This window comes from Dendrobium catenatum, unplaced genomic scaffold (genome assembly GCF_001605985.2).
Source record: "Dendrobium catenatum unplaced genomic scaffold, ASM160598v2 fragScaff_scaffold_500, whole genome shotgun sequence".
NCBI classification, from domain to species: domain Eukaryota; kingdom Viridiplantae; phylum Streptophyta; class Magnoliopsida; order Asparagales; family Orchidaceae; genus Dendrobium; species Dendrobium catenatum.
In genome coordinates this window covers 215,232-286,350 of record NW_021318962.1, presented here as the reverse complement: position 1 = coordinate 286,350, position 71,119 = coordinate 215,232, and the positions used below count along the sequence as shown (strand labels likewise).

The 71,119-nt window shown below is 35.9% G+C and overlaps 5 protein-coding genes across 15 annotated transcripts; 4 read left to right on the top strand and 1 right to left on the bottom strand.

The window, feature by feature from the left end:
* Positions 1 to 15,962: 15,962 nt before the first annotated feature.
* Positions 15,963 to 24,287, top strand: LOC110109097 (B3 domain-containing protein Os04g0386900). 11 transcript variants are annotated; one of them, XR_003700597.1, is made up of 5 exons: positions 15,963 to 16,246; positions 23,142 to 23,238; positions 23,308 to 23,390; positions 23,478 to 23,687; positions 23,790 to 24,287. XR_003700597.1 is itself a non-coding variant. In XM_020840008.2 (5 exons), the coding sequence occupies exons 2-5, from the start codon at positions 23,233 to 23,235 to the stop codon at positions 24,078 to 24,080; spliced, it is 471 nt and encodes a 156-aa protein (XP_020695667.1). In that variant the 5' UTR covers positions 15,966 to 16,246; positions 23,142 to 23,232; the 3' UTR covers positions 24,081 to 24,287. The 11 variants fall into 11 exon arrangements, 3 of the variants coding, with proteins under 3 accessions (XP_020695667.1, XP_028550344.1, XP_028550343.1); XR_003700593.1 differs by having other exon boundaries at positions 15,964 to 16,246; positions 23,329 to 23,390; positions 23,525 to 23,687; XR_003700594.1 differs by having other exon boundaries at positions 15,964 to 16,246; positions 23,329 to 23,390.
* A 2,646-nt stretch (positions 24,288 to 26,933) lies between these two features.
* Positions 26,934 to 27,454, top strand: LOC110109108 (late embryogenesis abundant protein 18-like). Its single transcript, XM_020840022.2, has one exon. The coding sequence runs from the start codon at positions 26,989 to 26,991 to the stop codon at positions 27,328 to 27,330; it is 342 nt and encodes a 113-aa protein (XP_020695681.1). The 5' UTR covers positions 26,934 to 26,988; the 3' UTR covers positions 27,331 to 27,454.
* Positions 27,455 to 33,603: 6,149 nt separating this feature from the next.
* LOC110109107 (late embryogenesis abundant protein 18-like) lies at positions 33,604 to 34,169 on the top strand. Its single transcript, XM_020840021.2, has one exon. It carries the CDS (start codon positions 33,661 to 33,663, stop codon positions 33,994 to 33,996), a length of 336 nt encoding a protein of 111 aa, XP_020695680.1. The 5' UTR covers positions 33,604 to 33,660; the 3' UTR covers positions 33,997 to 34,169.
* Positions 34,170 to 36,414: 2,245 nt separating this feature from the next.
* LOC110109106 (late embryogenesis abundant protein 18) lies at positions 36,415 to 37,056 on the top strand. Its single transcript, XM_020840020.2, has one exon. It carries the CDS (start codon positions 36,457 to 36,459, stop codon positions 36,805 to 36,807), a length of 351 nt encoding a protein of 116 aa, XP_020695679.1. The 5' UTR covers positions 36,415 to 36,456; the 3' UTR covers positions 36,808 to 37,056.
* Positions 37,057 to 67,489: 30,433 nt separating this feature from the next.
* LOC110109102 lies at positions 67,490 to 70,531 on the bottom strand. The gene is made up of 5 exons (XM_028694509.1): positions 70,525 to 70,531; positions 69,886 to 70,035; positions 69,717 to 69,784; positions 69,098 to 69,227; positions 67,490 to 68,727 (listed from the first exon to the last, which is right to left on the bottom strand). Exons 1-5 carry the CDS (start codon positions 70,529 to 70,531, stop codon positions 67,490 to 67,492), a joined length of 1,593 nt encoding a protein of 530 aa, XP_028550342.1.
* Positions 70,532 to 71,119: the final 588 nt, after the last annotated feature.

Genomic DNA, 71,119 nt, shown 5'->3' with positions numbered 1-71,119 from the left:
TCTTTTAATGAGGTGAACTGATCATCAGATCGCATATCCATGATGTAAGTATCCAACTGATTTTCAAGAACCGCCTGATCAAGAAGACTAAAATCAGCTGGATAAAACTGTGTCATTCGAATCAACATGTCTTTATTGAATGCATGAAATCCGTTATTAGGATTCAAACATGCCATGCACAAAAGCAGGTCGGTATTTACTTCTGTAAACCGATTGTTCAACTCCTGAAGCTGCATATCAAGCACTGTGTAAAAAATTTCATCCTGACAGTTTAATGCCTAATACGTTAGATGCGAAAGCAAGAAGCTTTAGATTTAGACTTCACTTGGGACGATTTTTTTGTTGCTTCTTAAAGTAATTTTTTAGTACAAAAATTGAAAAATTTTATACCAAAAGACTGCTTTAATAAGCAACAAGCTAGAAAGTTGTCCTAGACTTCGTTTAGGATGACTTTCTTTCTGCTTATTAAATCAGTTTTTTAGCATAAACATTTTAATTTTTTTACTAAAAAGTTGCTTTATGAAGCGGTAAGAAACCATTCCAAACGAAGCCTTAAGCTAAGGCTTCGTTTGGGACAACTTTTTTATTGTTTATTAAGACTTCATTTGGGACGGCTTTTTTGCTGCTTTTTAAATCAATTTTTTAGTAAAAAATTAAAATTTTTATACTAGAAAGTGCTTTAAGGAGCAATAAGAAAGTCGCCCCAAAAAGAAGCCTAAAATAACTTTTTAGTGCAAAAATTATTTTTTTATGTTAAAATGCTGTTTTAAAAAGTAGTAAGAAAACCGTCCAAACAAAATCTTAAGAGAATTAGAAAGAGTTCTGGAAAAGAGCAGATAATCCTACCCCCATAACTACACTCATGTCTCAGCAAATGGTCTTACGTACAAAAATAGGGTCGCAAGGCTTGCAAATGGGTTGAATTTAGATTAAAATAATTAAAATCAATATTAATAATAGTAACCAAATGCAAATTTAGAACAAATCATTTAGAGAGCACAAATCACAAATCGATAAATCATATAGCTAAAGCAGTCATTCAATTGTTAGGATCAATCTCTAAGCATCTAAGTAAAACTTTCACATCAAATAATTTAAAAATATATTTATGTAAAAAAATTAAATAATTGATCATTAATTAAAAGTTTAAATTTTTAGATTGAAAAATATCTTTAATCCTTGTATCTTGCCTAACTCTAGTCTAATGAAGGATCGCATGAGAATCATTTTTTTGTCAGGAAGCTCAGAAAAAATGCCCCTCTACATATGTAGAGCACTAGCTATATGTTTAATAAAATCGATCTAAATTCTCGGAATCCTTTCAAATTTGTGCCAAATTCATAGAACTTGATCAAAAGTCTTGTGGCTGCAGCACAATGTTATGCTCCAGGACAAATTGACTTGTGGTCAGCTAGATGCATCGCATCTTAGTTAAAAAGCTTCTTAGATATATGTGATTTAATTTATTACAAATTTGTTATATGATTATAGAACTTTTCAGATTTCTCATCATTTTCTACTTATTATTATATATAGTAGGATGTAAGAAGAGTTTAGCATTGATGAAATATTACTCTCTTTGAAGCCTTTGAAGCTTAGTGTTTGTGTTTGTTCCATTAATTGGATTTTTTTCTTACAGGCCCGATATTAAAGACCAATATTCTAGAGGTTTCCAAATAAATAAAGTACAGCAATATCTTTGTAATTCTTTATCCACGTGTAATTATACTAGTGGAGAATAGGCTGTTCTGCTTTCTATAAATAGACATCTATACTATGTACTCCGCAACTATTAATAATATTCAAGTATGAGTTAATACTTTAGCACTTGTTTTGTCTTTTTCCCTTTTACCTTTCGGTTTATTCAATTCATCATGGTATCAGAGCCTGCCAACTCGGACATCTGAATTTTTTTTTCTTTTTCTCTCCGAGCTCTGCCTTGATCCTTCGGCTCTTTCTCTTCCTTCAAACTCTTTTCCGTCTTTATGGCAAATCAATCTTCTTCTTCTTCTTTCACAACGACCAACACCTCTCCGCAAATTCCACCGGTCATCACGCCTCAGCTGAAATTCCTGATCAGCAATATCAAGAACCTCATCACCGCCACCCTTACCTCCGACAACTTTTCGATTTGGAAATCCCAGGTTGAAAAGGTCTTTTACGCCAATGGATTCAAAGGGTTCTTGGACGGCACAATCTCTCTTCACACCGTCTCTGACGGCTCCGATCACCAAGAAACCGATCAGATGGCAAATCTTCAACTCACGGATCAACACCTTGCAGCTGCATTGTGCTCGGTAATATCTCCATCAATCTTACCATATGTTCTCTCCCTCACCAACTGTTCAGAGATCTGGTCCACTCTTCTTCATCGTCTCCAATCAACCACACGATCTCGTGTAATCCAATTAAATAACGATTTACACCATCTCACCAACGGTGATAAATCCATGTCCGCTTATCTTCTGGACATCAAGACGAAGGTCGACGCAATCGCTGCCGCTGGCACCCGTCTAGACCCTGAAGACGTCATCCTTTACACTCTCAATGGCCTTCCCGCCACCTACCAATCATTCAAGACAGCTATTCGAACAAACTTACAACCCATAAGTCTTGATGATCTGTACAGCCTACTCTGTACCGAGGAACAGAATCTGCTTCAAGAAACCATCAAAGAACTTAATGCTACTCATCTGACTGACTCTACTAAAGCACTTACTGCTACTCGCGGACGCGGCTCTGGCCGAAACAACAGATACCGTGGTCGTCGCGGTCGTGGTACTAGAACCACATCTGGTCGCGGCTCAAACAACCCTGATCGCAACGTTACCTGTCAGATCTGTTTCAAACTGGGACACTCCGCCTCTCGGTGCTGGCACCGGAGTGATCTCAACTACACAGCCAACCCACCACAATCTGCTCTGATCGGCACAACTGAAAGCACTGCGGCAACGGATTGGTACCTGGACAGTGGCGCTTCTTCACATCTAACAGCTGATCCCTCTCACCTTAGCAATCCGGCGCCCTACTCCGGAAACTCCCAGGTCATCATCGGAAATGGGCACCATCTCCCCATACAGCACACAGGTAATGGAATTCTGCCTACCCCATCAGGTAATCTGGTTCTCAACAACATTCATCAAGTACCAAATCTTTCCTTTAATTTGCTCTCCATTTATCAACTAACCCGTGACAATAACTGCACTGTCTCTTTTAACTGTCATGGCTATCAAATAAAGGATACGATGACCAATCGCATACTGCTTCAAGGACCTTGCCATAGAGGGCTGTACTCGGTTCGGTCCAAACAACCAGCATCGGATCTTGCCTTAATTTCGATCAAAACTGTACCGGATCTATGGCATTTGCGACTCGGTCACCCAGCCAATACTACATTGCAACACCTATCTGTTCTTTCACAAATTTGTACTAAACTTTCAAATAACAGTTGTAATACATGCCATGTAGCTAAAAGTAGACAACTATCTTTTCCTGTTTCTAATTCCATTACTACTCACTCTTTTGCACTAATACACTCAGACGTTTGGGGCCCTTCCCCCACTATTTCTTTACAAGGTTTTCGTTATTTTGTTACGTTTATTGACGATTTTTCAAATTTTTGTTGGGTGTTTCCGCTAGCTCATAAATCAGAAGTTACAAACAAGTTCATACTATTTTCCAAAATGGTCAAGTGCCAATTCAATTCCAACATTAAAATTGTTCGTACCGACGGCGGCGGTGAGTACCTAAACAATACCTTTAAACAATTTTGTCAACAACAGGGAATTCAACATCAGTACACTTGCCCATACACACCAGCTCAAAATGGTGTAGCAGAACGCAAGAATCGTCATATTCTTGAAACGATTCGGAGCTTACTAATCCATGCCAACGCTCCTCCTACCTTATGGGTTGAAGCCTTACACACGGCCATACACATCATAAATCGGCTACCCACCACTACACTAAAGCACAACACACCATTCAAAAAACTCTATAACAAATCTCCCTCCTACAATCATCTTAAAACTTTCGGATGTTTATGTTACCCCTGGCTCCGTCCCTATTCGAAATCCAAACTTTCAACTCTATCTATACCCTGCGTATTCATCGGCTATGCCTCCCAACAAAAAGGGTATAGGTGTCTTGATCCCACCACAAATCGTGTCTTCACTTCTCGTCATGTTATCTTTACATAACATTTGTTTCCATTTCACAGCAACACTAACACAAACAACACATCATCATCTCAACCCAATTACACTGCCTCACCTTTGCTTCTTGTCCTAGTATCCAGTCTATCTACCTCCACTCCTATCCCACACACCAGGACACCTATCCAGCAGCAACATTCTTCTGTCCCAAATCCTCAACCCGCTTCTGCAATTCCTTGCCCAGCAAATCCCGTCACTACCCCACCTGTTCGGCACAGACATACCATGCAGACCCGACTCCAAACTGGCCATCTCAAACCCAAACCAATATTCGACCTTACACATCAAACTTCGGAACCTGATCCCACGTCCTATAATCAAGCCGTTAAACACGCTCACTGGCGAACTGCTATGTCCAACGAATTTCAAGCTTTACAATCACAAGGGACTTGGGAACTTGTTCCCTCGCAGCCTCACTATCATACACTTGGATGTAAATGGACCTTTCGCACTAAATACAACTCCAACGGTACGATATCTCGGTATAAAGCTCGACTCGTTGCGTTAGGCTACAATCAAGAATATGGCCTGGATTATACGGACACATTTAGTCTCGTAGCCAAGATACCAACGTTCAGGATCCTCATTACCCTTGCACTTCATCATCAATGGTCCATACATCAGTTAGACATATCAAATGCTTTTCTCCATGGCAACTTAAAAGAGACCGTCTATATGAAACAACCTCCAGGATTCGTCGACTCCAATCATCCGACCCATGTTTGCAAACTGAACAAAGCCTTGTATGGACTCAAACAAGCTCCACGTCAATGGTTCGAGACTCTGACCGGCTTCCTTCATCAATGTAAGTTCACCACGAGCAACTCTGACTCATCACTATTTATATACAAACAAGAAAAATGTGCTGTTTATATCTTAATTTACGTCGACGATATCATACTAACGGGCAATAATGATTCTTTCATCGCACATATACTGGACAAACTGCACGCCCGATTCAACATGCGGCACCTGGGCAATCTTACTCAATTTCTCGGCCTCACCGCTGAACCTACACCAAGTGGACTGGTTCTGCATCAATCCAGATATGCGGAAGATATACTTCACCGAGCCGGAATGCAGAACAGCAAGGCCGTTGCAACTCCTATGTCCATCAAGACTGCTACCTCCGGTTCATCCACACTCTTCTCAAATCCAAATCTGTACTGCCAGCTAACCGGAGCATTACAATACCTTACTCTTACACGCCCCGACATAGCCTTTGCAGTCAACCGAGCCTGTCAGCACATGCATCGGCCAACCTATCAGCATTTCGACGAACTCAAGCGAATTCTAAGATACATTCGCGGCACTACTCACCATGGCGTCACAATCAATGGTGACTCTTTGATTCTCCGATCCTACTCTGACTCCGATTGGGCCGGTGACAAGGAAGACCGCAAGTCCACTACTGGCTACTGCAACTTTCTCGGTGAAACACTCATCTCCTGGAGTGTTAAGAAACAAACAACCATAGCTTGTTCTTCAACAGAAGCCGAGTACCGTGCCATTGCCGCAGCTACCACAGAAATCATTTGGCTTCGACGACTACTACAGGAGCTTGACATTCCGCAACCAGCACCGACCATCCTCTACTGTGATAACACCTCCGCAATTGCCCTCGCGAATAATCCCGTTTATCACGCTTGAACTAAGCACATAGAGATTGATTGTCACTTTATTCGCGAATGTATCAAGAATAAAAGCATAACGGTGCATCATATCTCCTCCAAGGATCAACTTGCGGATCTATTTACCAAATCCCTACCTACTTCAAGATTCAAGCTTCTTGCTGCCATCAGCTTGCAAGGGGATATTAAAGACCAATATTCTAGAGGTTTCCAAATAAATAAAGTACAGCAATATCTTTGTAATTCTTTATCCACGTGTAATTATACTAGTGGAGAATAGGCTGTTCTGCTTTCTATAAATAGACATCTATACTATGTACTCTGCAACTATTAATAATATTCAAGTATGAGTTAATACTTTAGCACTTGTTTTGTCTTTTTCCCTTTTACCTTTCGGTTTATTCAATTCATCACCCGATTCTTCCGAAGGTCCATTGCATCAGAGCCGTTTTACTTAACCGGCCAAGTTAATGAAACTTGGTCAAGATTTTTGAGTAATGAAATTTGCTTGAGCGACTAAAGTTTTATTTGGGACATCTTTTAGCCACTATTTTCAAGTAATTTTTATACTAAAATACTGCTTTAGAATACAGTAAGAAAGCTGTCTCAAACAAAGCTTAAGTTTAGCCAACTAGACAAATTCAATCATTTTATATAGAATTAATTTCAAATTTTCAAGATCACTTTCTCATCTCATTGTAGTTTCATTGGCTAAAAATTCCACCTCAAATTTCGCACATATTATCTAAAGTTGATGCTGCTTCTTATTGGTAGTTCATACACCTATGAGAGCAGTTCCTCTTTTACTTAACAAACTTGCATGCAGAAATTAGTCTAAATCTTGGTTTTGATGGTTGATTTTTTTGTTGGCTCCTATTCTTTTAAGACTTTGAAATTTTTTTGATAAAATGAAACTCAATTACTTGTAGAAAGTTTAGCACATTTCTTCACACCACATGAAACCAGGTATTTTCTTCACTTATCCATTTTTTGTCACTTCATCCAATTTTGTTGTTTTTTTTTCTTAAATTAAGATAATTTAATCACAGGTGTTAGAAGTTAGGTATTGATGTACTCAAAGCTCCTGCATCAACGATGAGATGAGAGTCAAGATCTTCAACCATTGGTCCACAGTGCCTTGCACTATGTGCAATTCTTTCAATATAACATATTTTATTGTATATTACTCTACGGAAGATAGAATTTTTATTATACATTTTCTTTGATGTTTCATGCATGAGGGTTTGTCTTAATCCAACAAAGAGACTATGGTTTACTTATTTAGTTGAAAGCTGGTTATAAACTTATTTTAATGCTTCATGAATGGAGACCATTAGTTTTAGTGAAATTCTTAAGGAGAAACTTGGGGAGTATTTTATAAGCACATTAAGAAGTCAAACCCTTATAAATTTAAGTGTTTTGTATGTGTTTTTTTATTAATTAGTAGCTTCCTCAATGATGATTTTAATCTTTTAATCTGATCTAGAATTCAATATTCAATTATAATAAATGATTTTAATGTTTAAAATCACAATAATTATTTTTTCATTAACACTAAAATGACTAATAGCATAATTTGAAAAATATAGAATAAGAAGAGAGTCTAAGAGTCTGTAAGGATAAGGATATGAAAATATGTAAATATGAAAAAGAGAATACCAACAATAGTGGAAAAAGGCCATGAGTAGTACTCTCCACTTTTTTTTGTTGCCTTTAGACTATTAGGTCTTAAGATTTGTTCATTTACTAAATAGTAAGAGAGCATCTAAGACATGACACCCGATAGTGAGTAATAGGTCTCATGAGCTTGTAGATGAGTAACAATAGTGTTAAAAGACCATGACTAGTACACTCCACTTCTTTCATTGGCTTTAGACTCCACTTAAGGTTTGCTCATTCATAAGTTACTAAGGAGGCATCAAGAATAATATGATACCCAATGGTGGGTAGTTGGTCTCAAGAGATGACTATAAATCAAGCACTATACTTGTGGCAAAAGGTAGTTTTCTTATATATTTATAGTATGAGAGAGAGAGAGAGAGAGAGAGAGAGAGAGAGAGAGAGAGAGAGAGATTGCTCCCCTAGATATGATCAACAAGAGTTATCAACAATTTCCTATTATAATGTGATAAAAATTCTCAAAATTATACAAATTATGAGCCCCATTTCTATCCCTTCATTTGTGTTGTTCATATCGATTTTCTATGATTTTGCACCCTTATAGGTTATTAAGTATTAGAATTGAGATACAACTTGTCATATTCTATATTTATAAGGGTTTTAGGGCTATAATTTCCCTTGAGGTGAGGTCTTTAGCTTAGGTCGTCTCCTCCTCTAGATCACATAAATTCTTATATTTGATTTCTCATAACATGTCATAAGATAGTTCTTATGTAGTATTTGCCGGGCCAAATAAGAATGGAGGTTGTGTCTCAACCACATAATTGGGTGCACATATAGGGGAATACATGTTATTGTCATAAATTAGCAATAATAGCTAGTTGAAGATTATGGTTGCAATGAATTAATCTTTTTTTAGGTTCTAATGTAACTGTTTCATATGGTGGTCATTTTATAATCTTGAAATTAACATTAATTCTTATTTGGGTAATAATATGATTGTCCATTGTCCACTTTAATATCTTCAATATAGTTTTTCTATAGTCAAGATATTTTATTTGAGCATACATCAAAATAATTTTACTAAATACTTTAAAGGTATAAGAAGATAATTATGATTTTAATTTTTTGTAGTTTTAAAATAGTTCTAAAATAAACACATTACTCCTACACAAATACTATAATTTAAATCATAGACTATCAATCTCATTAGCCTTCTCTCCAATCCATTTAGTTTTCGAAATGCATAGAATATTTATCTTCGTATGAAACATAATATCTATTAATTCCATTAATTTTTCTGTAAGAGAATATATATTCAAATCATTAAAGATATGTACGCATGATCTATTACTTGTGTTCAAATACAAGGTGGATTGACCAAATATTTTCCTATTTCGGTTGGATTACATCAAGGATCAGCTTTAAGCCCATATCATTTTGCTTTAGTCATGGATGTTCTAACTAGACATTTGCAAGAGGATGTACCTTAGTGTATGCTTTTTGCAGATGATATTCTTCTTGTTAATAAGACTAGAGAGGGAGTTGAAGGTAAACTTGAATTATGGAGGTCAACCTTAGAGTCTAAAGGTTTTCACTTGAGTATATCTAAAACTAAATATATGGAGTATAATTTTAATAGTAATACACTTAGTAAGGGGATTTTGACTTTGGGCGATCAAGTCATTAATAAGAGTACCTGTTTTAGATATCTTGGATCTATTGTTCATAGTGATGGTGAAATAGATGGGGATATTATCAACAGAATTCAAGTAGGATGGTTGAAGTGGAGGAATGCATCAGGCTTGTTATGTGATAGAAAAGTCTCCATCAAACTTAAGGGAAAATTTTATAAGATGGTGGTGAGACCATCAATGCTTTATGGTGCCGAATGTTGGTCATTAAAAGAGAAGCATCATACTAAGTTAAGTATTGCATAGATGAGGATGCTCAGGTGGATGAGTGGCTTTATCCTTAGAGATAAGATACAAAATTAGCATATACGTGAAAAGGTTGGAGTAGCTTCAGTGGAAGATAAGATTAGAGAGAGTCGCCTTAGATGATTTGGTCAAATAAAATGGTGGCCTTCGACTGAACCAGTTAGGAAAGTAGATGTTTTAAATTTGACTTATGTTAAGAAGGTAGAGACCGACTTTAAAAAGTTTGGTTATAAAATATTAGAAATGATCTTTCCTTATTAGATTTAAATGTGAATTTGACTTTTAACAAAACACAATGAAGAAAAAGGATTCATGTAGTCGATCCCATGTAGTGGGATAAAGGCTTGATGTTGATGTTGCTGTTGTATTAATGATATTTAGAAGATATTCAAAGATTTTGATTGAAAAACGATGAACAAAACTAAGCTATAGAGATGATTTTTATATGTAGTTATTTCGCTTGTTCTAATAATGTTATTGTTGGAGTTGTCTCGAATTTGGTTTGACCATTGTTTGTTCATGTCTTTGACCGTAGTTTGCTCGGCAAATGTGTCAGGGGTCCAATGGGGCAGCGTCCCCTTGCTGGGTTCGACCTGTAAGGGTAATTTTGGCCTAATAATATGATGTAAAGGGCTTAGCATTTGTGTCGTTTTTTGTACTTTGCATTTTATTTTCTCTATAGTGCAGCCATCCTCCTCTAATTTTGGGTTTTCCACTTAAATCTTCTATATTGGTTTGTGTTTTGCAAATTATTATTTATTACTTCTTTTTATGTTTGGTTCATCATACCCTAACATCTATTTTTTGCTTTAAGCTAATGAACCTTCTAATGAAATTTCATTTCAAGATGAAAAATCAATATTATAATATTGAATTTTAAATTATTATAAGACTGTAAACATAAAATAAAATTAAGAGCACCATAATTAATTTTCTTCTATTATCAGAAAAGTCCATCTTGTCTCACTGATGTCATGTAGCACATTATGGTGGAATTTTTATGGGAAGACCCCCATAAATTTGAAATATATCTGTGAATTGCAAGTTGCCCTCCCCAAATATTATATTGCAATGTGCCCAAATAAAAAAATAATAATAATAAGACATCTTCAATTAAGTTTTTCTTTCTCGCTGTCGTATTCTCTACGCAATATTTACTGCGTTGATTAGGTTGGAATTATAACCTACAGTTTCTTGGAGTTTTTTTTTTTTTTTGGGACATTTAGGTCATTTAAGGCAAACTCACACACACAACACATATACATAGACTCGAATTCTGAACCTCTTAGTTGGAAGCCAAAGCTCTCAACCAATAGGCCAAGAAGAGTTGTGTTCTTGGAGTTTCTTACCTGTACAGGTAAGTGCAGAGCCATACTCGGAGTGTAATAACCGTCGTCGATCACAGAAGCTCAAAGCCAACTGTGAAGAGACAAACTTGAAATTTGATAGCGCAATATTGCATGTGAAGTCTATAAATTTGTGCGCAGTGACCCACCCGAAAGGTTGAGAAGTGACAGAGCTGCTCCTCACAGGCAGAGAATCCCGTGAAGAATTTATTTTCCATGCCATTAGTATTTGATTCCCCAGAGTCACGGCAACTAAGCAATAAGCAAGTGATGGCAAAAATATCAACTCGATTAGTTTTGATGAAATATTTCTAATGAAATTAGTAAAGACTTTGATCCACGATGAAGCTGCTACATTATAGTTGTTGAATTCATATTTGTTTGTGAATTATATTGGGAGTATTGAGTGAAAAAGAAAGTAGTAGAATAGAATGAGGCTTCGTTTGGGATAATTTTTTTGCTGCTTTTTAAAACAACTTTTTAGTACAAAAATTTCGTGAATTTGAAATTTTTGTACTTAAAATCCGCTTTAGAAAGAAGAATCCTGGAGTAAGACACTTGAAGATTTCATCTATAAAATGTGCTCAAATATGAAAATTGTGTAAAATTGCATAAATTAAGCTCATTCTGGACCTCCTATTTATAAATTTAGGTTGAGGCGAGAATCTATATGCATGACTATAAACTGAATGTTTGATTTGATGTAATTGTTTGCCGGGTAGTTGAGTAACTGAGTTGTCAATCAATAGTTTGCCTTAAAAATTTGCCCCTATTTGAGTATTTGTCGGGCCCCATTTTATAAATAGTAAAGGGTAGGAGGCCGATTGATAACTTCTACTCACCGACTTGGAAGAGTTCTCGAAATATTGTTGTCTACTTAACGAGTTCTCATATAAACCGATGAGTTTGAGGCTAAGTAAATTGTGTTAACTTGGCTTAAACCGAATTGACTTAACTTGGATCTGATTAAATTAGATTGAATCGAATTTTCTCAATATTTTAGTGTATATCAATGAATAAACTTAATTCCTCTTCACTGGGTAGGTGAACTAGTTTGCTTGATTTTGAATATTTAAGAGTTTTTCAACCGTTCTAAATCTTATACCTAGGAGGGATAAGAGGTTATCCTTTACCTGGATATCGTTTTCTCTGGCCTATTTTTCTCACCAACAACAACCAACACAATTGCATACTTCACAAACCAGCTAAAGCTTGCCTCATGACAAGCTGTTATAATGGATTAATTATTGTGTGCGGATGTCGAATCCCGTTCGGAGACCAACCAGAATGCCCCACATCACCCCTTCGCTCGGTAGTGCGGCTCGGTACTGCGGCTCGGTACTGTTGATGTGACACATTCTGGTTGATCCCAAAACAACATTCTGCATCCGGTCTCCGCACAGAATAATTTCTCGTTATAATGAGAAATTGCTCGGCGTGACGTGATAAAATGAGGATTTTGAAATCATAAAAATACTTATATTGCCAATCTCAAAATGATTTAAAATTAGCAAATTTATGCACAACTTGACTTTAAAAGAGCAAATCAGAAACCAAATAAATTCATATATAATATAATATTATATCCCAAAAAACGATATGATGCATCAAATTAACTATGTCTATGGATTGTTCAATCAACCAAAATTGGTTCCTAAAATATTCCAAAAAGATATAATCGTTGGATTGAAACAAATCGATCTAACCTAACCAGGCTGAGTTTTCCTTCCCTTGTTACAATTATCTTTAAATGATCCTCTTGAGATGCTAACTCATTAAAAAATGTGAGAATTTGTCTTTGTTTTTGGGAGGTCCATCCAAGGAACAATTATTACGTCCTCCGACCGGATGTAGAGAAACATCCGGTCGCAGGCAAAATCCCGCTATACCGAGGTGTACCGAGTTTTTTTCGAAAAACTCGGTACACCTCGGTACAACGGGATTTTGCCTGTGACCGAATGTTTCACTCATTCGGTCGGCCGTACCAAATAAAACTTCCCATCCAAGAGGCATTAAACCCGTCTAGAAATTATTTATATCGATCAAATGGTTTAAATTTGATCCATTAATATCCAAGCACTCATTATATCCAATTATAAAGCGCAAATACTCATTGTTAGCCACCAATACATTATACAAAAAATGAGAATGTTGAGGTGCATTAAATTAGCTTGTTTGTATGGAGTTTGGCTATGGCCATCCTGTTGGTTTTTGGTATAGAGGAGATTGTTGATGGGATAGATGTGTTATTCATATGTGCACTCAAACATGTGTGTGTGTGCGTGAGAGAGAGAGAGAGGGCCGGAGTTGTTGTACTTGTGTGTGCCTTGCACTATATGTGTTGTGTTATGAGCATGAGTTAGAGAAAGTGGGGTTAGTACATGGAGGAGGTAAAGTGCATGGGAAAGATTGAAAAGAAAAGAGAGAGAAAAAATATTAAAATAATAATCATGTCAAATTATACAAATAATTATATGTTTTAAGTTAATATATAGATTTTAAATAATTATATATGTAAATGATATATGAATTTAGTGTGAACGAGTTTATTTGGACTATTTTGATAATGAAGACATGATAACACATCCTGGTTCATGCTATTTTGTGAAATGTGGTCGTGATAAAAAAAAATTACATGGGTGAATATTTCATACATGGAAGATTCATGCATGCATGATTTCACATAAATATTTTGAATTTTTCCCCTTTTTTTTATCATTGCATGCACCCTGGAATGTGATGAAAACATGATACAACACGATAAATTTAATTCCAAGCTAGGTGAACAATAACATAAGATCACAATAGGTGGTGCAATTTATCATTGCTCGATCAAAGCTAACTTAATTAACCTATTGCTTTTAGAATGCACCCTCAAATGTGATGAAAATAAGATACAACATGATAAATTCTTCAAGGCTATTCCTTACCTATTTCAAGCAAGATGTCCTCTTCCAACCATAACCACCACTAACATCTCCCAAATGTGCTCCACATCATAACAAAAAAGTACATAATTTTGACCACATTAATCCAACTACCAAGTGGCTCCATTATTTTTTGCATTAGAGCCAAAACTTTGCATTAGAAGTAAACAATGAAAAAATTACATGAAGGCTTCTTCAAGGTGTCACCACAATAAGAAAAAAAATTACTTCATAATTGGATAACGTTTGTCCATCTCACCTTTTTCAAATTTCAAGCATATTTTCACCATTATTGAAGAAACAAAAGACTTAGAGGCTATGATAATCGAGCAACTCTTGTGTTCTTTATAAGCCTATGAAGAAAAGAAAAAGAAGAAGCAAGTGATCAGAAAATTAACATGGTATTCACTCCCTTCCAATCAAGTAGAATTGATTCCAAGAGGCTTGATCCGACCTCTTTCACACATTTAATACCATCAAACACTAACTTTTTATTTGCGAATAAAATTCAAATTTAATTGACTTCATGATCAAGGAGCTTCCTCGATGCGTCTGCTAGGGTTCCTTCGTGAAACCTAGCCGCCACCTTTCTCTCATCGGTGGCTTGCGTTTTTCATGGTGAATAAGCAGTTGGATCCGGGTTTTCTTGAGGGTAAGAACTCTAAATCCTTCAAAGATGTTCTTTCTGGTTCAGTTGCCTCAGCTGGCTTTCCGAATTGTCGCGTCTCTACCATTTGAGGTATGTCGGCTTTGTGGTTTTCGGAAGATGAATTTTTGCATCTTGCTAAACCTTTCGAGTATGCTTTGGTGGGGAAGTTTCCCCTGAAACGCCCGGTTTTGGATTCCATTCGTAAATTTTTTTTCAACCTAAAGCTATCCAGTGATTTTTCGGTCACTTAGTTATCAATCAAATGTTTTGATAAAGCTTTCTAATGATTTAGATTATGGGAGGATTTTGCACACCGATCTTATTTTGTCTCTGGCTGTTTCATGAAAATAATCAAATGGTCGCCTCTCCTCGACCTGTCGGAGGAGTCGTCGATCGTCCCTGTGTGGGTTTCATTTCCTGGATTGCGTCCTCACCTGTTTTCTCCCAAAATTTTGTTTGGATTGGGTTTTGGTTTTTGGGCGTCCGATTCAAACAGATAACGCTACGGCTGTGGGATCGCGTCCCTCAGTCGCTCGTATCCTGATAGAAATTGATATCTCTAAATCTCACCCGGATTCGGAGTGGTTGGGTCCGGAGAAATTTGGATATGTTCAAAAAGTGGTTTTTGAAGGTTTTCCAAATTTTTGCCAGCACTGTAAGGTTGTGGGTCACAAAAAAATTGAATGTCCTAATCTGTTTCCTCATCTCCCACCTGTGATTTCTGCTCTCCCTCCGGTGGTTGCCGATTCTGTTCCTTTAGGGAAGCATATTGATTATACTCATGTCCCGAATCCTCTTGGTGTCTCTAATATGGGTTTTGGTGAGGTTAGCCCTGGTTCTTTGAAAGGTGTTAGTGAAGATAATTTACCTGTGATTGGTCCGTCTAATGAAGCTGTGGCTTCTCCTTTTGTGCTGGATGAGCCTATCGGGTTGGTGGATGATATTGTCCCTGTTATTGATGATGGGGCCAGGTCTTCTCCATTGTGCTCTCCGGTTGATAACACTTGTAGTGTAGGGAAGTTGTGCAAAGTACATAATTTTCACCAAATTTATCCAACTACCAAGTGGCTCCATTATTTTTTGCATTAGAGCCAAAACTTTGCATTAGAAGTAAACAATGAAAAAACTACATCAAGGCTTCTTCAAGGTGGCACCACAATTAGTACAAAAATTATTTCATAATTGGATAACGTTTGCCCATCTCATCTATTTCAAAGTTCAAACATATTGTCACCATCATTGAAGAAACAAAAGACTTAGAGGCTATGACAATCGAGCAACTCTTGAGTTCTTTATAAGACTATGAAGAAAAGAAAAAGAAGAAGCAAGTGATCAGAAAATAAATGTGGTATTCACTCCCTTCCAATCAAGTAGAGTTGATTCTAAGAGGATTGATTCGACCTCTTTCACACATTTAATACCATCAAACACACTAATTTTTTATTTGCGAATAAAATTCAAATTTGACTTGGCTTCTTCCACATAAGTTCTGCAATGCATAACAATATATTCAAATCAAATTCAAATTAATTTTGAATGACTTAATTCAATAAATATTTAGAAATGAAAAATTTGTCCCTAATTGATAATAATTTCTTTCTCAAACAAGCTTTCATATAAATATTCACTCGAAGACAAAAAAATGAAATATTTGGCCCATTATGACGCCAGCACCACTTCCGATAGGATTTTCCGGTTGGATCCCGAACCCGACGGGTTTCCACAATGCAAAACGTTTAGTGGAAAATAGGACGAAGCTTGATGTATAGGACTTCTGTGAGTCTGTGACCGGCGAACTCCGCGGACGACGAAGGAAATTGTTACTGAAAGTGACTAGCGGCCGCTCAGACGCTCCCTTGTGCCTAACTGTTGTTTCCTCTTGCTTGTGGTCTCCTCTTATTCTTTCCGGTCACTCAATGGTGAGTGTTTATGAGTATTCCTCTCCTTCCTATTTTTGGTCTTAAAGAATGATTCTTGAATTAAGAGAAGTAAAACAGGCCTTCCGATCTCCTTTAAAACGTTGAGTCTTTTTAGATCTATAAATGTGAAAATACATAAGAATTCAGTGATCTGTATGAATCTCCCTTTTTCTTATTTTTGAAGATTTGGGGATCTTTACTTATTTTTCTTTTGTTTTCTGGGACCGTGGATTTGAGCTTGCAATCGTGAAGTGGTACCTTAAATTTCATGAATCGGTGAAATCCGTTCTGTTATACTGTTTGGTACTTTTGTTTAGCGTGACTCTGTTTAATCTTATTTCCACCAGAGCTACTCCAACCTTTTCAGGTATATACTTTTTTTTTTTTGGGACATTTAGGCCATTTAAGGCAAACTCAAACACACAATGCATACAGAAAGACTAGAACCCAAGACCTCTTAGTTTGAAGCATAAGCTCTCAACCAATAGGCCAAGACGAGCTGTGTTTCATGTATATACTTGTTTTGCATTTTGTCTCTTAAGTGTAATGTCACTCATCCACCTGAGTATCCTCATCTCTGCAACACTTAATTTTATTTTATGCTTCTCTTTTAATGGCCAACATTCTGCTTCATAAAGCATTGTAGGTCTCACCACCAGCTTATAAAGTTTTCCCTTGAGTTTGAGGGGTGCTTTTCGATACATTCCTTCACTTCAACCATCCTGCTTGATTTCTACTTATAAGAACCCCAGCTATTTCGCAATCACTTTGAACAATAGATGCAAGATATCCAAAATGTGCACTCTTTTTTATGGCTTGATCACCCAAAATTTACTAACCTACCAATAGATTTATTACTACTAAAATTATACTCCATGCTTTCAATGTTAGATCCACTCAAACGAAAATCTTTAGACTCTAAGATTGGCCTCCATAATATAAGTTTTTTATCTACTCCTCTAGTCTTATAAAAAAGAAGAATATCACCAGTAAAACCTAGAGTAAGAACATTCATGATTAAAGCAAAAAGATATTGGCCTAAAGCTGATACTTGATGTAATCCAATTGAAATAAGAAAATACTTTGTCAAACCAACTTGTGTTTGAACATAAGTAATAACTCCTACATAAATATTCTTAATGACTTGCATATAAGCATTATTAACTGTCATTTTTTCTAAAACTCTTTAGATTACTTCTCTTAGAAGTTTATCATATGTTTTCTCTAAATCAATAAATATCAAATGCAGATTCTCGTCACTCTCTCAATACTTCTTTTCCATTAAACCTCCCAAAAAATGTATATAGCTTCGATAGTAGACCTATCCACTATAAATCCAAATTGATTTTGAGAAACATTAGTATAAAGTCGTAATCTATACTCAATTACTCTCTCCTATAATTTTAATATATGACACATTAACCTAATTCCTTTATAATTCGCACTATTGTGTATCATCGTTTTTATTAAAAATAGAAACCAACATACTCCATTCATTTGACATCTTTTTTGTCTTCAAAATAATATTAAAAAATTTAATAAGCTAAAAAATTTCTTGATCTTCTAACATTTTTCACACCTCTATTAGAATATCATTAGGTTCTAGTCTTTTTTTACTTCATTTTATTTAACGCCTCAACAACTTTTATTTTATTAATACGACGTTAAAAATTAAAATCAATCGTATTCTTACAAAATTAAAGAGTTTATCTAAATATCTCATCCAGCTATGTTAAATATCTTTTTAAAAAAACACTTTTTTATCTTCATCCGTAATGCACTTCACTTGAACTAGATCTTTTTTTCTTCTATTTATTTTCTTAGCTAACTTATACATATATCTCTTACCTTATTTAGTTTCTAATTTATTATATAAATCACTAAAATCTAAATTCTTTGGATCGCTTATAGCTATAGTCCCTTAGGCCTCTCTATATATTTTTCAATTTTCTGAGCATTGACAGATATACCAATTTTATAACAAAGATTCTTATTTTTGTTCTTTTCTTATACATTTTGATTCCACCACCAATTATGTTTATAATTATGAGTTTTTCTTTTTGATTCTCCAAGCACATATTTTGTGATCTTTTCAATATTATTGGCTATTTTTTCCTACATAACATTAACTTCTTCATAAATAATCCAAATTTTGAGATCTTGAATTTTACTCAAAAAAATATTTTTATTAGCATTCTTTAACTAATCTCATCTAATTCTAAGATAATGTTTTACTTTATTTTCATATCCCCCCCCCTTCATCTTAAAATCTAAAATCAATAAGATATGTTGGGTATATAAATCTTCATTTAGAATAACTTTACAATCTTTGCAATCTAAACAATTTATTTTTCTTCTAAGAAAATAATTAATTTCAGTTTTTCTATGTGATGAAATACTTCTTTTTTTTCTTAAATAAGATATTAGCAATTACAAAATTATAAGCTACTGCAAAATCTAATATGGACTCACCACCTTTATTTGTTGCTCGAAACACATTGCCATTATAAATGCTTTTAAAATCTTCTACCATTTTACCAATATATTCATTTAAATTTCCTCCCCAATAACAACAACATCAAGCCTTTGTCCCACTACGTGGGGTCGGCTACATGAATCTTTTTTCTCGATTGTGTCTTGTTAAAAGTCAAATTCTTATTTAAATCTAATAAAGAAAGATCATTTCTAATATTTTCTAACCAAGTCTTTTTAGGTCTACCTCTACCTTTCTTAACATAATTCAAATCTAATACATCAACTTTCCTAACTGGGTCATCAGAAGGCCTCCATTTAATGTTACCAAATCATCGAAGGCTTTCATCAGAAGGCCTCCATTTAATTTGACCAAACTATCGGAAGACCTCCGTTTAATGTGACTAAACCATCAGAAGGCCTCCGTTTGAAATCTTCTATCATGTTACCAACATATTCATTTAAATTTCCTTCAATAATTTTTTTTCTAAAAGATATCCTTTCTATTAATTATTTTAAATCAGTCTAAAATTTTAATTTTGAGCACATATTCAAACCTATTTGAGGAGCATAAACACTTATAAGGTTAATAATCTTAACATAAACAATGATTTTTAAAATTATAATTAGATTTATAATTTTATTTTTTTCTATAACATTATATTCAGACTCTTATCTATAATCACATCCACATCATTTTTGGTACGACTACTATCTAAATACTAAAGTTTAAATCCCAAGCTATAAATCTCATTAGTCTTTCTCCAACCCATTTAATTTTTTTAATACATAGAATATTGTTCTTCCTATGAATCATAATATTATTAATTCTATTAATTTGTTCTAAGAGAACCTATAGATCTATCTAAATTATAGTTTCATGGACTAGCTTCTTTGTCCATACCCGCCCATGATGTGTGAACTCTTGCTTATTTAACACTACACTTGGGTGCCGATTCAACGACCCTTGCACATTTTTTGCTCTATTCAGGTCATACAACGCTTTGCTTCTAGGGAACACCTAACATTAACATATTATAATAAATAATTCATATTATGATTATTTGACAAGTTTTACACTTGATGTCGACTATCTAACATAAACCTTCATTTTTCTCATCCAAGGCTTGAGACCTGGCTTCGACAATGTTGCTACTTACCTCCCTCTTATAAGTATTTTTGCGTATGATGATATATGGTAGATATATCATTAGATTTTACTTGTTTAGGATTTTTTAGCTAAGCTTGATGTTGTAATAGATGACATGAACGTTAATGGAATTTTTTATCAGTTGGAGATCTTGTGAGAAGGATCTATTTCTAATCTTGACAAAAATAAGTTTCGTGGTAAGTGTAAAGATATGTCTTGCTTCTATTGGAAAAAAAAGGGGCACATATACAGAGATTGCTAACCTTTGAAAAATTAATAGCATACAAGTGAACTCTATAAGAAAAACAAGTTAGTAGATGCTAGTACTATTACATATTGATCAGATACAAATTTAGATGACATTCTTGTGATATTTAAGATAGCTGTAATGATTAATAGATTCTAGATTCAACTTTTTCTTACTATACATGTCCTTGTAAGTTATTAATTTTCACTTATGTGTCATGTGCTAATTACTATATTTATATAGGAAACAATATGTGGTGCAAACAATTGGTTTTGACACAAGGAATTGGAAAGTGTATTATGTATGGCTAGGATATTGATCAAAGAAAGGCATCTATCATACCATAGGAAAAATCTTATTTCTTTAGGTACTCTCAATAAAATAGAACGCAGGATCTCAAGAGATGCTAAAATCTTAAAATTTGGAGGGATTATTGATTTTCTTGGAAGCAAATAAAGTTGATAGACTCTATGTTATAGGATTTAACTTCAAGTAGATCATTAAAGATGAGTTGGTGGATTGATCTCATGCTGTAATTCTATCTTAATGCCAGTTCGTACTGTTAAAATTTGAAGTGAGGAGAGAGTCGTTCAGGGATATGAAGTTTTACTAATTTGTCTGAAATTTTGATAACAATGGATCAGTTTTCTATGAAATATATGTTCTTTAGATGCCTCTTATTGGTATTTATGTTGACATCTGAGATTTACTAGATTGCATAATGCTCAACATTTTGAGGGATTGGGAGTTTTAAAAGCTTGTTAAGAGGAGTCACATGCGTGATCTAAAATATTGCCATATCACATGTTATGATGTAGATTTTTTTTTTCTATTTTTATTTAATTTTTATAATATCTACAAGATATTATGAGATTTTTTTTTCTTTGCTTGAGGAATTATGGGTTTTTCTTTGTGATGAGATTGTGTACACTCATGTTTAGGGAAGAGATTTCTTGTGGCCTTTTTTGTTTGTATACGTGCAAAATTTTGGTAGGGGATCAACTTCTTTATTCTCTCTTATGAAACTAGGTTGTTGTCCTAGCTGAACCATTAAATCTTGCTATCTTCTTGTAGTGTTTGGTCTCTGTTAATCCTTTGTGTCCTTTTTTTTACTCATGGTAGGCGCTTCGGTATAATAAAGCATTTCAAAAATCTCCAATGTAAATGAAAAGTATGCATCAACTTTAGACTACCTCTATATAGAATTTAAAGTCTCATTTACCTGTAAAAAAATTTCCGTGGAAAAAAATCTCTTGGATTACCCATTTTATGAGACAACTTTGAAAAATGTTATAAAGCTTGTTTAGAAGCCTCTGTGGAATTTCAATTATGCATTTCCAATCCAATGATTTTGCCTTAAAAGTTCTTTGGGGGGAACTTGTTTATCTAGTCATATGACGTATAGTTGAATATACTAATGATTGGCTCTCACCAGCTAATGATTAACCCTCACCAATTAGCTTAAACTTTTGAACTGCACAATTCTTTAATTACTAATGTTTTAAGCTCAAGTTGATTCCCTGGATATTATCACTCCGGACCATATAATATCATGACTCTGCTAAAGTAATAGATGCAATTTGAGGCTTCCTTGGCCCTTGTTGATCTCCTTTATATGTTAATAAAGTTCAAGTAGTTCAAATAATGAAATCCCATGATTCAGCGAGCTCTTTGGCGCGTCTTTGTTTGTAGTACTTAATTGGTTATAAAAAACTTTTGATTTGATGAGGATGATGACTGATGTGAATAATTCTCGTATACAAGAAAGATTTTGAGTTATATGACTAATCACACAATGTGCTGAGGGTTGATATACTAGTAGTGGAAGATATCCATATGCTTAACTTTTAACTTTTGGGTTCATTTAACCTTTTTGTTAAGAGAATTCTGGCCCAAATTTATCTTTTGGCGATCCACACTCTCTAATAACTTGTTTGAATTGATAGTATATTTAATGTTTGATGTATTATTTTGATTCAAGACACCGCATTTCCTCTGAATTTTCTTATGCAGGTAAGCAAAATAAGCTTGTGGTTGAACACTTAAAAAAGGCCTCTTTTTCTATATGATGAGCAATGCACAATTAAAATTAAAATTTCATTCTAAACATGTTAAACACTTAAAAAAAAGCTTGATAAAATTTTATGTAAGATTTTTCTTTGTCAAATAGACCTTGCTTGGGAAAGATATGAGATACATCTTGTGATAACTGATGTGTCAAGCTTTATGTTGTGAAATGATCAGATTTATTGATTCTACACTATGAGAGTTCTTACATCCCTATGGTATAAAAAAATCCAGACTTTCATACCGATATTGTCCAACCATATGGGCTTAAAACTGGCATTAGCATTCTTTCATGGGCTCCCTTTGCTTCATGTATTAAGATTTGTGGCAATATAATAAGGTTTGCTTGTATTTGCAAGTTACGAAGAGAACTCCCTCATTAAGGTGCCAATGACTTCTGCTTGTGTTTATCATGGAAGGAGGACTGTTTCTTAATTAAGCATATGTAGAATTAATTTTTCTTTATGGTGTCGAATGTTGGCCATTAAAAGAGAAGCATAATATTAAGTTAAGTGTTGCAGAGATGAGAATGCTCAGGTGGATGAGTGGCTTTACCCTTAGAGATAGGATATGAAATGAGCATATACGTGAAAAGATTGGAGTAGCTCAAGTGAAAGATAAGATTAGAGAGAGTCGCCTTAGATGGTTTAGTCACATAAAACAGCGGCCTTCTGATGACCCGGTTAGGAAAGTAGAGGTATTAGATTTGACTTATGTTAAGAAAGATAGAGATAGACCTAAAAAGTCTTGGTTAAAAAATATTAGAAATGATATTTCTTTATTAGTTTTAAAAGAGAATTTTACTTTTAACAAGACACAATGGAGAAAAAGGATTCATGTAGCCAACCCCATGTAGTGGGACAAAGGCTTGATGTTGTTGTTGTTTTAGTAGAATTAATTTTGCTTTCCTATCTGATTTCATGCTACTATATGTAATGCATGCATAATGTCCTCTACAGTCGAATACTTCAGATAAGGAATCCATCAACCAACCTAGTTTATGTGAAAACCTTCTCCAAGAGCAGAGTCTCTCAACCCTGGAATCGAACAATGCAGGTCAGTACTTCCTGATCTTATCGGTTTGATCTGTTAATTACAATTTTCTCAGGGCCTATTTAGTTGCAGCTGATATAAAACACATTTCAGAATGTGAAAACAAAATCATCAGTTATATTTGAAGGGTTTCTAATTACAACCAAACAAGTAAGGTAATCTAACAAATATCGTTATTTTCCAAAACAAATGTTATTTACACCGGCAATCAAATGTGTTCTTAGCCTAGAAGCATTTGTTAGAGGTTGAGTATTTCAAGAATATAAAGGAGATTCTTCCTTTGAATCAGAAGGTGATAATCTCCATGAAAATGACATGCAGTTCCTAATTCTGCATCCAGAACTCAAGTACCCAACAAATTAACATTCGATAGCAAAATCCAACCTCTTATGGGAAGTCCATACTTCATATCCATCATGGCAAAGTCACATGTTCAATTGCCATATCAACTGGTACATCATCATTTTGGATCTCTCTTGTTAATAAAATTCATCTTAGCTTGTGCATCTCAACTTGGTTAACTTTTTTTTTTCTTTCCATTGTGAATCGACCAGGTTGTCCCAACTCATTTCCACAAAGCTCTTCCACTTTCTACTGTTCAGGGAATCCTTCAATGCCGAGGTAATACATGGCAAATAAGATACTGTGGTGATTCCCCCTTGAGAAGATTTAGTTGTGGATGGCGTAAGTTTGTAGAGGACAACGAATTGCAGGTGGGAGATGGATGTGTTTTTGAGCTTATGGATGATAAGGAGCTGACGTTCCGTGTGCAGATCCTTGATGGGCAAATCCCCTCTAAGTTTTTCAAAAAAGGGAGCTTGGATCGACCAATCAATATTGATTAACTAATGTTTCCTGAGGTTTCGGAGTATCTTAAAAGCTATGGTTGGCGCTGTTATGTATGCTGTTTCTGAACTTGTTTAATTTAAGATTTGCATAAGGGAGACAAATCTGTGTATTTTACATGATTATTAATCTCATTGCTTCTGAATTATTTGTAAAATAATTACAGTGATTGCATTTAGTTCTGTTAAAGTTTTTATGCGCCAAAAGATTTTCCACTTTGGTTTTAAAATTGACTGCACAGATCCTCCCCTTGCTTTTTGATTTTATGAACTGATGGACAAAGCTGAAATTTGGGGTGGCCCATCAATCTTTCTACAAAATGCAGTGCAGCTCGACTATGTCCACTTTGATGTAGTCAATAATGTGGGTTGTAGTAGCAGCATTCCTGTGTACACAGCTTAAGGGAAATGAAATGAAGGAGAAACCACTGTAGCAGCAGCTTTCTCATTCCCTTAATCTTTTTTTTGGCCAATTTAGGTGCTTGATTTCAAGGGAAATGGAATGAAGGAGAAACTGCTGTTTTCGGAGCTATTATTCTGTGCGGACACCGGACGGTTCTTCCGTCCAGTTATGCGCTCGGTATCGAGTGTACATTTTTGGGGCAATGTGGTGCAGTTTTATTGGTTTCCGGACGAATCCGGACGCCGCACGTAATAATTTTTCCTGTTTTCGGTTTGAGGAGATGGTAAGCTATGATTGTGTTCATTGCTCAAAAGTTTCTTTCACATCGAATGAACTGGGACCGTCCTTCATAGAAGCGCCGATTTGCTTAGCGGGTTGGCATCTTGGTCACTTATCTCACAATAAAAAACATGATGTTTTTGTAACAGTTCATAGCAGCAGTTTATAAATCGCTGTTATAGACAGGTATAAACAATAGTTTTACCCGCTATCAAAATCTCCTAAATATTCATAATTTTCGCAACCGATTAGTAGCAGTGGTTTTAAAAGCTGTTGCTATAAGATAAATATATTTCCACCGTTTTATTGTTTGATGCCCTAGCTTCCGATCTTGCCCTAGCCAGCCATCTCAATTCCTCTCTGTTGTGATCCCAATCCCTCCCTCTCTCACTGTTCGTGCGAGAGCTATAGGCGATCGACATTTGGGGATAAGGAGTGCGTCTTTGGGATGTCAGTTGCGGCAATGGTAGGAAATTGGGGCATTTTAAGTTGCTAAAGCCTTTCAAGCAAACACATATACAGCGGATTTGCAGCGGTTCCTAAACCGCTACAAATAAATTAGCAGGTGTTTAAACTGCTGCAGTAAACTTTAAAAAAGTACTGCGAAAATCTGATTTATTAGTAGTGGATCATTCAATATTTATTGGATAAGACTAGCTTTCTAGCGTATGAATTATTTCTCAATTTTCAAACAAATATTTCAATCGACATTTTGTGTAAAATTTGAAATTATGATAGCTGAATCTATGTGCTATCTTTTTTGTATTAACATTAGCCTTGGAAATAACTTTAGACCATCTAGAAATTGAATTCGATTGGCACCTTCATCACCATTTTAGGTTAACCTTGCTTGCATCCAACTCAAACAACTGGCACTTACAACAAACTAGGTGCCTAAACTTTATTTAAAATACAAGGGCATGTTCAAAATTTCTTTAAATTTGACTCTCTTTTTCAAAAGCAAACTGTCTTCTTCTTTCATAAGTTCAGGAAATGCTTTTGAGATAATATTATCAAATTGAAAACAGGTCTTTAATTTGAAGTTATGACTACTTACAAGAGGATGCAATTAACCCTATTTCTCATATTATAAGTCTAATAATTAAGTTCCCGTGAATTTACTCAATTTAAATATAATATAAATATTACAATTTATTTCAGACATTAAAATCTCGTCATATTTATTTTTTTAAAAAAACTGAGTTTATATATGAAGACAAAATTTAGGATCTTATAAAAGGTAAAATTTTAAATTAACATATTAAGTTGCATGACAATATTATAATAAATAATTTTTTTAAAATTAGTGGAGGTTAAATTCAAATATTTTTTAATTTAGCTTCAGTTGCGACGGATTTCTTGTTGTTTTTTAAAATAATTTCTTACTACAAATTTTTTTTAATTTAAAAAATTTTAATTAAAAAGTCATTTTAATGGGTGGTTGTTAAATTCAAATACTTTTCAAAGTCTGGAAAGATTTTCTTGATAATTTTAGTATTATTTTTTTAATACAAATTTTTTTTAAATTAAAAATTTTTATACTAAAAATTTGTTTTAAAAAATTATACTTTTTTTTAAAATTAGTGGAGGTTAAATTCAAATATTTTTTAATTTAGCTTCAGTTGCGACGGATTTCTTGTTGTTTTTTAAAATAATTTCTTACTACAAATTTTTTTTAATTTAAAAAATTTTAATTAAAAAGTCATTTTAATGGGTGGTTGTTAAATTCAAATACTTTTCAAAGTCTGGAAAGATTTTCTTGATAATTTTAGTATTATTTTTTTAATACAAATTTTTTTTAAATTTAAAATTTTTATACTAAAAATTTGTTTTAAAAAAATAATACTAAAATTATCCCAAACAGTCAAAATTACAAAAATTATTAGATGCCGTCATGTACAAGAAACATAGCCATCCTTTCTATCTTTTTACATAAAATATCAAACATGATTCTATCTTAAATAAAAATATAATAAGTAGTAAGGACAGATGGACTATTACCTTTGGAAAAATTGCCACATGGACAAAGTGATAGAACTCATGCCACGACACCAGAACTGTATTATAGCCTGCCACGTAAAAAACCAATGGACAGACTTATCCTCTCAGTAGCCCTATAAAAGTAACACTTCTTCATCGTCCAAAGCACAAAAACCTACCGTTTTCATAAACCTCTTAAGCTGAAAGCCTGTGAAGAAGAAATCCAACCGTCCCCCATCACACAATATGCATAAGTTGAAGGATATGAGCAGCGTCGCCAAATTTAAGTTGAGGAAAAGCGCCATAGCAACTCAGGAGAAGAAGGAGAAGGCTACTGCGAGGAACAGGCAGGAGAAGGAGATTGCGGAGGAGAGAGCTAAGGCTAAGAAGGCTCAAGCCAAGGCCGATCTGCACCAGGAGAAGGCCGATCACCGGGTCGCATCAGCTGTTCATCATGCCGGCTTACACCACGTTCCCCTCAGCGGCCACCGCCGCCGCCACCACCACCAACACCACCCACATGTCGGAGCTGCTGCTCCTACTACTCATCTGTATTCCGGGGCCCATCCATATGCTGGAAATTACTAAATGTTCGTGTGAATAAGAGTGTATAATGAAATGTGTTGCATATATAATTACCTTGTAATTTATGTCAGTACTGTGCTAGAATTCCATCAGATATAGTTTTTGGTTGTATAAAAGTCCCTACTATTGAATAAGAGTGTGCAATGAAATAGATTTCATTTATGGCCTTGTTATTCAGTACTAAACTTATATAATAATGTTTATGTATGTAATGTACCAAAATTCCATCAGCCATGGTCTGGTTGTTCTTGTGCTGCTTTGTCTTGCGCAGACCGCTGTAAAAGATAACAGGGTTCCTTCATACATCTTAGGACATCTGGGAGAACTTGACGACAGTGTGTGTGATATTCAAATGATGAATAAATTATATATAATCAGTATTCAATTTGTGGTATTTAATAGTGTTATGAAAATTTAGTTGAATTTATTATAATAATATTCTCAAAAATATTATAAATATGATCATATTTTTAACATAAATAGTTGTGAGATTTGAGGTTAGAGAGTTTTGGAGATCTGAGAACTATAAAGCACTGATTGACGTTATATGCTTACTAGTCATTACCATTATCTAACTTTCGTGGTATGACTGTTTTAATCAGATGGTCGAAGTCTGATCATCATTAAACCGATGGTCATCATCTAACCATCGTTGATTGACTATTATCATCTTATCATTATTGACTGATTGACATTATTTAATTTTCATCATTATTCCATCATTTCTTATTTCATGATCTCTTCTAAAATTGTAGAAGATTAAGCAAGCAAGTACTTTTAATTTTATAATCTAGTCTTTTTTAAGTTGTAGAAAAAATGGTCTTTTATATCTTGAAGTACGTAATGAACTATTTCAATTAGGCTAAGCCCTAAAATATTTTTTATCTTTTTAAGTTATTCACATAAAAACTCAGTTCTCTTACATAATTTTCTTTTATTTATATGTTATATTTTCATACAAAACTATAACATAAAATCCTTTTTTGTCATTATAAATTTGTTAGCATGCAATTATTAATTAGCATTGCATTGAGAAATTTATATGTACATCTTAGCAAATACAAAATTAATGATTGGTAGAAGTAATGCTGGAGCTGAATAAGCTTACAATCAATAATATTAATTGTAATTAGGCAAAGCAGCTAGTCCCTATAGACCAATCCTTGGATAATCATTGATTATCATCAAAAAAATTATCTTGATCGGGCATGAATCTCGAGGCAAAAATCAAGTTGAAAACTTCAAAAAATTAAATCAGAAGCCATTTGAACTCCGATTTTAGCAAACTTATACTTGAACTGAATATCTCGAAAGTACAAACCCAACGACACCAAATTCGACCCAATCCGAGCTCGAATAGGTCCAAATCAAAGACTCAAAGCGCATTAGGACGGTTCAATCCATAATTTAGATTACCAAATAGTTTTGAAATGGGGCGTGTTTGTAGTCGAATCGAGCGGATCGACAAGACGAATCCAACAAGCTCAAGATAGCCGAATTCTGATATCAATAAGATATTTAAATACTCAATAAAAGGTTAATAATCAAGTGATTCAACATCAGTCGTCCATTTAAACCGCTCCAAATTTACCATTGATCTTCATCTTATTTATTGGTCATACCACTCTCAAAAAAACTATAAATATACCCCTCATTTCTCATGGGAGGGGACTCAAGCAAGAAGAGAAGAGAAGGAAGAAAGCTCTCTGGCCACTGGACTCCTCCTCGACCACCGCTAGAATTCCACCTGACTGGTGACTGATGCCGGAATTCTGCTCGACAGTCGACTGACACTAGATTTTTGCCTGACCATCAATTGAAGCCGGATTTCCGCTTGACCACCAAAACGTCTTCGGATTTTCGATCTCCGTTTGTGACTGAATTTCTACCCGATAGTTGATTATTGTAATCTGATCGTGACGAGTCATCCACTTGTAATCTAAGAAAACACTAATGGAATCCATTCAACTGGCCGTGACACTATGGTTTTTCCCTTTTCTAGGATTTTCACGTGAAATTTTGGTGTTCCTTTTTAATTTTGTATATGTACATGTGTTAGTTATTTATACAAGGCGAAGACGAAAAGATTTTCTAACTCTATCGCCACATATATTCTAACCCGCAACAATCAATGCATGAAGGTGGAATAACAAGCCAGAATCATTTAACTTATGAAAGTGGCTAGATGCTAAAGAGTGCCACCACAGTATGATGTAACTCACTAGCCAGAAAATGAATAAAACATGAGGTAGGAAAATTTAAAGCCATGAAGAACGTCATGAAGTTAAAGTTTTTCCTTCATCACAATCTAACCTATAACTTGTTGACAATACTAGCTAAGTAGCTAGTTCAACTCATCCTTCTGGTATGGCTTGAACAACCCAAATCCTCTACCAACCTCGGTGGACTTGACTTGGTCATAGCTTATGGATACTCATGATGTTTTATGAGAGAGCAACTATATTTTATTCATGATGAATTTTTTTTGGGATAAAAATAATCTTACTTCCCTATATAGTTGTTAGGTTTCTTCACCCCAAACTAATAAAATTCTTTAATATTCCATTTTAGTGGGTTCCAAGTAGGGGTGTCAATATTTGACACGACACGAAAACCTGACCCGTTTGAAAAATGGGTCGGGTTCGGGTTCCTGAATTCGACCCTTTTGAAAAATGCGTCTAATTCGGGTTGACCCGACTGGGGTTGCCGGGTCAACCCGAAAATCTGTTTAGAGTGAGCTGCCAATGCTGTCTGAGATGGGGTTAGGGTCGACCCGACTGAACCGGGTCAGTTCCGGTTCGACCCGAACCAACCCGTGACCCGAAATTGACGCCTCTAGCTTCAAGCTACCAAATACTGATCCTTATGTTGGATCCTCTAATCTTTATGAGCATATAAATCATTATAAGATCATCATTCATATTCAACAATTTTATTATTTTGAAAAAGCTAGATTTCCAAACAATCTATATTTAACAACTTTATGTTAGGTTTTGGTCAAGTTTTAGGTTAGTTGTTCCTTATGATCATGTTGTAGTTTATGTAGGTTCTTCTTTTTGTAGCCTTGTATAGCCATTGAATAGAGTTGTTCCTTGGTTTGTCTATAAATAAGTGTACAAGGCTATAATAGTTGTACGTGAATCCAAGCAATAATATTGCATTTCATATTTAGCTAGCTCTCCTCCTTTCTACTCTCCCTCTCTCTCTACATTCAAAAAGAACAGCTCATCCTCAAGAATTCCAACAAATTGGTATTAGAGCCAGGCGGGGGATGATCAAGGAGGAGGAAGGTGTTCTTGTAATGAAGAAAAAGCAGCAGGTGGTTTGGATCGCAGGCACAGGCTAGGCGTTCACGTGTGGGTGCGAGTGAATAAACTCAGTGTGGTGGAGTTCAGAGCGGTCTGGTGTCGTGATCAAGAGACCCTATAGGTGCCGCATACGGAGCCAGACATGCAAAGCATTGGTCGGACCATTTGGGACGCGAGGATAGTCACCAGATGCGGGCGCAAGAAGGAACAATTATTAGGTCCTCCGACCGGACGTAGAGGAGCGTCCGGTCGCACTAAAATCCCTCCAAAAAACTCCGTATTTGCTCGCTATTGCTAGGTATTATTTGGTAAAACGAGGAATACCGCTCTGTGAAGACCAATACCGAGTTATACCGAGCTATACCGAGCAATACCGAGTTATACAAAAAATACCGAGTTTTTTTTAGGAAAAACTCGGTATTGCTCGGTATAGCTCGGTACAACTCGGTATTGGGTCTTCACATGATGATATTCCTCGTTATTGTTTGGTATTGCTCGGTATTTGCTCGATATTTCTTATTTTTGGGCGCGATTTTAGTTCCGACCGGACGTAGCTCTACGTCCAATCGGAGGACCTAATAATTGTTCAACAGCTCATGTGTATGAAGGGAGCAACGGACTCGCTCCGGTGGACGCACACTAGCATGCGAAGCGGAGCGGCCTAGCCCCGCGTTCAAGAGGAAGCGGCTAATCGAGTTCAATAGGAGCACGGGCTACGTTGTGTTACGAGCAGGCCCACAGATTGGGAGTATGATCGGGCCATGGGTGTAGAGTCTGGGGCCTTAACGGCCCAGCTAGCTTCGCACGTAAATACACGGGCAAGCGCACGTCTTAAGAGAATACAAACAGGTTGCATGTGAAACAGGTGTGGTTTAGAGGCGGTCAATCCCGCGGTGTCCCGTTGAGTATCGTGGACTTACACGCGAAGCCAAGCATATAGGAGAGGTGCACATGATTTCATACTACAGATAGATGGGGCAAAGATGAAAGAAGGTAGAGGATTCTTGGTGGATTCAAGAATCATTTGTTTCTCATGTGAGAGGTAGTGTGCACAATTTACTCAAGAAGCAGGCAACGAGCTCGCGATCGAATGGGTTGCTAATGAGAAGCTGCAGGTCATAGCGCGCGCAGGTGCCCGGGAAAGATGGGTGAGCTAGTGGGTACTCAGTGTTGGAGAATAGGCATGATGCATGAGAGAAGGTCCGTGGGCAGGAAGCTGCACAAGGCACGACGGTAATCACTAGAGGAACAACGACTGACACATGCCTGCGTAGTTTGGAATGTGCGGGGGCATGAGCTAGGTCATGGGTTGGAATGCATAAGGAGGTCAGGCACGAGCAGACACTACAAGAAAAATGTGAATTATCGATGAAATTTCCAACGGATATCTGGTATAATTTTTGACAAATTTCTATTGGAAAAAATTCATTTAAAATTTCGAAGAAATTTCTGACAAATTTTTTTATGGAATAATTATGATAGAATTTTCGGCGGATTTAAAAAAAAATTATTGTTAAATAAAATAAAATTATTAGTTTAGGGTAAATACAATTATTGTGAAACTTTTATTTTTCTCCAAGTAAAAACTACAACCCCGCCGCGCTGCAACCTATGACGATATAGTGTACAAAGTTACAAGGCTCTGATATATAGCGTTGTGGCACCGTAAGAGTTATACGGTAATTTTGCCCCCCTTGCATCCCTTGGTATGATGTAATTTAACTGTATCTGACTTGCAGCACTCTATTCTTTAATTTATCTCTAGCCGTACTTTCAATGTCGTGTTGCTAGCTCTAGAGTGTCGCAACACTTTTATTTTTCTCCAAGTAAAAACTACAACCCCGCCGCGCTGCAACCTATGACGATATAGTGTACAAAGTTACAAGGCTCTGATATATAGCGCTGTGGCACCGTAAGAGTTATACGGTAATTTGCCCCTCTTTATTACAAGGGTTTTTAGACAATTAACCCCCCCCCCTAAAATACTATGATTTTTAGGCAATTGGCCCCACTAAATAGTAATTAGATTCCACACAAAACTAACAATATACATGTGCATAATTACTTCAAACCACCTAAAAAATTGAACTCACTATGCACCTTCATCATCATTTTAGGGTCCGCAAAACCTTGATTGAATCCAATCCAAACAACAAACATTTCCATCAAAGTAGACCCCTAAACTTTCTTTAAAATTCAAGAGCATGCTCAAAACACCACATTTAAGAGAATAAAAAGGGCACTACACTATACGTCAATGAATTCACATTTGCTCTCTTTTTAAAAAAAAAAAGCAAAAAGTGTTTTGCTTTCTTAATCAGGAATCTAATTTGTTCTACTTCAAAATTGCTTTTTAATAAACAGTTATGACTGCTTACGATAGAAAATCGATTTTATAATGCATTTGATACTTTCTAGTCATAATTAAATTACCATGATATTACTCACTATGATGTAATCTAAATTTCACAATCCATTTCAAACAAGAACAACTATATATATATCATATTAATTAAAAAAAAAACATAATTTATCTACAAAGAAAAAACTGAATTTAAAACGTGAAAATTTTAAATTACAATAAATAATTTCTTTTAAATTTGCAGTTGTTCAATTCAAATAATTTTAAAATTAAAGTATTTATTAATCATCTTACTTAATAAATTTCGTTTTTTTTTTTCAAGGCGATTGCAGATTTCTTCATTTACAGAGCGTGCGTCACCCTTTATATTCATTTACCCCAAATATGTAGCATTATTCTATCTTTAAATAGAAATAGTTAAGACAGGTGGAGGATCAATCGACACGTGGCAAATAGATCAACTCGTGATTGAACACCTAAACCTCACTGTATGCCTGCCACGCGAAAATCCAATTGATGACTAATCGTCTCAGCAACGCTATAAAATAAGCTACTTTCCTCAGGTCCAGAGCAGAATAAGCATACCATTTCCATAACCCTCTCCAACACTGAAAGCCTGCGAAGACTGCGAAGAAGGAAGCTAACAAACCCAACCCAAACAGGATGCATAAGCTGAAGGACATGAGCAGCGAGGCCAAATATAAGCTGAAAGAAAGCACCATAGCAACCCAGGAGACGAAGGAGAAGGCTACTGCTAGAAACAGGCAGGAGAAAAAGATTGCGGAGGAGAGAGCTAAGGCTAAGAAGGCTCAGGCCAAGGCCGAGCTCCACCAGGAGAAGGCCAATCACGGGGCTACGTCAGCTGCTCATCATGCCGGCCTACACCATGTTCCTCTCACCGGCCACCATCACCACCACCATCACCCACATGCTGGAACTGCTGCTCCTACAACTCATGCGTATACAGGCGGGGCCTATCCATATGCTGGGAATTACTGATTGTTTGCGTATATAAGTCTGTACCGTTTAATATGAGTGTGCAATGAAATAATTTGCATGTATACTTTGTAAGTGCTGAACTTACATGTCATGTATGTGTATATGTGTATTGTATCAGATTTCCATGGATTGTAGTTTTTTCTGGTTTATCTTATGCCGGTTTATTTTGTGGAGACTACAGAGTTCACCTAGCATATATATATATATATATGGTGACATGAAGAGTAAAATATGATGCAAGAGTAATAACAATAGTTGGAACATATAAGATGCAAGAAGCATAGATCTTCAAAAAATCGAATTGGAATCATAGTCAGTCACAGCATATTAATTAATGATTTTTTTAGGGCAAATTGAATATTTAATATGACTGACATCTAATAGAAGAAGTATATTAATATATATCAATTATATGCAGCATTAACATTTTAAAGGGCATGTAAATTAAACCATATATTCCTCTCTAAATCCATTTTTGACACAAGAGAACAACCTAGTCAGTGTTTAGCAAAAGACTACATGAATAGAAACGAAGAACACATCGTATTGAATGAAAGATTGCAAATATTGGGAAGTAGGGGTGTCAATTTTGGGTCACGGGTCGGGTTCGGGTTGAATTCGGAATTGACCCGGGTTCAAACAGGTTGACCCTAACCCGACCCGGGTAGGAAAACAGGTTGAAAATGGCAGTCGCGTGGCAGAGGGCAGCGAGCTGGGGCAGCGCGGGTGGGGGCAGCGGGCAGCGAGCGGGAATCCAAATTTTTTGAATTAAACAGGTTTTCAGGTTGACCCGGCGAACCCGCCCCATTTTGAAATCGAGTCGGGTCCAACCCGAATTTTTTGGGTCGGATTCGGATAGGGTTTTCGTGTCGTCTCAAATATTGACACCCCTATTGGGAAGTACCACACATCGAATACATACAAGAAAGAGAAAAAAATCATGGAGCCACACTACAACAAGAAATTTACAATAAAAATTTGATAGAAATAGTACAAATCTCGATTCTCTCTCGTTTTCTCCTTGTCTCTCTTCACCCTTGCTTCATTCTCTTACAAACAAAACAAAGAGAAAATATGAATAACAAAGGTACACAACCCATTATGAAAAATGAGAAAATAAGCTGTCTGTCTATCTCATAGCATCAAATTTGGAACGCCTCAGTGTTCAACTTTCTACCTCTTGTATACAAGTTAGTGACGAGCTTTGGAGGTCGCAACGCTCCTTTGTATCGCATATTTTTACAGCAACAACAACTTAAGCTTTTTTCTCACTATGTGGGGTCGGCTACATGAATTCTCTTTTCTCTATTGTATCATATTAAAAATTAAATTCTCATTTAATCTAATAAAGAACAATCATTTCTATTATTTTCTAACTAAGTCTTTTTAGATCTACCTCTACCTTTCTTAGCACAAGTCAAATCTAATACCTCAACTTTCCTAACCGGGTCATTGGAAGGCTTCTGTTTAATGTGACCAAATCATCTAAGGCGACTCTCTTTAATCTTATTTTCTACTGGAGCTACTCCAACCTTTTCACGTATGTGCTCATTTTGTATCATATCTCTAAGGGTCAAGCCACTATCCACCTAAGCATCCTCATCTCTGCAACACTTAACTTAGTATTATGCTTCTCTTTTAATGGCCAACATTCGGCACCATAAAACATTGCAGGTCTCACCACCATCTTATAGAATTTTCTCTTAAATTTGAGGGGGACTTTTCTATCATACAATAAACCCGAAGCATTCCTCCATTTCAACCATCCAACTTGAATTTTGCTGATAATATCCCCATCAATTTCACCATCCCTCTGAACAATAGACTCAAGATATCTAAAACGTGTACTCTTATTAATGACTTGATCGCTCAAAGTCACAATCCCCTCACTAGGTCTATTGCTACTAAAATTATACTCAATATCTTCAATTTTAGATCTACTAAAGCGAAAACCTTTAGACTCTAAAGTTGACATCCATAATTCAAGTTTACCTTCAACTCTCTCTCTAGTCTTATCAACAAGAAAAATATCATCAGCAAAAAGCATACATGTGCATCCTCTACACAAATTGTTTGAAAACAATAAAAAAAATAGTTGCAAAAAAGGGTAAAATAAAACCAAGTCTCAAAACACACATTTAATTTAGAAATAGATCCCAAAATTTTGATGACAATTTTTTCAATAAAACAAAATCAATAAATTAGCTGCCTCCAGCAAAATTTGATCTGGTAACTCTACATTTATGGAGTTAGGACAGGTGGAGGATCAAACTTGGGGCAACTGCCACATGCAGATAAACTCACGAGACAACGCATAAACTATACTGCATGCCTGCCACGTTAAAAGCCAATTGTTAGACTTTATCTTCACAATTATCCCTTATAAGAACACATTCACCCCACGCCTGAAGCATAAAATCTACAACTCATACCCTCTTAACCCGACACATTTCAAACAAGATGCAAGCTGCGAAGGAGAAGCTGAAGGACGTGGGCAGTGCAGCCAAAGAGAAGTTGCGGATAGGCACCGCAGAAGCCGAGGAGAAGACGGGGAAGGCAACTGCTACGAACAAGCACGAGAAAGAAATGGCGAAAGAGACAGCCAAGGCCAAGAAGGCCGAGGCCAAGGCTGATCTGCACCAGGAGAAGGCTGATCACCAGGCGGAGTCCGCCGTTCATCATGACGGCGTACACCATGTACCCCTCACAGGTCCACATCACCACCATGCAGTGGGGGCGCCGCCGCTCGGAACCGGTGCTACAACTTACCCGACTTCCGGCGTCAATCCTAATGCTGGAAAATACTTATAGTTCTTCTAAATCTCTACTTTTGATTATGAGAGTGCAAATAAATAGATTGTATGTATAACCTTGTTACTACTGAACTTACAGGTTATGCTTATCGCTGAACTTTATCCAAATTCCACGAATAATAGTTTTGACTGGTTGATCTTTTGCCGATTAACCTTGCGGCAACAATTGTAAAAGACAACTGGGTTCCTTTGCTTTCGCGATTGATGTATTTTCTTTCTTGGTTTGATTGTTTGATAATTGTTTTCATTCGCTTTGCTACTGTTTTATTACCTTTGCTTACGAGGCCTTCTATAGTACTGTGGGAACTTTTCAATTTGCTGTGGAGATTTCGAGATCTTCGATCATCGCTCGGCGTTTGGGCTTCAATCAATTTGTATAGAGGCTATATACAAATTAGAATAATGTGGTTTATTTTAATTGGACTCCCAACGCAAGTTGCATCTGCACATAATAATTTTTCAAAATTCTTCTAAGCTTATGCTGTGGGAATCAGCCAAAAAAATTAATATGATGCATAATATAACTTAGTGGGTTTAAATTATTGGGGAAAATTATCTCTGGATAATTAGTATTGAAAATTGATTTTATAATGCATGACGATTTTTACAATCAATTAAAGCTTACATTTTATCAATTAATAAAATAAGTATGGATTCATTCTGCGGCTTTCGCGTTAAAGAAAAAGTAGCCACTCGCCAGCACATGCGACCGCATTGGCATTTCCGGCGCTCGGCTTCCTCGATATGAAGATGGAAATGGTGGTGTCGAATCCATCTGATACAACCGAGGAGATTGCTGCTGCCGCGGCGTTGTCATCAGGTGCAGGTGTTTTAGAACACCATATGCATAAAATTTGTTTGCAGGAATATACACAAAGATCGGGATTATCACTTCCATCTTATTCAACTGTGAACGAAGGAGAACCACATGCACCAAGGTTCCGAGCTACAATATTGGTAGATGGGATGAGATTTACTTCTCCTTACACATTAAGTAGAACAAGATGTTGCAAAATGTACTCTTGAGATTATATCAGTAAAATTTAAGAACGAGGCTTCCCTTAATATTCACAAGGACCCAGCATTTTGCAAATTGATCCTCAATGAGTATGGAGCTAAGCTGAAGAAAGACAAACCAACATATATCATAACATCCTCTTAGTTCTCAGCCTTATCGTGCCGCTCTGGGGATTTAGGGTTTCCCTCGTGCGCTCTCCGTCGTTCGCTTCGGGGCTGCTTTTTCCTGCCAATTTTCGTTGCGAGTTGTGAGATCTGAGTGTCTTGTGTGATCTTTTGGTGTTTTTGCCCTTCTAGGGCTTGCCTCTCATGGCGAATGTTCCTCCAGCTAACCCTTGGGGGAAGGCGTCCGATCCTTTGGTCCCAAAGAACAAAGGGTTTTTTAACCTTGATGCTGATGGTTCGAAATCTCCCTCTAGCTCTAGATCTTTCAAAGAAGTTTTATATGGTGCTTCTTCTCCAGGTGATATTTTGCCTACTTTACAGTAATCGGTTTTTAATGAGGTTCCGGCTGTTCTTTTATCTGATGAGGAAGTTCTTAAACTTGCCTCACCATATCAATTTATACTTGTGGGTAAATTTGGTTTGCGCCGTCCAAATCTAGATGCTATTCGAAATTTTTTTGCTTCTCTTAAGCTCTCTGGTTTTTACTCGATTGGTCTCTTGGATTCGAGACATGTGGCTATACAATTATCTAATGATTTGGATTATAGTAGGGTGTTTGCTAAACGTTTTTCATCTATAATTGTCAAATGAGAGTTTTAAAATGGACGCCTTTCTTTGATATTAAGGAAGAATCGCCCATAGTGCCGATCTGAATTTCTTTCCCTAATTTACGTCTGCATTTTTTTAATTCAAAAGTCTTGCATGCTTTGGGCTCCATTTTTGGGAGACCGCTTCAAACAGATCAAGCCACTGCCTCTCAAACTCGTCATTCGGTTGCTAGAGTGCTTGTAGAGGTGGACATATCGAAAAAACATCCGAAGGAAGTTTGGGTTGGTTCGAAAGCGTATAGCTATTTGCAAAAAGCTGAATTTGAAAAAGTGTCAGATTTCTGCACGCACTATAAAATTCATGAACATGCTCAAATTGACTGCTTTAAACTTCATCCTAATTTAAATAAGACTCATGCTCTGGCTAGCGGGAGGTCTAGCTCTGCCGAGAATAACAAAACTTACGTAGCGGTTGTGGATATTAATAAGGATGCTAATGTTATTCAGGTGGAACCGCCTCCAGTGAGCCAAATTCTGCAATCGGGAAGTGAACATGATTTGGGAATAAATTTAAATGTGAATGGCCATGAGTCTGATGATATCTAGGACACGAGTGTTTTAGATTTAAATACCAAAAAAGATTTTATTTTAGTTGATAGCACGGTTGATATTATCAATGATCCTAAGCTTTTTATTTCTATTGATGATATTCTTAACGATATGCCTAATATTGCTAATACTACGGCTCCCGAGAAATTTTTGAGCTCTAAACAGGGAAACAACGTGATGTTGGGTAATGAAGTTGATGTGTCTAATGATGCTTTTGAAGAAGGTGAATTTATTCCCCCTTCCAATATTGAGGGCTCGACTTCTAAAATACAAGGTATTTCTGCTGCTTCTCCTTCTAATTATGTTAAAGATGGTACTAACAATTCTGAGGAGAATATGGTTTCGAAAGGTGGTAAGAAAAAGGTAAAAAAAAGTAAGAATTCTTGTCCTCCTACGCTAGATCTACCAGAGCTCAAACTTCTTCTAAAGATTGTAATGATTAAAACTCTCATATGGAACGTTAGGGGTATTGGTAATAGGGAATCGAAAATTAGAGTTAAAAATTTTTGTAGGATTCATAATATTCAGATTCTTGTTTTATTTGAGCATTTTATTTCTCCTGATAAAATTGCTTTTACTTCCAATTTTTTAGATTTCCCTATGCATTTTACTAATTGCTCTAATAAAATCTGGATTTTGTGGCAGAAAACTATTTCTTTAGATATTATTGCAGATTATCATCAAGTGATTCATTGTCATATTAATGTTTTTAATGTGAATTGTTTTGCTTCATTTGTTTATGCGGCTTGTACTAGCTTAATCGTAACACGCTGTGGGAGCAACTTATTGATTTCTCTGCTAATATTAATGGTTCTTGGTGTATTGGTGGAGATTTTAACATTATTTCTAATGCTAGTGAACGAAGTGGGGTTAGTCGGCCGAACATTAAAGCTATGGAAGATTTTAATGCTATGATTAATGACTACAATCTTAATGATATTGGTTTCTTTGGTAGCCCCTACACTTGGAATAGGTCTAATCTCTGGCAACGCCTAGATAGATTTCTTTTCAATAATGAATGGATGACTCAATTGTCTGCTACTAATGTGGAACATTTAAGTAGAACTCTTTCTGATCATGCTCCTATTTTTTTAAATATTAATGTTGTTAATTAGATTGGTACGTATGCTTTTAGATTTTTTAATATGTGGTTACTTCATAATAGTTTTAAAGATGTGGTTCAGAACAATTGGAATGCTCCTGTCTTCCCGGATAATAACATCTCTAGTATGTTGAGACTTTGCGCTAAATTGAGTAGACTGAAACAGTGTCTTAGATATTGGAATAAGAATGTTTTCAAAAATATCTTCTTAAATATTGTTGAAGCTGAGAGGAATGTTTCGATTTTGGATGGTGTTTATTTGGATAATCCGAATGAGGTTAATCTTTTAAATCTTAATACTGCTAAAAATGTCTTATGTCAATTATATTTTCAAGAAGAATCTTATTGGAAGCAAAAGTCTCATGCTAAATTTGTTATGGAGGGTGATAGAAATACCAAATTTTTTCATGTTATTGCCAATAAAAATAAGACCAAGAGTTCTATTCATAAAATTGTGAATAATGAGGGCATTTTACTTGATTCTGATGAGTTAATTTGTAAGTATGGTGTTGATTTCTTTGTGAACATGTTCAATAGTCATACTGATATTACTCCTATTTTTAATCCTAATGTTATTTCTACGCTTATTAATGATGATGATAATCTTCTTCTTTGTCAAATGCCTTCTGAAATTGAAATTTTTAATGTTGTTAAGGATATAAATGGTGATGCTACGGCGGGTCCGGATGGCTTTACCACCAAAATTTTCCAAAAATCATGAGAGATTGTTAAGGGGGATGTTACTAAAGCAGTGATAGATTTTTTTGGAGGCAACCATTACCCTAAATTTTTCTCCTCTACTAATATTGCTCTGCTTCCTAAAAAAGAGGGGGCTAATACTTGGACTGATTTCAGACCTATTAGCCTTTGCAATTTTTTTAATAAACTTAATTCTAAGATCATTGCTAATAGACTGACTAATATTTTACCTAGAATTATTTCTTTTAATCAAACTGATTTTGTTAAGGGAATAAGTATTTGTGATAATGTTTTAATTGCTCAAGAGCTTACTCATGATATTAATACTAAGGTCACGGGGGATAACATTATTTTTAAATTGAATATTACCAAAGCTTATGATAATCTGGATTGGAATTTTCTTTAAAAGGTGATGGCTTTGTTTGGCTTTAGCAACAACTTCATTTTGCTTATTAAAAATAGTGTTGAAAATTGTTATTTCTCTATTATTATTAATGGTAGAAGTCATGGTTATTTTAAATCTTCTAAAGGTCTTCATCAAGGTGATACTATTTCTCGAGCTCTTTTTATAATTGTTATGAAATATTTATCTTGAGGTTTAGATGATTTGTATGCTAAAAATGTTAACCTTAATTTTCATACGGTTAGAGGCTTTCCTATATCTCATTTGAGTTTTGCTGATGATTTCATTTTATTTTTCAATGGTGCTACTATGAATATTAAAATTTTAACGAGATTCCTTAATAACTTTCAGCAAAGACAAAAGAAACTTTATTGTTGGTAAATCGATAAATCAGAACATGATTCATGCTATTCAAAAAATATGTGGGTTTCAGGCAAAAAAGTTACCTATAAAATATTTGGGTACGCCTATTTATAAAGGTAAGAAAAAGAATATCCTTTTTGAAGGTATCTTTACTATTGTTCAAAAAAGTTGGCTAGTTGGACTTCTAACTTTCTTTCTTTTGGAGGTAGATTGGTGCTTATTAAGTCTGTTCTTAATTCCATTCCTATCTATATTTTTCACACGTTAATGCCTATTGCTTCTATTTGTATTAGACTGGAGAGAATGATCAACAAATTCTTTTGGGGTTCGAAATTTAATACCAATGGTATTCATTGGGCGGCTTGGCATAAAAATTGTGGTGTTTTAAATGAAGGGGGCATAGGTTGCAAGAATTTAAGTGATACTACTAAGGCTTTTTTTCATAAATTATGATTTTCTTTTAGAACTAATATCAGTTTATAGGCTCGATATATGAATGCTAAATATTGTCATAATCTGCATCAGAGTATTTCCTACTATAAAAATGCTGGCTCCATTACTTGGAAAAGATTATGTAATATTAAATGGGAAGCTGAGCAGTACATTCAGTGAGGTTAAGGTAAGAGAGATGTTTATTTTTGTCAAGACAATTTGTTGGGTAATATGTCGATTGATTCTTATTTAAACACTCATACGATGGACTCTACGAAAGTTTATGCCTTCATTTTGGATAATAGATGGAACATTCCTATGTTGAGGGAGTTATTGCCTATCTATTTAGTGGATGAGATTGTTAATATACCTTTAAATCTGAATTGCAATGATCAAATCTTATTTTCTGCCTCTTCTAATGATAAATTTCAATTGCGGAACATTTGAGAGAATTTTAGAATTTATGTTGACAAATCACCTATTTTTGTTGTTATTTGGCATAGTACTTTTCCGAATTCTTATTCTACTTTTGTGTGGAGATGTCTTAAAGATTTCTGTCTGTTGATGATCTTCTTCAAAAGAAAGGTTTTACTTTAGTTTCTAAATGTTTATGTTGTTCGAATTTGGAGAGCATTGATCATCTCTTCATTATTGGTTTTGTTACCAATAAGGTGTGGTTATATTTCAATAGCATTGCTGATTAGAATTTTATGATTAACCATAGTAGCTTGATTTCTATGTTAGAGAGTTGGTTAAATACTACTAAAGGTCATATTCATAATTTGTTGCCTATTCTTATTTTGTGGTATATTTGAAAAGCTAGAAATGAGGCTAAACATGGAGAGGTTAAGATGGATGCGACCCTTATTATTGCCAATGTAAAAAGAAAGGTTCAACAGCTTTATAATTTTAATGTCATATATGTTAAGACTTTTAATAAATGTAGAAATCTGGCGGTGGCTTGTGGTATCAATCTGGACTTGTTCAGTCCTAATACGGTTGATTCTGTGGTCTATTGGATTAAACTTAAACCTCCATATGTCAAATTAAATTTTGATGGTGCTCTTGGCACGATAAGAGCTGGTGCAGGTGGTATTATTTGTGATTCTATGGGTGATTGCTTGGCTGCTTTTGTGCGCCTTTGCTTCATTTTGAAGTAATTACGGCTAAGCTTAATGCTTTATTCTTGGGCCTGGAGTTATGTCTTAAATTGGGTTTTACTTTTGTTTGGATTGAAGTTGATGCTATGCTTCTTGTCCAAATTATCACTGATGTTGTGCCTGGGAATTCTATTAATTTTTATCTTATCAGAAAAATTAAAATTATTTTAAACATCATGAAGTTCAATATTTCGCATATTTATCAGGAAGGGAACGTCTGTGCGAATTGGTAAGCTAATAAGGGTTGCTCCCTTAATGGCTATGTAGATTTCGATATTAATAATTTAGATTCGATGTTGAAGGGTATGATTTTATTGGACAAAGCTGGTATGCCTTATATCAGGAAGCGTTGATTTTCTGTATTTAATTCCATTTTCCTTGTTTTTTGTTGGTTTGATGGGGTTGGTTGTGTTATTGGTTGTCTATCTTTTATGGTGGCATCTTTTTATTTGTTGACATTTTATTTCAAATACTAATTTTTATGTACCTGCTATGAGTGGGGTGCTGGAGCATTATCCATCTGGGCAGTTTTTCTGATCTGTTCCTGGGAGGGAGATCTTTCACACGGTTATGTATGTTTTTTCTGGGAGTATTGTGGGTCCTGTTATGTATTTTTATTTTGATAAATTCCACAGGTGTTGGGTTTGTTTTTCTCTGGCCTTTTATAACTGGTCATTTCCTTTTAATATTATTGCTGGTTGGAAGGTGATGTTTTGGAGTAATAATTTCTATTTTGTCCTCATTTGCAACTAGTATGGTTGGCATTGGAATAATAATTTGGGTGTTATGTTTTCTATGAGTATGGGGTGTACCTATATGGCTAGTACTATTATGTGGACAGTGCTGAAGGGTATTTTGATGTGCTTTTCTGATGATGATAAGTTTAATTGGTTATAACAAGGAGAGTACAAAGTACTTAATTTTTGTTTACTACTATATCTCTCTCACTTTTTTTTGGAGAATTCTTTGTAGGTTTCTTAACAAGTATTATATTTTGAGCTTCAATGACCTCAAGGTATTTTGGTTCTCTTTACTGCATTCATTTCTATATTATTATCATTTTTTTTTGCAGGAGAGCTGTGCTGAATGGTACCATTATGCTTCTCCTTTTTTGGGTGCTGTCTACTCACAGCCCGAGTGATATTGTTGGTTCTTTTTGTAATCATAGGAAAAGGATCCATCGGCTCTTAGGTTTTTTGTTTTCCTTTTATCTTGTAGCTCTTTCGAGCATTAGCGAGCTGGAGGAACCTTCTAAGGACTATGTAACCAACTTTTTTATATTAACGCGTAGGCCCCAATGTGGGTTTTAACAAAAAAAAAACCACTATTCAACAAGATGGACTTATTCCAATATTTATTACAACTATTACTTTCGATGTGAAAACTTATGTTGGATTAGCTGGAAGGAGCAAAAAAGAGGCAGAGCAAAATGCAGCATGTGTTGTTATTGATTCTATTTTAGCAAATTCAAACACAGTTGCTGCAATGGTTCAAATTATAAAGACAAAAGGTAAACTTTATGAGATGGTGAACAATATTGCCAATACTGGGAATGCAACTTTGACGAATGAAATTAAGAGTGATGATGCTGATGGTGTTATTGAAGGAATAGGGCTAATGGCTGTTGCACCCATTGGAAGTTTACCTACTGGACAGACAAGTTGGGTTCCTTTCACTTCTCAATTGGTGGATATTTCTCAGAGCAATCAAATGAATTATCATATTTCATCTTTGGGTTTGCCAATGGCGGTAGTTGATGCACAAGCTATTGCTCCAAAGAAAAAGAAAAAGAATTCGAATAAGAGGAATGCTGATCAATCTAAAAGAAAAAGAGTTGATGAACTGCCATTGAACGTTGCATTCTCATAGAGGAAAAGAGAATATTTGAAGCTGATCACCCTTATGGAAGATATCAAGGTTGATGTGTTATGGATCTTTGCATCTACAGGTAGTTGGTTCTCTAGATGTTATAACACACTTTAATCTAGTTGCTTTTGTTTCTTTCTATGCCCCCAAATTTAACTAATCTAGCAAAAATGTAGAGGAGATTTCAGGTTGATTGGCCTAACTTGTTTTCTATTATCCCTGTGATTTGATCTTTTCACTCATCTTTAGTGCAATAGCCAAGAATATTGTTATACTGAACTATTTACTGCAAATCTTATTTCTAAAAAAAAAAGAAAAAAGTGTGGAGTTAGTTCCAATTGAAATAGTTGCTATGGAGACCCTTAAATGATGCAATTCATGATTAGCTAGAGCTTAATGTAGTGCATTGTGGAAGAAATGTATTTGCTAGAAGAAACACAAAATATGAAATTAATCAAATACAAGATCAAAGGCTTTAAAATAAAATAATATTTTCTACATGCTCCTCCCTTACAAAAATTATATTCACATTGTAATAGAAGATTCTAGAAATTAAGAAAACATGTAATATTGCTTCCTTGTAATGCATTCTCTGATATAGTGATAGCGTGTATCAATATGCTTGCTTCTATCATGAAAATTTGGATTTTCGGCTAATGCTATTACATACTTATTATCAACATGAATATTCATGGCTTCTTCTTAAGGTATGCTTAATTCTTTTAATAAATTTCGAAGTCAAATTGCATGACAAACCCAAGATGTTGCAGCTACGTACTCTGCTTCACAAGTAGATAGACTGGCAATTAATTACTTCTTTGATATCCATGTGAAAGCTGTATTTCCCATGAAGAACACATAACCAGTGTTGCTCTTTCTATCATCCATGTCATCAGCTCAATCACTGTCGCTATATCCTACAAGTTTAAAATCGTTAAATGAGGAGTAGAATAAGCTAAAGTGAATTGTACCTTTGATGTAATGTAGGATTCTCTTAGCAGCTTCAAGTGGATGGTGTTTGGAGTCTCCATATAGCGACTAACAAGTCCAACAACATAAAAAATAGCAGGCCTTGTGTAGGTTAAGTAGCACAAACCTCCAACTAGGCTCTTGAAAAATGTAGGATCAACACTTTCTCCTTCAACGTGTTTTGATAGCTAGACTTCACATTCAATTGGAGTATTTATAGGTTTGCATTTATCCATCTGGAACTTCTTCAGCATCTCCTTTGTATAACTTTCTTGTGAGATAAATATTCTATCTTTCATTTGATGGACTTCAATTCCCAAGTAATAGGTCATGAGCTCAATATTAGTCATCTCGAATTCCTTAGTCATTGCTTGTTTGAATTCTTGAAACATCATTGGGTTATTTAATTTTAGGTGAAGATCAAATCATCAACGTACAAGCAGATAATTAAAACATCCATATTATTATTCTTGATGAAAAGAGTATGTTTATAAGGGCATTTTATAAAACCTTTGTCTTGTAGATACTTATATAACCGACTATTTTAAGCTCTTAGTGCTTGTTTCTATCAATAGTGCGTCTTCTTTAACTTTAAAACTTTATCTTCTTTCCTTTTAACTTCGTAACATGGTGGTTGGATATATACTTCTTCTTCTAGAGCTCCATTCAAGAAGGCTAATTTTACATCCATTTGATATATCTTCCATTTATTTTGAGCTGCCAAGGAGATGATTAGTTTAATTATTTCTAAGCAAGCAATAAAAGCAAATACTTCATCATAGTCGATGCTGGCTCTTTGACTGTAGCTTTTTGCCACTAGTCTTACTTTATATCTTTAAATTTCTCCTTTGATATTCTTCTTTACTTTGTACATCCATTTCACTCCAATTGCCTTATGTCCTTGAGGAAATGAAGTTAGCTCCCATGTTTCGTTCTTCTCGATTGCCTTGATCTCTTCATCCATAGCATCCTTCCACTCCTTATTTTATATGGCTTCTTGAAAATTCATAGGCTCATAGTCTGTAAAAAAGCAAAAGAGTGTAAGATTTTCTTGATTCTCTATTACCTCATATATATCTCTTAAGCTCCTGAAGCATGTTATTCTTTCAATTGAGTTTTCTTGATTATTTGTAGTTGGTGTTGCTGGTGGAGTAGTATCCTCCTTTCTTTCTTGCTCCATCATTAATTGTTCCATGTCTTCTTCTTCATAATTGCAGTCCTTACCATGTAATCCCTAGTCCCATTCTCATTCTTCATCAAATATAATATCTCAACTCATAATTATCTTTCAAATATTTAGATTGTATAGATTGTATCCTTTTTGAATTGTTATTGTAGCCGATGAAAATGAACTTCTCATTTTTGTCATCTAAATTACTACTTCTTTTCATGTCAGGTACGTGCACATGAGCTATGCTTTCAAAAACTTTTAAGTGGGAGATATCGAGCTTTCTTTTGCTTCATGCTTCTTGTGGATTCATTCCCCACATACTTCTTGTTGGCAAACAGTTGGCCAAATAAATTGCACGTGAGACTACTTCTGGCCAAAATTTCTTCGGCAGCCTCTTGCTTTTAAGCATATTCCTATCCATGTCAAGGATGGTTCTATTCTTCCTTTATGCTACTCTATTTTGTTGAGGAGATCTTTGAGACAGTTAGAGATCGACGTATCCCATTGGCATCATAATATTTTTGGAATTCTTTTGAAGTAAATTCTCCTCCTCAGGCAGATCGCATAGCCTTAAATTACTCTTGAGTTCACTCTCTTTCTTGACGACGGCCTTGAATTTCTTAAATATGCAAAATACTTTTAATTTTTTCTTCAAAAAGTACACCATATTTTTTGTGAGAAATCATCAATGAAGGGAAGAAAGTAGTTTCTCTTACTGAGTGAGCTTTGACACAAAATAGACATTGGAAATAAATTGATGTTTCCCATTCTTCAAGCGAATAAGGATATTACCTTTGTCTTTTACTTCTATTTTTGAGTCTTCTCCGAAGGATACATTACCGCCCACTAAGTCATCAAGCTCCACGTCCGAACAGCTTCTTTTTTCGCATATGTGATTACTTGCTCCAATGTCTAGGTACCATGTTCCAACTTCACATCTTTCATTATCTTTGTAGGCTAGCAATAATGTGTCATCTTTTTTTCTTTCTTCTTATACGTAGTTGGCTTTTTCATTGACTTTACTTTTGGGCGCTCTACATTATTTAGCATAATGCCCAAATTTATTACAATTATAACACTTAACTTGAGATTTCTCGTACATTGACTTAGAGCGACCTCTTCTATGACCTCTTATTTTCTTCTCTTTTTTTATTGTTGTTGCTGAAATATCTTTCTTATTCATTTACACGAACTCGTTCTTGTCTACAACCTCTGTCACGATAGCTTTTATTATTATTGTTGAAGCTTTCTTCTTTCTTGGCTGATTTAAGATCTAGCTTTAGGAGTTGTTCGGTAATACGTTCATTCATATTCTTTCTTTCTTCATAAGCTTGCAATGAACCCAAGATCTTCTCCATTGTCATCTATTATAAATCTTTTATCTCCTCAATGATAGTTGTGATACTATCAAATCTTGATTCTAATGATCAAAGAATCTTCTCAATGATAGTCACATCTTCTAGTTTATCACCATTTCTTTTTAATTGATTAAAAATTGTAAGAACTCTTGAAAAATAATCGGAGACTGTCTCACCTTCTTTCATTTGTAAAGCTTTAAATTGTCTTCTTAACATTTGAAGACATACCTTTTTAACCTTCTCTTCTCCCTTGTATAATACTTGGAGCTTCTCCCATACTTGTTTGGCTGATGTAGCACTTGAAATTTTCTCAAAATCATCATTATCTAACGTTCAATAAATGAGGAAGAGAGCCTTCTTATCTCTCTTTCTTGAATCTCTTAAACTATTCTTTTGTGTTAAGGATAAAATATACTCATCGCTTGGCTCATCGTAGTCTTTCTCTACAATCTCTCAAATGTCATGCACTCCAAGATGTGTCTTCATCTTTATACTCCAATTATCATAATCTATCGTCTTGAGCAATGGAACTTGGAAGGAAGCCATACCTCCATTCGCCATCTCTATAAAGAAACTTGTCTCTGATACCACTTTGTTGGAATGAAGAAAGAGTTTTGGAATAAGAGAAGGGCTAAAGAGAAGAGAGAAAGAAATTAGGAATTTTATTTCTTACTTTTTGGCTTGTTCCAAACTCAATTGCATCACCACTATTTATACTAATAATACATCGTTAGGATTATACCAACACATTTAAATCTAATGGTTAAAAATGACTCTTTAGAGTATTCTCATATCTCCTATCATAAATAAAATTAAATGCATATTCTAAACTTTTCTAATAATTACTCATTAAATGACTCTCTAGAGTATTCTCATATCTTCTATTATAATTGACATTAAATGCATATTGCTTTGTAATAGATTTATAGAGTCTTTTTTAATAGATTTCTCTATATTATGGGCTTCAATCAAAAGTCCAAATAATAATGGGTCAAATTAAGTTTAGTTTTTAACATTTCCTACATCGTATTTCCCTCACGTTAGAAAATCTTGACTCCATCAAGATGATAGTTATTGTGTATCGGGAGCAAGGTAGGTGTAGAAATCATAAGTAATTCTTGTGATCGAAGATTTCTCTAACAAAAAATTTGTTCAGGCATAAGCTTTCATTTATGCAGGTAAAAAACTGTTTGGCTCATAAGTTAAAGGGTTACCAGCAGGTTTGATAGCATGAAGAATAACTTTGAACATGTAGATTAAGTTGCATTTTGATTTTCTATGCAATATTGATAATATTGCAACAAGCAGGGACATTTAATCATGTAATTTACTGCTGTTCTTGAAACATAACAACAAGTCAAATATCTAATTATGTTAATCATAATTCCAAGGGCCACCATCTCCCTTAACAATCCATTCTCTGTCTTCACTCCATCTTCTATATACTGCTCCTGAGGAAGTTTTTCAATTATTTCGCTATAGGAACATCTAGATTTTTCTTAGATAAGAAGTGATAAGCATTGTGGTCATTAATGTTCAAACTTTCCTTTTTTTTTAGAACAAGCATTCTATGAAACAGTTTCTCCTTACTCTTTTTGTACTCATCTGTGGAACCATGGAAGTCTAGGTGATCACTGGTATATTTGGTATACACTGCAACACTAAAATCATTCGCATTGCACCTTCCTTAAACTAGTCTATGAGAAGAAGCCTCTAATTACAATACAAATAGTATCATAAAAATCAATGCAGAGGGGAAGAACATCAAATCAGGATTTCAAGGCTATTCCCTTTGCTAGGGTTTTCTATCCCTAGGCTGTGCCAGGGTTCCTCCCTGCCCCGCTAGGGTTTCCTCGCTGGTGCACTCGTGGATTTCAGGGAAGTCCTCTTCTTCTCTTTGTTTCCTATTTATTTTGGTGATTGCTAGGTTACTTTTTTTGTTCTTTCTCCGACGGTGTCAGTATGGCACCGAACAAGTTGCATGACCATAATTTTTTGGGGGGCTTTTCTCATCACGCTCATTTTTAGAGGCGCTTGCTAGCTCGTCTTCAACTTCTTCTTTTTCGGATTTACAGACTTCTACGTTTCATGGATTGCCTTCTCTTTGGATTTCCGACCAAGAAATCAAGGATCTGGCTACCCCATTTCAATTTTCTTTAGTTGGATTTTTCCCTTCTGAGAGGCATTCTCTTGATTCAATTTGGAATTTTTTTAACCTAAAGCTAAACGACGAAGTCTCTTTTACCTTGCTGGATCCTTCACACATTCTGATCAAATTAGCTAATGACCCTGGCTATTATAAGATATTTTATCATAAATCCTATCTAGTTTTCAACTATTACATGAAATTAATGAAATGGTCGTCTTAAATTGCCTGTTATACTAATTTAGATCTCTTTTCTGCATCTTCGTCACCATCTATACACCCCTCATGTATACACCCCTCATGTTCTTCATGACCTTGGTTCTATATTTAGAAAGTCTTTGAAAATTGATGAAGCTACTTCTGTGGGATCCCAGCCATCTACTGTCCGTGTATTAGTGGAACTTGATATAACTAAATTCTACCCTAATCAAATTTGGTTAGGCTCTGAAAATTTAGGGTATGTGTAGGAGGTCATTTTGGATGAATTTTCCCCATTCTGTGCGTCTTGTAAGTGTATTGGCCATGTTCCTGAAAAATGCCATCCTGGTTTAGCTGATCTCCCTAATGCTACCTTTAACCCGAGCTCTAATTTAATCCCCTCATCTATTGAGAATGATGTTGTCCCTTTTGTGATGGAGAATGCGAAGCAGGTAGTGGGTTGTGATGTTGGTAAATTATAGGATTCTATTGTTGTTTTGTCCCCTAATGCCCCTTGATGTCATACCGTTTGTCCCTCCTGTTCATGACTTGGGGTCTTTGGTATCGGTTTCTCCTGTCCCTTTGCTTATTCATTCGTTGGTCGGTTTGATTTATGTTGATGAGGTTGTTGCCGATGTCTCAATCTCCTGGGGAGGTTTCTGAGGGTGTTATGGCTGGGGTCATGCCTACTATTTAGGGCTATCAGGTTTGTGCTAGTGAAGGTGGTCATTTGGGTTGTGAAGTTAATTCTTTTCCCATTTTATCTGATGTGGGTGTTGTATCTGCCCTGTGCTATTTTACTGGAAATGTTGTTCCTTGTGTGGTTGTGGAGAATTCATGTTCGTCTAGCTTCCCTAATGAATTTTCCACAGGGTCTCTGCTGGCTTGCTCTTCGGTTAATTTGGTTGTGGATAAATCGATAACACCTTCTGGTGTAGTCTTGGTGGGTGACCTCTCTGCTCGTGTTGTTGTTCCTATAATTCATTCCCCGGTGATGCCTATTGTTCAAGTAACTGGCCGTTTTGTTGAGGTCCCTGTTAGTTTATTATCACATGAGGCTTTGGGTTCTCATGTGGGTGCCAATTAGGGGGAGAATGTTAGGATGCAATTAGATTGGCTTCAATGCTCGTCTGATTCCTCTTCGGAGGCAAGTGGGGATGATGTTCTTGGGGATGATTTGCTTTGCAGAATGACCGTCATGGTGTTTCTGTTTCCTCTCGTGAGAGAGGTAAATGTGGTAGGAAATAATTTTATGAATGTGTTGATATTTTCGGTTGTCTTTGATGCTTCTCTATGGTTGTTGGTTTCTCTGTGATGGTGGTTATAGCAGGCGTCACTGGCGATTTGGGCATTGGTTGGCTTTTGGTGGTTGTCGTTTTACTGGAGCTTCATTTAAAAATTGCGGTTATGATTTATAATTTTTTGGGCAATGATGTGGCTAGGGCTCACTATTCCGTAGCTATGGCTCATGGCAACCTTTGGTGGTGTGTTTCTTGCTCGGTTGGGATGGCTACTTGGTGTGTTACTGCTCTCAAATCCCAACCGGATGGTTCTTGCCTGGCTTCGGAGTAGTTGGAAGCCTCTGCCAACTACTGAGCTTGATGGGTTGTTACCCCTTTGTATCTTATGTAGCTTTTTAATCGTTTCATTTTTTTGCTTGTTGTACTTCCTTTTTATGATTTAATAAAATTTGTGTTTTTGTTAAAAAAAATGAGAAAAAGGCCTCTACAATGATTTAATTATGCATCTCCTTTTCTTTTATTTCCTTTTCCTCGAGAGTAGGTGTTTAAACTGCTGCAATAGGTCCTAAAAAGTACTACGAAAGCTTGATTTATTAATAGTGTTAATTACATTTTGTTGGCACCACTGGCATAGTAGAAACCCTTCCTGCTTCATCTCCTTCAACTCAGAAAGAATTGGACCATCAAATACAAAGACACCAACATTCTCCAAATAGAATATATGCTTGACAGTTCAAATAGGGCCAAGAACCCATTGGTGTGAGCTATCTAAATCTGTGTAGTAATATGTCTTGTTTCCTTCGTTGAAGTTGCTAAACTTGAATTCATAAGCGGTTGTGAATATCAGACAAGTTATTCCAATGAACGCCTGGCTGTTCCACTGGACAGAATGCCACGACGGCCAGCTTCCATCCCATATAAAGCGGCTGTTTGGATGCAAGATTTAGTCTGGATTTGAAGAGGATTTGAGCTAAATCCAGTTAAACGGTCAAAAATGCAAAACCAAATTTCACGGTAAATCAAAGCCGCGGTTGACGGAAAATTCCCACTTTTGGTGGTAAATCCCAGATTTATGAAATCCTTTGGTTCAGTGGATTTACGGGATTTGGCCGAAGAAGCACGCGAAAGGGAGAAAGTTACCTTCACAGTAAGCGAGCTTCCGTTGTTGCTTCCTATAAAAAAATATTCTAACTTCCGCCCCAACAGGAAGGGAACGTCGTTGAAGGAGCGAAGTCGAACAGCAAATTTGTGCAAAACTTTACAATCCTGCGAAGGAACGAAGCCGAAAGAAATAGAGAAGAGAGAGTCAAATGTTATTGTTGGATAACTTAATTAATATAATTTAAAATATTAAAAATTAAGTAAACGGGTTCGGGTCGAACCCGAAACTGACCCGGCACTATTCGGGTCAACCCGAACCCGACCCGTTTTTAAAAACGGGTCAGTTTTCCTGACCCGAACCTGACCTGCTTCGGGTCCGGGTCAACCCGACCCGACCCGAATGACCCGTTTCCAAGAAGAAAATGGCTAATTTTCGGGTCAAAAACGGGTCAAACTCCTCTTTTCGGGTAAAAAACTGGTCAAAATCGGGTCAATCTCGGGTTGCCGGGTCAGAATCGGGTTTTCGGGTCAAAATCAGGTCACATTCGGATCAATTTCGGGTCAAAGGGTTAACCCGAACCCGACCCGATTTTTGAAACGGGTCGAAATGCTTAACCAGAACCCGACCCATTTCGGGATCGGGTTGACCCTAACCGAAATTTTCAAGTCGGGATCGGGTCGGATTTTCGGGTTGTGTCCAAAGAGTTACGCCTAAGGTCGACGCCGAGAGTGAAATTACCCAGCGAGGGATCATCCGCCGTCTTCCAAGAGATGAACAGTCTACTAAAGTTGTTGCTGAGATTGAGCCCTCTATTCATACCGGCAAGGTAGGCATTGCATGGATGGACGAAGCTCTCCCATGCGATGGCGCTGGAGTTGTTGAGCAACAGATCGCCAAAATCTGAGAGCTCAATCGTCGATTTGTTAATTCAGAGTTTGGCGTCCGATGACAGCAGGACTCACCGACCTCGATCGAGGATCACAATATATTCATCTCTGATGATGGTGATAGAGCCGGAGCGGTTGGGGATAGGCATCTCTCGGTTGGAGACCCAGATGACATTTTCAATAGAGATGTTGCCTTGCCAGATGCAGATTGATGGTTCCTTTATCCCCTGCTTCTGCATTTTCTCTTCTTCATTCTTCTGCTGCAGCTGAGTTTCAGAGGAATCTTCTTTTGATGTTCTATATTCAAATTGCATAATGGACTCAACTAGGGCCGACTTTGGCTCATTGAGATCGAATCGGGAGGCTCGGCAATCGAAGGGGAGAGATATGTGTGAGCGACGGTGTGCAAGTTGATTGCGGATCTATTCACGTTTTAGAGTGGAGGAGAAGAGTGAAGGCGCCAATATGGGTTGCCGACCTGTGTATTTGCTTTATCGAACGAACGGAATTAGAAAAAAAAATCATCTAATCCATCAAGTGATGCATTCACTTGGGCTTCCCAAAGAGCTTTATGGCTTTGATTGTCATTGATCGCCCATCTTTCTCGGTGTCGATCGTCATCATCTTCTTCGATTTCAACCGTCGTCGATAGCCCATTTTCTTCGGCTTTGATTATCATCGACACCCCATATTTTCGGCATTGATCTTTGTCAAAAACCCATGTCCCTTGACTTCGATCATTATTGGCAACCCATCTTCTTCTATAACCTATCATTCTTCATGAGCTCCAAGCTTTGATTGCAACTAATTTGGGGAGATCGATGAAGAAACAGGAGCAGAAAGAGCTAAATATTCGCAAGACTTATTATAGTTCAAGATGCTCTGCATCAGTTTCGACGCTATCTCAAGCAGTTAATTTCACATTGAAGGTTGTAACCCAATTGCTAAGACACTCTTGGAGTTGCCCTTCCCGCAGGAAATTTATTGAACACTATTGACCATGCAAAAACCCAGTTCTCCTGCATCTGAAACTAAACAACTAAAAATTTTGAATTAAAATTTACTTTCACAAGCTTTACATACGAGAATTGTAGCAACTTAACCCGACAAGACATACTGATGGGGCATGCCATATCATGCTGGTTTACGATAGAGAAATACAAATATCTAGTCTTGAAATTTTTTTAGATTTTTTCCAATAAAGATTTTAAAACAAACAACAAACTACATAACTACTAATAATGTCCAATATACAGAAAATAAACTCATTCACAAAATCTATTTCATTTCACCATCAAAATATGTATATAGTAATTACATTTAAATATATTGCTGTAGATCGAGCATATAGCAGAGCAAAATATAATGAAAGCTAATCATGACTCTAAAATCGAAGAAGAATATTTATACAGACTTAGATCAGATCCTGAACAATTACTTAACTAGATAATTTCTTTTCCTAGACCATGAAAATAGAGTGTGGAATCACGGTGAGCTAAAATAGCTCAACAAGTCACAAATATTGATCTAAATTTCTAAAATATATCATTTATTAAATATTTTTCAAAATTATTAAATGCAGCATAACTATTCATTATGCGAAATAGAGTAATTAAAGCATTACAGTTATCCATAGGTCCAAATAATAATTCTAAACAATTAAATAAATTGAATATCATATTTCCTCTATTTCACATAACAAAATGTGACAGATTTCCCCCTCTATTAGATAGAATTTAAGATTCTGGTCATTTATGAATCCCAACAAAATTCTCTATTTCTGACAAAGTTCAAATTCATGACCCATTTTTTACTCCCAACATAGAATTTTAGATATTTCATATTCAGATTCATAGTCTCAAATAGAATCTCAAAAAATTTTGATCCCTTATATCTCCAAGTAATATTTTTCATATAAAAACTCATTTAATTCAATCAATATAACACATTATCTTTTAACTTGCTATAATAGTAGGCAACAAAACACACCACCGAGCAGAAATTCATGTTTTCAAAACATAATCAAATTATCATGATTGTGTATAACAATATTTGTAGACTTTAATCATACTATAATACTATTTTTCAGAGTTTTGTTTATTTTATATTCAATTTAAAAAAGGCGCATATTTCAAAATACATGGTATTAAAATTTTCAAAAAATATTCCAAATATTCAAAATCTAAATCTTTGTAATATATTAAAAGTTAGAAAGTAAAAATTTTATCAGTGCAAATTTATTCTCATTTTTTTATAAAAAAATAATAAATTTAATTGAAAAATTTAGAAAAATTTCATATTTTTCAAAATTGTGATAGACATAATGTGAAATACAGAATTAGGCTTATGACTTAAAAAGACCCTAAGTGACTCAAATCCCTTCCCGCTCTCTCCAAAATCCTCCTTTGTCTCTCTTGCTCAACTACTAAAATGATTGAATGAATGGAATAGTGGATTTTAATATATTTTAGTGCAGAAATTGGCCCAGCACCTAGGGGCCACTGTTTGAGTGCCACAACATGCACTAGTTCAAATTCTAAAAATCAGAGAGCACAGTGTTAATGCGCCATAACACCCAACACCTGGGCGCTCTAGGGGAAAATTTTTTTAATTCACCAATTTGCATTCAGACGAGGAGTGCCAATTTCAGGTAAGCCCAAAACTAACCCAGCCCTATTCAGGTCAACCCAAACCCGACCTATTTTTGCAAATGGGTTGGTTTTCCAGATCCAAACCCGACTCGCTTCAAGTTCGGGTCAACCCGACACAACCCTAATGATCCGGTGCTAACAAAAAACTGCTTGTTTTCGTGTCAATATTTACTTTTTGGATCAAAATGGGTCAATCTCAGGTTGTCAGGTCAAAAATGAGTTTTCAGATAAAAAAAGGGTCAATGTCGAGTCAAAGGATCAACCCGAACCCGACCCCTTTTGGGTTCGGGTTGACCCTAACCCGAAATTTTGTGGGTCGGATTTGAGTTGGGATTTCGGATCGTGTCAAATATTGACACCCCTAATTAAGACTCCTAAACAAATCATTTTCATACATAAAATACTTTCAAATACATACCAAACACGTGCAAAAGAGTTTAATATATTTAAATTAAAGCATTTACCTATTTCAAATGAGATCAAAATAAGTTGAACTGAATACTGAATTTGGAGGTGTTACAAGAAGTGTACTATGCAGATTTGGAATGCTTGAAGCTAAGCTGGCCTGTACAAACTCCCATTGCTACCCATTTCAAACTAAGTTCTGTTGATGGCCCAAAATATGAAAAAAAAAAATGGGTAAAGGTTCCATATGAAACTTTTGTTGGAAGATTAATGTATGGAATGGTGCATGTGTACGTACTAGATCGGTTCTTGCTTATTCTATTAGCATCGTAGTCGGTTTATGGCAAATCCAGGAAAAATGCATTGGCTTGTTGTCAAATGGATATTTACATATATTAATGACTCATTGAATCAAGGTTTGTTATTTGCAAATAACAAGTTAAGTAGCAGTATTATATAGAAGATTACACTGATTCAGATTTTGCGAGATATTTGTACATGCATGAGGCGTTCAATTTCAGGATACATGTTTACTGTATTTGGCAATCTGATAAGTTGGAATTATTCTTTGCAACGAATAGTTGCATTGTCTACCATGGAAGCAGTAAGCTATTAAATAAAGCATTTGGTTGCATGGATTCATTAGAGAGTTTGGTTTTTCTCAAGACAAACGGTATTTTGTGACAATCAAGGTGCTATACAACTGATAAAAAATCATGTTTTTCATGAAAGATCAAACCATATGGGTATAAAGCAACATTTTATTAGAGATATTATTGCAATTGAATATGTTGGAGTGGAGAAAATTACGTCAGAAGAAATTCCAACAGACGCTCTGACAAAATACTTACTGATAGCAAAGTTCAAAAACTATTTGAATTTGGTTAATTGCATTGATATATATCATTTATTAAAATTGGATCAAAGTGAAGATTGTTAGTTATTGTGATCCGATTTCTTTATCACAATTTTATTTTTACTGTTTTTTCTATAGCTGTTGTTAGAGGTGTCAATATTTGACACGACACGAAAACCCGATCCGGACCCGACCCGAAAAATTCGGGTTGGATCCGACCCGGTTTCAAAACGGGTCGGGTTCGGGTTCAAGAAATCGACCCGTTTAAAAAACGGGTCGGGTTCGGATTGACCCGACGGGTTTTCGGGTCAACCCGCCAACCCGCTTTCTCGTGAGCCTGTCGCGACCCGGGTCGGGTCCGGGTTCGCATTTACGACCCGTTTACCTAACCGGGTCGGGTTAGGGTCGATCCGTTTGAACCCGGGTCAGTTTCGGGTCCGCCCGAACCCGACCCGTGACCCGAAATTGACACCCCTAGCTGTTGTGGGCTCCAAAAATTTCATATTTGTGCTCCTCGGCCTCTCCGCACCATCGATCTCTTTTCTTTGTTTGTGACAACGGTAGAGAATTTTAACGAGATTATGTTCCATGTAAATTTTTAGAAGGCATATTGGGTTTTAGATAAGAAACTACCCAGAAATTTCACCCTCATTTTGTTAGTACTTTTCGATCTGGGTTCTGGTTTCCTAGAGGCGCAAGCCCCTATAGTTAATTACCCCTCCTAATAACGAGAGAGAACTTTCGATTAAGGATAGTTATTAAAGCGGTCGCTATAAGATTTATCACCATAAACTTAAAACTGGTGGTGGGGGGAATGAAGATGAGCCCAATCAAGATCCCATGGTTTTGTCTTCCCGGGCTGTCATGATCCCTAGTCTACTTAGTCAGAGGAGGTAGTTGACCCAACCTGACATAAGGTACCTTATCATCATTCATGGGTTACTTCGTCTAAGAATACCTTGTACACCTGAGTTGGTGTTTGTGTAAGGGGATATATTTGAATCCACCTTATCTGACAGAGGGCTTATGCCTATTGAATATATTCTATGATTCATGACTCAAGGGTTTGAATTCATTATGGAACATATGGGCTTTGACCGTGATCATAATATAATGGTGCCATTTTGCGGTAAAATCATCTGATCAAAGGGCACGTGCCACGTCCCTGCCGCTAGCAAGAGACTATTTGAGGATGAATCGTAATTATACACCTGACACGACATTCACACTTTGTGAGCTAGATTAATTTCAAATATATCACCCCCGACAAACGATTGCGGGACGTGGATGAGTTTCAATTTTTAAGATGATATATTTCATTTCATGGATTTAGACTTTTTTTTTGAATTTGAGATTTGACCACTCCAATTGAGATTTGCTATCATCACGACCATCATTGGGGGACATTAAAACCACTTATATTTTTGTAATAATTTTGGAGGTATTTTATGATTCAAGTCAGGTCAACTTCGATCCTTTCAAGGAGGATGAAACTTGAATATTTGACCCGCATAGCATTCTTGAATCATTGAATTTGAGATTCAGTTGTGACGACCGGAGCACATGCGGGTTTATTTTAATTTGTAAATATAATGTTATATTAATGAACATTTGACCCTACATAGCATTCTCAAACATTTATGTTTGCAACTTTAACACGTTGATCGGAGCACATGCAAGGTATGTTGCACTTCAGCTTTGGGAATCATATTTAGTACATAAAGGGGGGTTTTAAAATATAATCCATTACGCAAGTGATTTTATTTAGAAAATGGCCGAGACTTCTTTTAAGGGCCTACGAACACCTTCTGTCTAATTGTACACATATTGCGGATCCCATGGCATCTTAAAATCTGGCATTTAAAAGTCTTGGTGTAAAGAATGGAGCATATGTAGGGTCTAATATAGCTCCAAGTGATAGGTGAAAACTTACTTTCACAGTCCCAAAATTAAATGAAAATTTTTTGAATAATTTATTGATGACGACTGAAAATTCCTTAAAGAGAAGGGATATACAAAGTCGAATAAGTTTAATTCAGGACTATTTAAATATTTTGACACATCTTTTATGTTGCCAAAGCATATCTTTGACATTAAACTCTATTTTATGACGTTACCAATTATTCTATTGTTTCATCTTATTTCGCATAGAGTCTAAATTTTCCTTAATTGCTATTTGGTTATATCACTTTGCAATAAGAGAGTGCTGAGAGTTTCATTTGGTGATGAATATAACAAATAGTAATGAAACCCATGGATAGCCTACAATGTAGTCATTCTCAAACCTTACATAGATCATCATTGCCAAAATACATGAGATTGCCAATTTCATTAGCAAAATTCACTATATTCATCTTAGACCAAAAAAGATTCCTTCAGAGATTCTTCAGGAGCAAATTTTAATAATGATGTATCTATAATGATTCATATGATATATATCATGAATGAACAAATTTGATATCCCAATCAAATTGTTAGTTTTAGCTTACATTCATTGTAACTAATATATACATCTACAATGAGCTCCCAACAGACATTATGGTTCCCTTGACTTTAAATTTATGACATCATCGACACTTATGCAATCATAATTATACCCTTTTATTTTTATATCAAAACATAAGTCTCAAAATATATTACATGAGAAGATTATCCACATCAATGTCCTTACCAACTTAACGATTGAGATCTCATGTATCTTTCAAAGATTCCTAAATGATTTTGGAGGTACTATCACAATTATCATGAAAATACTTTGTGAGAGCCAAGATACCCATTTTGTCATAACAAAATTGCTTAAAGCAAGAGAATGCTAATGTGGAGTATCATGTTCATAATATTTATCATCATGTTTGACTCTAGATCTTATGTAATTAGACCACACTATATTTTATTTGAGATTTATATATATTGAGTGATGTTAAGTATGACGAGGTGCTATTGAATCTTTTTCATGTATTTTAAGTCTTTATTATGCATTTGAGTCATTCCAAGTTATGGATCATGGTAGCTCTTGATAACTTTAAGAGTTATTAAGTTTAAATGATTTACTCATTAGGCTCATGCTAATTGCTCAATTAATAAATTTGATTGCAAAATTTAATATTAATTGAATTAAATTATTCAATTGAATGGTCTTCAATTTGTCTAAGTACAACATTTTAGATGAAATTTTGGCAGCCCCCTAACATCCCCTCCCCAATGCCTGAAGGTAAGGAAGGCACTTGCCAGTTGGCTCGACTTAGCCAAAGCGAATCAATCCCTCAGCCAGATCAGCTTGACGGTCAAAGGCTTCAGAGGATGTATTAACCCTGAGTCTTCCTTCAAATCTTTTGATTGTCACAATACCTGTTAAAATGCTCTCACCACTCTCTCTCTTTTAATATGAGGGAGGGGACCGATCGTGGGATCGTGGGGGGTTTGTGTCGGGTGAGTTGTGGTGGTTTGCATTTAGAGGTCAACAGCTGTAAGTTGTGTTAGCATTTTAGAGAGCTTCTTTAGATTCGTGTGTTGCCATTTTCCCTACATAGTTTGATTTCTTTTTATAATTGATGTATAAATTGAAGAACAAGTTCTAATTGCTAGTTTTAAATAAAATTCCTCATTTACCTGGTTAGAAGAAAGAGAATTTCAGGCTGAGAGATTTAATAGAGTTCCTTGTTTGTACTTGTATGTTGTTTTTCGGATTCTGGCTTCTTGAATGTGTTGGTTAATTATTATTTTGCTCTCTGGTTTCAAGCACATGCTTGGGCGTGGTTCTGTTATCCGTGTTAATCTAATCTTTGTCATTTTATCTTAATCCTATATTTAGGTGCTTGTTTATCTCATTCATTTTTATTTGTGTAGCAGTTATTTGATTTTGCTTTGATCGTAAACTTCTTTTATTCTCTATGTTCTGTTGTTTTAAAAAAACCCTACAGTTTTTCTTTTGAATTGAATATGAGAAGGTTTGTGTGATGATGAGAATCTGTCCCGTTTTTTTTTTTCCTTTCTCTGTTTTTTCTTGTTCTTTGCTACAGGTACAAATCCTTCAAAACATTTGGTATCAGAGCCAAATGCTGAAGCAAATGCCGTCACCAATGAAGAACGGAGAGAAGTCCATAGTCGACGACGTCGTCGGAGATACAACGCCGTCGAAATCGACGACGACTAGAGATAACTCAATGTCCATGCAACTCCTATTACTGACGAAGATGAATTATGTGGTGTGGGCCATGAAGATGGATATTCTCATGGAAGCGCAAGGATTGTGGGAGGTCATCGAGGAAGGGACTGAAGATCGGAGGAAGGACAAATCGGCTTTTGCAATGATTTGTCAAGTAATTAGCGATGAAACTCTTTTTCAACTCAATGTGAAGGGAACGACTAAGGAGGCACGGCAAGCCCTCCCGCACAATTAATATGAGTGCAGACCGTGTTAAGAAGGCAAAGATCCAAAGTCTTAAGAGGGAGTTTGAAGCCCTCCGGATGAGAGATGGAGATGCCGTCGAAGACTTTGCTGGAAAGCTTTCAAGAATTGTGAATCAGAGACGTTCTCTTGGAGAGAAAATTGAGGAGTCTGAAGTGGTGGAGAAGCTTCTGTGGGCCGTACCTGGGAAATTCCTTCAAATTGCTTCAACTATTGAGCAATTTGGAGATCATGACGCTTGAAGAAGTGATTGGATCATTACGGGTTCATGAAGAACGCCTGAAGGACATCGAAGCACGTGGTGACAAACAAGTACTTCTAACAAAAAGTGAGTGCAAGTCCAAAGATGAGAGTGGAAGTCACTCATGGCGAGGATGAGGTCGTGGTCGCGGCCGTGGGAATGACCGTGGGCGCGGTCGTGGAAGAAATGAAGGGCGTGGAGAAGCACGTCGTGATGATGGAAATCAATAAGAAAGAAAATTTGACATATCAAAGATGAGATGCTACAATTGTCAAAAGTATGGGCACTTTGCTGTTGATTGTAGGTCAAAGAAGAAGGAGAATAAAGCTTAGGTTGTTGAAATTAAAGCTTATGAGGATCCCACTCTATTATTGGCAGAAAATGAAGTGAAAGAGAACATGTTACTGCATAAAGAGCAAGTTTTGCTGAAGGCCAAAGGTGAAGAGAAGGTTACTATTGAGGATATGTGGTATCTAGACTCTGGGGGCTAGTAACCACATGACAGGTGACAAGGAGAAATTTATTGATCTTGATGAAGGAGTGTATGGAAAGGTGAAACTTGGTGATGGGTCTTTGGTTAAGATCCAAGGAAAGGGGACCGTGCAGTTGCAGTGCAAAACAGGAGAACACAAAAGGCTAAGTGATGTTTATTACATTCCTATGTTGTGTAATAACATTATTAGTCTTGGACAACTAACAGAACAAGGGTGCAAGGCTGTTATGCAAGGTGAGAAACTATTTTTATTTGATAAACAAGGGAGCAAATTGGCAGAAATTCAGAAGAATAACAACAGGCTATATTTACTCAACCTGAAGATTAGAAGGCCTATTTGTTTGAGTGATAGTTTGAAGATTTATGCATGGTTGTGGCATGCAAGATTTTGCCACATCAACTTTCAGGCCTTGAAGGAGATGCAGAGAGGAAAGCTAGTTCATGGCATTCCTGAAATTGATCACCCTGTGCAGATTTGTGATGGTTGTACAGTCGGCAAGCAACATAGACTTCCATTTCCAAGAGAAACCAAGTTCAGAGCTGAGAAGCCTTTACAGTTATTGCATGGAGACATATGTGGCCCAATCACCCCCGCTACTCCTAGTGGTTTCAGGTACTTTTTATTGTTAGTAGATGATTTTAGTAGATACATGTGGGTGTATTTATTAAAATCAAAGAGTGAAGCACATTCTATTTTTTCAAAATTCAAAATCATGGTGGAGAATGAATCTGAGATGAAGATTAAAGCTTTGAGGACTGATAGAGGAGGAGAGTTTCAGTCTTTTGAATTTAAAAAGCTTTGTGAAGAAAATGGCATAAAGAGGTTTCTTACTGCACCCTACACACCACAGCAAAATGGTGTTGTAGAGAGGAGAAACCAAACTGTTATGTCTATGGCTAGATGCTTACTCAAGAGTAAAAGTGTACCTTGCATATTTTGGGGTGAAGCTGTGAAGACCTCAGTCCATATCTTGGATAGAGAAACAATTCATAGTGTTCAAGGTATGACTCCCTATGAAGCATGGATGAAGTGCAAGCCAAATGTGCAGTATTTCAAGACTTTTGGTTGTATAGCTTATGTGAAAGCAGCAGGACCACACATAAAGAAGCTTGAAGATAGAAGTCATCATATGGTGTTGTTTGGATATGAGCCTGGCACTAAGGCTTATAGAGTTTATGATCCAAATGAGAAGAAGATTCATATCAGCAGGGATATAATTTTTGATGAAGAAAAAGAGTGGAAATGGGATGAGAAAGGCACTACAGCAGATGACAGAAAACAAGGCAGTTATGTGACTTTCAGGCTAGAAGGAGAAGCACACTCATCTTTACCAATTGAAGAGCAAGAAGCAACAACTCCTTGTATATCTACTAGTAGTCCTTCAAGGTATGTGACCTCTGAACCTCCTGTTACTAGAGAAATATCACCAAATTTAGATAGTAGTTCATCAGAACCCCATAGATATAGACAGTTGCAAGATATCTATGATGAAACTACTGAGTTGGAAGAGGAGGTTGGTGTATGTTTGACAGCTGTAGAAGAACCAATGTGTTATAGTGATGCAATTAAAGAAGATGTGTGGAAGAAGGCAATAGATGAGGAAGTTAATACTATTCAGAAGAATCAAACATGGGAATTGGCTGATCTACCTGCTGGATGTAAGGCAATAGGGCTCAAATGGGTGTACAAAATTAAGAAGAACACACAAGGTGAGATTGTGAGGCATAAAGCTAGACTTGTTGCAAAGGGGTATGCTCAGAGACCTGGTGTGAATTTTGAAGAAGTTTTTGCTCCAGTTGCCAGAATGGAGACCATTAGAGTTTTGATTGCCTTAGCAGCTCAAGAGGATTGGAAGATACATCATTTGGATGTGAAATCAGCATTTTTGAATGGTGAATTAGAGAAGGAGGTGTATGTCAAACAACCTGAAGGTTTTGTGAAAGAGGGGCATGAAAATAAAGTCTTGAGATTGAAAAAGGCTTTGTATGGTTTGAGACAGGCACCAAGGGCTTGGAACACAAAATTAGATGAATGTTTAATATCCCTTGGTTTTAGAAGAAATTCTCAGGAGCATGCCGTTTACATGAAGCATACTGGAGAATCAAGTCTACTTGTGGGAGTCTATGTTGATGACTTGATTGTGACAGGTTCTGATGTTCAGTGCATTGAAGAATTCAAGGCTCAAATGAAAGTAAAATTTGATATGAGTGATCTTGGCTTGTTGAGTTTTTATTTGGGCATTGAAGTGATACAGACTGATGATGAGATAAGATTATGTCAGAAATCTTATGCATTAAAGATCCTTGTAGATATGGGGATGACAGATTGCAATCCAGTGCAAACTTCTATGGAAGCCAGAATCAAGCTTACCAAATCAGGTACACATTCTTTGGTAGACTCAACTCAATATAGGAGTATTGTTGGTAGCTTGAGATACTTGACTCATACATAGCCAGATATTATGTATTCTGTTGGAATTGTGAGTAGATTCATGGAGACTCCTAATTCTTAGCACCTTGCTACTGTGAAGAGAATTTTGAGATATGTGAAAGGGACAACAGAATATGGTTTGGTATATCCAAAGAGGCAAGCAGAAGGAGGACTAATTGGCTTTAGTGATACTGATCACGCAGGAGATATAGATGACAGGAAGAGCACTACTGGGATGGTCTACTTTTGGGGTCCACATGTGATTAGTTGGGCTTCACAGAAACAAAAGATAGTGACTTTATCATCTTGTGAAGAAGAATATGTAGCTATCACTTCTACAGCTTGCCAAGGAATATGGCTTAGTCGCTTACTAAATGAATTGAAAGGGGAAGCAGAGAAGACAGTGAAGTTGATGGTTGATAACAAATCTGCGATTTCTATGAGTAAGAATTCGGTGTACCATGGAAGGTCTAAGCATATTGATACTCGCTATCATTTCATCAGAAGTTGTATTGAGAAGAAACAGATTGAAGTGGAGTATATCAGAACAGAAGAGCAGTTGGCTGATATATTCACCAAGTCTTTGGGAAGAGTGAAGTTTATAGAGATGATAAAAAATATTGGTCTAAAAAGTTGCAAGTTTGAATGACAAGATTAGGGGAGGCAATGTTAAGCTAATCTTTGTCATTTTATCGTAATCCTATATTTAGATGTTTGTTTATCTCATTCAGTTTTATTTGTGTGGTGTAAGTTATAGAAAAATAACTGTGTAGCAGTTATTTGATTTTGCTTTGAACCATAAACTTCTTTTACTCTCTATGTTCTGTTGTTTTAAAAAAAACCTACAGTTTTTCTTTTGAATTGAATATGAGAAGGTTTGTGTGAAGAAGAGAATCTGTCCCGTTTTCTTTTCCTTTCTCTGTTTTTTCTTGTTCTTTGCTACAGGTACAAATCCTTCCAAACAATCCGGCTTCAGGCTTACCTTTGGGTGGATTTTCACATCTCTGGCTTCTGATACAGGACAAGTGCCTAACAGATTTCCTGGCTTGTAGCAGAAGTCGAATTTGAAAATTGAAATCTTTAAATAATGTTCTTTAAGGCTATGATTTCAATGTCTGTTTTATTATGAAAGCCATAAGTGACCCACTGGCGGAACTATAGTCTTCTTAGGGGGGGCAATTGCCCCCCCTCAAAAAAAAAAATTTTTTTTTATAGGAGTAAAAATTTTAAAAAAAAATTTTTTAGGAGAGTAAAAAATTTTCTCCTAAAAAATTTTTTGCCCCTCCTAAAATTTTTATTTTGCCCCCCTAAAAAACTCTTTTGACCTAACTTGCCCTAAAATATCTATATATTTCTTCACATTTAGTTCTAATATTTTTTTTTTCATGATTTTAATAACAGTTTAATTACACATTTTTTCTTTAATTTTTCTTGCTTACTTTTTTTAAAAAAAACTTTTTGTAATATATAGATACATAATATTATTTTTTTAATATTTAATTATTTTTGTGCTTTATTTGCCCCCCTCAAAATTAAAGCCGGTTCCGCGCCCATAACCATGGTTATTTAGTTGTTGTTGAATTCAAAACGAACTGGAATGTTATGAACCTGTCACCGTTGCCTGCAACTTTGAACAATAAATGACTGAGAATTAACAACAAAACATTAAAAATTGTTTCTTAAGGAACTCAAACATGGCGCATCTCTATTGTTTTTCTTTCTTGAAATCTTCTCATTGATTCCCATTACCCTGCTCGATCTAACGCCATACCTGCTTAAAGAGCGAAATGATGCCGAAGGAGCAACCACGGTACATCAGCAGAAACCACACGAAGGCCGGGAAGACGGTCAGCTCGCACACGAACGGAATGAGTTCCTTTGCACCTGTCCTCCTCCCGTTGTAAATCTGTAAAAAGATATTACAGGCGAAGGCCACGAGGAGGGAAATTAGGGCCAGAACGAATGATAAAACCGCGAAGAAGAGCTTGGTCGGGATTGAACGCCGGAACTCGCGCTCTCTGTACGACGAGGTAACCAAAGACAAGAACAGAACCAGCGCCGTTGCGGCGCAGGATAACCCGAACACGAATGCGTTCTTGAACACAATAAATGCCGTCTTGCTGTAGATATTGCCGCCGCCTCCGCTGTCGTCGGAACCAGGAATGGAAATACTCGAAGCAAAGACGAATGCTGCCACGAGGCTGGCGCAAGTCTGCCCCAGCTGGGTGAGCTGTTCCTTGCCTTTCCTTGCCATATTCTTGTGGTTCTCTGAGAAGCACTCCTGCGCGGTCATCTCCTCCATGTTGCGGCTGTACTGAAGGTCCCTGGGAATCAATGTCTCTACTTTTTCAAACCACTGCAGATCTTTCTGCATCTGAAGAGCGCCGACCACTTCCACATCGACCGTGACTTCGGCGGCGTAGTGGAGAATGGTGTTTTTCTTGTTGTCTCTGGCGTACAGTAGTCGTGAAGGAAACACGGCATTTCTGCCTGTAAGTTTTGATTTCACCAACTCAAAAATCTTCTGGTTGCCGAGCGAAATGGCCACCTGAATTATATTCTTTCCTTGGACGTCCAGGATGCTGACGGACTGCGGGTAGACCTCCAAGATCTTCTCGACGAATTCGTAGAGCCCCATCTTGGCGCCGATTATCAGCGGCGAGTCGTTCCAGCGCAGTAGGCGAGCGTCGAAGCTCTCCTGCTCTTCGTCAGACTCATCATGTATCTTGATGAGCGCCATGGTTTTTTTATGGTTTCTTTTTACCTGATTTAAGTACTTTATTGTGGGGAAAACTTCATCAGCATACACAAATTTATCATATTCGTCGTCCACTATAGGTTTGTGGGCGCTGAAACTTGTGCTTTTATCCACTTGGCCTGTCATCCCCTTGCCGATGAAATCCCAGTAATCTGCATCCTCTGCCAAACACTCGATGAGCGCCAATGTTTCTTTATGGTTTCTTTTTTGCTGCTCCAAGTACTTTATTGTAGGGAAAACTGTATCAGCATACACAAATTTATCACACTTGTCAATTAGTTACCGAATTGAACTTATAGATTTGTTAGAACTCACTTTGCTTTAAGATCCTGAAAATTTGCAGTTTCGCCCATCCGGCTGCAGGACAAAACCAGCTTCATTAATTAATTATCACTTGTAAACCCTAAACTTTAGAGAGCACATTCAAAACATATAAAAATACAGGATATTATTCCTTTCAGCCACTAAATCAACATGTTTTTCACGTATCATTAAGATATTTATACAGATTATCAAGAAATATAATGACATTAGTCTAGCATTCCCTCTTTATATTAGATTTAAAAGATAAAGTAAGCATTGCTCGTCAGTTCTTATATTAGTTCTTGCCTGGAATTTTAGCCAATTTTAACAGTTTAAACATTGTGGCGTAGTTTGGAGGAAAGCTTTTTGTCTTTTGAAGCTGTGGGTTCTCCTCGTCGTGATCGTTTTGATCAGTTACAGGCTGCACACCATCAATCTGTTAATAGAACATGAAGGATCAGGAAATTAACAAATCGTTATTTTCTCTCTTTCTTTTGCTCCAGGAAGAAAAATAATGTAACGTATTCTTAATTAAAGGGAAATGGATTGATTTTTTTTTTTCTTTCTTTAATTTTGAAAGTTGGATTTCACTGAATTTTGATCAAGACGAATCACAAGATTTTTATTAAATTTATATTATTTTAAGATACTGATCACAATATTTTTTATAAAATTTATATTGTATTAAGCTTAAAATAAATTTAATAATTTAAAAGTTTTTTATGGGATTAGTATTTAGTCATTATTATTATTATTATTATTTTTCTTTTAAAAACTGTGTATACTAAAAAATTGTTATAGAAAACTGTAAAAAAATTATCTCAAATAAAACTTAAAACGCCTTGATTAAAAATTTTGATTAGCATAACATAAGCCTGTTTTCATCATGAAACATTTTTTAGCGTATATATAATTTTCATATTACCATGTCCGGGTAATCATCTTTGATAGCGAAGGACGCAGCCCGCTCTCCATCATCATAAAGAGGGATACCTGATGACCTTCAAATCTTAGTATTACTTACAGTAAACAGTAAATTCATTTAATGGTTATGATTCTTCAGTAGGTGGGTATGAATATTAATTTGTTCTCACACTTATAGACGAAGGATTCCAACGGTCCAAATTCCATTTCACTCTTGAATGCTCCTGGAATTGTCACCATAAGTTGCAGGGGACTCACACCAGCTACGTTTCTCCTCGTACGTAGATGTGGAAATCTCTCAGCTATATCCAACGCCAGTCCTGCCACATGGAAGCATTATAACGCACAGATCAGCAATTTCTGTGGCATAATCCTTACCTTAAATTAATTTAATATGTTTTAAGCATTATTTCTTTGTACATGCATTATACATTGATATATCATCAAAAATTTATCTTGATCGAGCACGAATCTTGAGGTAAAATCAAGTTGAAAACTTTCAAAATTAAATTTGGGACCATTGGAACTCTGATTTCAACAAACTTACAGTCGAACTGAACATCTCGAAAAGACGAACTCAACGACACCAAATTCATCTCAATCCAATCCCAAATGTGTCCAAATCGAAGACTCAAAGTATCTTTGGAAGGTTCAAAACCTAATTTGTATTTTCAAACGTGGAATGCTTATTGTCGAATCGATCGGCTCGACGAGACAAATCCAACGAGCCTAAGATCGTCAAATTTTGATATCATTAAGATATTCAAATACACAGTAAACAGACAACGGTCAAAGGATTCAATATTTGCCGTCCATTCAAAACACTCCCAATATACCCTTAATCTTCTCCTTATTTATTGATCATGCCACTATGTGAAAACTATAAATAAATCACACTTTTCTCATGGAAAGGGGGTCCAATAAAGGGGAGGAGAGGACCCAAGGGAGGAAAAGAAGAAAGAAGAGAAACTAGAGTTTTATTCAAGGCTTTTAAAACCGGACCGGTCAATGAACCGGAAGGTGGGTTAGAGGTTTGATGGTTCGACCGGGGTCGAACCGGATGACGTAATAAATATTTATTATATTTAAATATTATAATAATGACACAATTATTTATAAATATATAACAAAAATTGAAAAAAAATTATAATACTTTTACTTATATAATAGTGAAATGTTAGTCAAATAAATTCAAACATTTAAATCTAAAGGAAGATCATATATGATCAATTAAAGTTTTAAAAATAAATACAATTAAATCTACTAATTTAGTAATTTTTTTTACTAATTTAATATTTTTAATTTTAACAGTATACATTAGACATATCTCTAACTTTTACTTTTTTAATATAACTAATTATTAGAAGGAAAAAAAAAAGTGACTTAAGCTTAAAAAAAAAAAGT

What these genes read in the sequence shown, in the direction of transcription:
- LOC110109106 (XM_020840020.2), top strand. Translation starts at nt 36,457, where the DNA reads ATGCAAGCTGCGAAGGAGAAGCTGAAGGACGTGGGCAGTGCAGCCAAA.
- LOC110109097 (XM_028694510.1), top strand. An exon ending in CCTGGAATCGAACAATGCAG is followed by an intron (nt 23,239 to 23,556) that starts GTCAGTACTTCC and finishes AATGACATGCAG; the next exon opens with TTCCTAATTCTGCATCCAGA. An exon ending in TTCAATTGCCATATCAACTG is followed by an intron (nt 23,688 to 23,789) that starts GTACATCATCAT and finishes TGAATCGACCAG; the next exon opens with GTTGTCCCAACTCATTTCCA.
- LOC110109107 (XM_020840021.2), top strand. Translation starts at nt 33,661, where the DNA reads ATGCATAAGCTGAAGGACATGAGCAGCGAGGCCAAATATAAGCTGAAA.
- LOC110109108 (XM_020840022.2), top strand. Translation starts at nt 26,989, where the DNA reads ATGCATAAGTTGAAGGATATGAGCAGCGTCGCCAAATTTAAGTTGAGG.
- LOC110109102 (XM_028694509.1), bottom strand. An exon ending in GGAATCCTTCGTCTATAAGT is followed by an intron (nt 69,785 to 69,885) that starts GTGAGAACAAAT and finishes GAAGGTCATCAG; the next exon opens with GTATCCCTCTTTATGATGAT. An exon ending in AAGATGATTACCCGGACATG is followed by an intron (nt 69,228 to 69,716) that starts GTAATATGAAAA and finishes TTCTATTAACAG; the next exon opens with ATTGATGGTGTGCAGCCTGT.